The sequence below is a fragment of the Sabethes cyaneus genome, chromosome 1, assembly GCF_943734655.1.
Source record: "Sabethes cyaneus chromosome 1, idSabCyanKW18_F2, whole genome shotgun sequence".
In the NCBI taxonomy this organism is placed as follows: Eukaryota; Metazoa; Arthropoda; class Insecta; order Diptera; family Culicidae; genus Sabethes; species Sabethes cyaneus.
The window spans coordinates 140,637,546-140,709,634 of record NC_071353.1 but is presented as its reverse complement, the minus strand read 5'-3'; the positions used below and the strand labels follow the sequence as shown (position 1 = coordinate 140,709,634).

Sequence of the window (72,089 nt, the reverse complement as noted above, 5' to 3'; positions counted from 1 at the left end):
TTTAGCATGAAAACACGGACACGAATCGGAACATGGAATATACTGACCCTTGCCCAGCAGGGCAAGCTGGCTCAACTTGCAAGGGAAGCTAGCCGCCTGAAGCTTGAAATCGTGGGGCTAAGCGAGGTCCGCTGGCCGGGTGCTGGCGAACACAGGACATCATCCGGGCAAGTCTTGCTCTACTCTGGCATACGAGGTGAAAATGCTACTCGTGAAAGAGGAGTTGGATTCCTACTGAGCCCAGGGGCACATGCGGCCCTGATGAAGTGGGAACCAATAAATGAGCGAATAATCGTTGCCAGATTTAGAACACGGGTTAGGAACCTTACGGCAATCCAGTGCTATGCGCCAACAGATGCTGCCGACCTGCAGGAGAAAGAGAGCTTTTACAGCCAGCTGAACAGCGTGGTTGAGAAAATCCCGAAGGGGGACATCCAAATTCACATGGGCGACTTCAACGCGAAGATTGGCTCAAACAACGCGGACCTTGAACGCGTCATGGGACGCCATGGCCTAGGAGAGATGCGCGAAAACGGGGAGCTGTTTACAGAATTCTGTGGTAATAACGACATGGTCATTGGTGGATCGCTCTTCCCCCATAGACCAGTACATAAAGTCACGTGGGTTTCCCGCGACGGCCGAACAGAAAACCAAATCGACCACATCTGCATCAGCCGGAAATGGAGAAGGAGCCTTCTTGATGTACGCAACAAACGCAGCGCTGACATTGCATCCGACCATCATCTTGTTATCGCTGAGATACGTCTGCGCGTCGCGCGTGTCCAACGACGGGAGGGGAAAGTTGGATGCCGCTACGACGTCCGCCGATTGGAGAATCCTGAGGTGAAAAGGGCCTTTGTTGAACAACTTGAATCTCGAGCCTCGGAGTTGCCATCTGGTGGAACCGTCGAAGAGCAATGGACCGGCATCAAGAACGCCTTCATCACGACCAGTGATGAAACCCTCGGCAAAGCGCGCAGTGGGCGGAGGGAGTGGATTTCGGATGAAACTTGGAGGAAGATCGACGAGCGGAGAGAGGCGAAAGCCGGCATTGAGCGAGCGCGGACCAGATCGGCTAAGACAGCTGCCCGTCAACGATACGCCGAACTGGAGAGGGCTGTTAAACGTGCTTGTAGGCGGGACAAGAGAGCCTGGACTAACTCCCTAGTCGAACAAGGAGAAACCGCCGCCGCCAATGGTGATATCCGTTTGTTGTACGATATTTCTCGCCGCCTTAGTGGTGCCAGGATGAATACAAAGATGCCGCTAAAGGACAGAGCTGGTCAGCTATTGACTGACCGTACAGAACAGCTTAAGCGATGGACTGAACATTTTGAACAACTCTTCCGAGTTTCAAATGTCAGAGACCAACAAAACCAGCAGCGTACGACGCCTACAGTTCGTCGAATAAATCGCGTGAACTCGGAGGCGCCATCGCTGGATGAAATTGTAGCAGCCATCAAGAGTATGAAATCCAATAGAGCGCCAGGGATAGATCGTATTTCAGCCGAAATGCTCAAAGCTGACCCATCTTTGTCAGCCCAGATGATGCATCAGCTTTTCAGCAATATTTGGGAAACCGCAACTTTTCCGGTGGACTGGATGCAGGGCATATTGGTCAAGTCCCTAAGAAAGGAGACCTAACTGAATGCGGTAACTGGCGTGGCATCACGTTGCTCTGTATTACTCTCAAAGTACTCTGTAAGGTAATCCTCAACCGGATCCAGGAGAAGATCGACGCTACTCTCCGGCGGCAGCAAGCTGGATTCCGTGCTGGCCGATCATGTGTAGACCATATCACAACGCTCCGCATTATATTGGAGCAGATCAACGAATTCCAGGACTCTCTTCTGCTGGTGTTCGTTGACTTCGAAAAGGCGTTCGACCGACTCAATCACGAAAACATCTGGAGCGCACTTAGGCGTAGAGGAGTTCCAGATAAGCTAGTCCATCTCATCGAGGCTCAGTACGAGGCGTTCTCGTGCAAGGTTTTGCACGACGGCGTCTTGTCCGACCCCATAAGGGTTACTGCTGGCGTGAGACAGGGCTGCATTTTATCACCGCTTCTGTTTCTCATCGTTATGGATGAGATATTAGTTGGAACAATTGACAGTAGACCAAATCGAGGATTGCCTTGGAATCCTCTAACGATGGAGCAGCTAAATGACCTCGACCTAGCCGACGACATTGTCTTGCTCGCACAACGCCGAAACGATATGCAGAGCAAGTTAGACGACCTCTCCGAGAGCTCCCAGGCAGCAGGTCTCACAGTCAATGTAGCGAAAACTAAGTCTATGGTAGTGAACACTGACAATTCCACCAACTTTACAGTAGCGGGACAACAAGTTGAGCAGGTAGCCGTCTTTCAATATCTTGGTAGCCAAACAACGCCCGATGGTGGTACCAAGACTGATATAGCCACACGGATCAGGAAGGCCAGGGGTGCCTATGCAGGTCTGCGAAACATTTGGCGCTCAAACCAGATCACTCTACGTACGAAAACCCGAATCTTTAATTCAAACGTTAAATCCGTACTGCTGTATGCCTGCGAAACGTGGTGCGTCTCAGCGGAGACAACGCAAAAACTGCAGGTATTCATTAACCGTTGCCTGCGATATATTATTCGTGCCTGATGGCCTGATAATTGGATATCCAATGAGGAACTCCATCGTCGGTGTCATCAACGGCCGATAGCCACAGAAATTCGTGAGCGTAGGTGGAAGTGGATCGGACACACCTTGAGGAAAGGAGCGAACGAGGTTTGCAGAGCAGCACTCGACTGGAATCCACAAGGACAGCGTAGAAGAGGCAGACCCAGAGGCTCATGGCGACGGAGCTTAGCCAACGACATCCGGGCTGTAGACGAGAACCTGTCCTGGCGACAGGTAAAAGCCATGGCGGGTAACCGTCAGCAGTGGAGATCTCTGATTTCATCCCTTTGTTCTGCCGGACCGGCGGACATGGACACATAAGTAAGTAAGTAAGGGTGATGCAAACTTTTGTTTTTTTGATTGGGCCCAAAAAAATTTCTTTCAGAAAACTTGTAGAACATACTGAAATGAGCAACTTTGCTGAATATAGTAACTATCTATCTCTCACTGGTTGCAAAATATAAAGGTTCGTTCAAAAAGGCTATTAAAAAATCAATTCTGCTCAATAACTCCCCACACGATTGTTTTAGTGCTTTCAAATGTTCTAAAAAGTTATTCAGTATAGTAAAATACACATTTTCTCTCTGTGAAATGGTGCATGGGAACTTTGTATTCACGGCCCTTTTGGAAGATCTGTCGCAGTATCAATATTGGCACCCAAGAATTTTTGCATTGAAAAAAAAATTCGCTGCTTCTATAAAATGTAATTTTTCTCGTGGTGATTTATGAAAATTCGGGGATTGTTTGCTTCAAATCTCTGTAACTCTGAATCGGCAAAGAATACCTCGTGATGCAAAAAAAATGAGAAATATGATGAAGTTAGAATTTTTTGTATTTAAATTGAGAGAAAAGTGCAAATTTAATTTTTGAATTGATTTTAAAAATATTCGGCAACACTGCTGCCGAAAACGCGGAAGGAGTTGTCTAGGATTCTGAGGAAAAGATGCGCCAGAAAAAGGCCAGAGATCGGGAAGTGCTAGAGCAACTATTCTGGGCTAATGAGACGGGAAATGAATTCTATAAGAAGGTGACCCAATTTCGTAAAGCACACACACATCCTAGGCTAGCCCGATAAGTGTAGGGACGAGGAGGAAACCCAATCAGAAACGAGCGCGAGATGGTCAACAGGTGGGAGCAGTTCTTAGATGTGCACCTAAACGGCGATATAACGGAAGAAGATGCAACAGAAGTTTTCCTAGCAGATAACAGTGTGCCGGCTCTCAATCCCGAAAAGATTCGGCGAGAAATCGGTCAGCTGAAGAATAATAGAGCCGTCGGACAGGACCGAAACTCTACAAAAATGGCCATAAACCGCGAGCAACGACACTTAACTCGATAATTTCAAGCATTTGGGAGGAGGAAACACTACCGGAGGAGTTGACCTATCTTCAAAAAGGGCGTTCGGCTAGATTACTGCAATTACCGCGGTATTACACTGGTCAACGGCACCTACAGTGTGCTCTCCCAGATTTAGTTACGTCGTCTTATCCGCAATAGCAAGACAATTTGAAGGACAGTACCAATTAAGGGGGCCCGTGCTACAACGGATCAAATTTTTACTCCCCGACAAATGCTTTAGAAATGTCAAGAAATATGATGCCAATGATTCATAGTTTTGTGAATTCCAGGGCAGCATACGATGCAGTCGAGCGTGAACAACTAGGCCAGATAATGCACGAGTACAGTTTTTCAAACAAACGGACGCGGCTGATCAAATCTATTCTAGAGCGAGTGATGTATCACGCGCGGGGACACTCTCAAGTCTTTCCGAATGGCACAAAAGGGTTGCGGCAGATGGACTATCCTGTATTTTATTCAACATCGCTATTGAACGTGTGATCCGGCGAGCAAAAGTAGCCAAAAATAGAAACGGAGGGTAGGAGGCTTGGGTTACAAACCAATGCGTCGAAATCCAAATTAATATATGGTAGAAAGAGGCTCCAGAGCAAACAACGTTCACTAGATACTGATGGCTCGACCAGGTTGAAGACGATATGCATATGTCGAGACGCTCAACGTATTAGTGTTGTGTAGCCCAAGACCGAGTAAATACAGTGGAGAAATTCTTTATACAGCAAGAACTGCCTCGGCCTTGCTGCTAGGAGCAAGAAGTAATGGCTCGAGATGCGTAATGAAGCCTCCGCAAGAGCAAATTATAATTAGTTCCCAAACTTCCTGACTTCTGAGTCCTAGTCTAGTTGAAACAAACACAGATAACAAGCAGTTCTCTTAGTTAATACCGATACTGCAAAAAGAATGAAGTGCGGATGACAGAAAAATCACATGTACGATATCAAAATATTGGTCGCAGAGATGAAGTCCACACGAGAAAAGGTTCAATATCAAGTCCAATTTCAAATCCGGTTGATGAGCCCTTACAGTGGCACGTTTCCCATTTTCCCTGTAAAATCTAAAGTGAAAATAGATCATAACGTAGCCCGGAACGGAAGCCCAGAGCTGTTGACCTAAATAAACGATTACTTTGCTATTTCAAGCCAAAAAGTGCGTATGAAAGGTCTGTGCTCCAACCTCCAATTGTGTCCGGGTACGCCAGTCCGCGATATCACACATATTTACTGAAATATATTTTTTTATTTCACTTTAAAAATGTGATTGGAATCGAATGTAGTATGCAACGGTTAGTGGTTGTAATGCTAAAATGCACAGTGAACTGCAAATAGGCCAAGTAACATTCGCTGAATTGCAACAACCTTTGGGACCGGCTTTTGAATTATCTTTACTGCGTAGGTGGGTTGTGTTTGACTTGTTGTTCAGACTTTGTTTGCGGAGCAAAAATAATGCATTCTCCAGTTGGGATCGAGATCAAATGAAACGGCTTTTGAATTGATATTTCCTGTGGCAGTAAGAATGTCTCTCGTCAGAGCGTGTAGAGTGCCGTTCGGATATGATGAAAATTTCCTTTGAAGCTTCTTTGCCTGGCGTGCTTCCGTTCTGTGCCTTAGCCTAGTTGAAAGCAGTTTTATACTGGGTAAAGAGCTTCCTAGAATACCTAAAGGTTTTTTCCAAGATAAAAGAGGTATGATTAATTCCGAAGTATCTCTTCTTGAACGATTCAATGAAACAATGGCAGAGCCTTTGTTGAACGGTCAGCTTGACCATTTAATATAATCTACCTGACGGTCAAAACATCCTAGCTGGCTAACCTAATCATCGTTAACAAAGCATGATTCAATTCTCGAATCACAAATCGATTATTCATCTGACTGAACAGCAAAGCCTTTCCCTTCCAACCAACGGATGGAAAGCGTATGGATGACGAACTAATTTGGATGCTCGTCCTGTTTTGCTACTTTATCGCTGTTATGGAAGCATCGTTTTTGCCTTTTTTTTGTCTAAGCAAAGGATAAACAATGTTCAACTTTCGAAGTGTACACTCGACCGTAACCTTCTCTTCCTTCCACGGTTCTCTGACCCAAATATTTTGTAGCCAAAATTCACCCTTTTTTTCCTTCGCTGAGGAACATTTCTTCCAGTAAATAACCTTTGCTCACTTATCAACTCCACGCCATCGACCAACTGAAGACGACGGCGACGGCGACGACTAGCGGAGTGCTCCTAAACAGCGATCCTAAACACACTGCGTTCTGTGCTGGCACCGAAACGAAATGGAGGACCACTTTGCTTACCCTCCTTGCGCTGCCGATAGATATTGAATCGTTTCGCTGGAAGGCGTTGATTAGAGCTGGGGTGGCTCGACCGAACAAGTTCAATACGGCATCATCGAAAGGATTCGTCTGAGGAGCAAAAACAAACAACCGAAACCCCATCGCTGACTACGACTGGTACAAGGAAAAAACAACAGCCACAATAACAATAACAACTCCATCAGCGGCATTCGTCGAGAGAACCCAGAAGATGACGGCAGCGAGTGATATAATAAGAACCAGAGAAAAATAATAATAACAGACGAAAGCTTTTCACTGATGGTGGCTTAGCGCGGGTACGCGGGTGTCAAGTGTGGTAAATCAGCCGTAAGGGTTGGGTGGGTGTGGTTGGGAAAATAACAAAAACCGGGAAAGGTTACTGAATATGGTGGAATCGTCCCGGTTTTTTCTTCCCTGTTTTGCTTTTGACGACAGTTGGAATTGAATGAAATTGATGCTCCCCGTCGTCTTATTCTAGCTTCATGCTCTACATACACAGTAAGTGTAATGTAAAACAGTAACGATAAATCACCGCTTTCGCGGTTTAGTAGTACTTAAGATTGTAATATCAGAGCAATTCCTTGTTAGTTTGAACAAACGGTTGTTGTAAGCAACGCTCAAATGGTAGAAAAACAGGAAAACAGCTGAATGCGACCGGTGCAGCGGAAGTACTTTTGTGTCGGCAATAATTCAGCCAATAATCACCTAATTTCATTTTTCCACACAAAGCCCCGCTTCATCGTTTGAGCTCGTTTCAAAGTGCAGCATTCATATAGATTCCCATAAAAAAACACACACACAAACCGTAGTTACTTAAAAGGAATATTATATTCTTGTACGAGAAAGGAGACCTGCCACCACGAAGCACCGGGAGTAAATGTAGGAAAAACTACATTTATTCATAGACACAAAGACCCGAACACCTAGCCATAGCGTTGGCGGTAAGCACCAGCAGCAGAGCACACCGACCGACCGGCCGGCACGGTATGGCTGTGAAAATCCTGCGGGATTCCAAGTAAGTATGCTCTCAATGGTCTCTGCCATCGCTGCTGCCACCTAGCGACATCGCACCAGCAGCAGCAGCAGCAGCAGCATCAGCAGTGGCTTAATTATGCACACCATCGTTTCCCCGTCTCGGGCCCGGTAATTCGAGATTTCTCGTCTGCCTGTTTTGCTACCTGATAGGGGCATGGCCATTCGCTGGGGTTGTGTTGGTGTGTGTTTGTGGCACTTGCCGGGAAATTGCGTTTGAAAGTAGTTTAGAACTGTGGATGGCAGCAATTGGCAGACTCTGGCAATTTAATCAGTGGGAAAAAATGTCATACACTTTTGTTATTACAGTGACTGATTGATGTTACGATGCATGGCTGGAAACAGTCGTAAATTCTGACTATAAAATATGCTAATGTGAAAGTGAAACAAAACTTCAAACAGAATCAGAAACAGAAACAGGAAACATAAACATAAACGGAAACAGAAACAGAAACAGAAACAGAAACAGAAACAGAAACAGAAACAGAAACAGAAACAGAAACAGAAACAGAAACAGAAACAGAAACAGAAACAGAAACAGAAACAGAAACAGAAACAGAAACAGAAACAGAATCAGAATCAGAAACAGAAACAGAAACAGAAACAGAAACAGAAACAGAAACAGAAACAGAAACAGAAACAGAAACAGAAACAGAAACAGAAACAGAAACAGAAACAGAAACAGAAACAGAAAACAGAAAATTAAAAACAGTACTATTACCTACGCTAGCGTTCGATTTACATAAAGTATCTCCGGACGTTAGTTGGGAAGAGTAAAATCTGCCACTTTTTCCCTGAAATGGAAATGAATCCAAAACCCAAAATCTAAAGTCAAATATCTGAAATCCCAAATACAAAATCAAAAATAGAAAAACATACAAAAACAAAAAATATAAGTTCAGAAAGGCAGAAAAACGGAAATGAGAAAACATAAAACCAGAATAACAGAAACGCAGCTAGTCGTAAAAGTTGTGAACAAGTGGTCAAAAGTTGTCCAAAAGTCAAAAACTTTCAAAACATCCAAAAAGTCGTCCAATAGCTGTAACAGTGTCGTATAAAAATCTTCGAAAGACGTTAAAAATTAATCAAAAAGTCTTCGAAAGGTTTTCAAGAAGTTTTAAAAACGGCATCTAAAAATCCTCGAAAATCCAAAAAGCAATCCAAAAGTTGTCAAAGTCGTATATAAATCATCGTAAAGTCGTCACCACTGAAAAAGTTGTGATCGAAAAATAAAAGAGTCGTCATGTTTCTTCGAAGAGTTACTAAAAAATAGTTGAAAAATCGTATAAAAGTTGTCAAAAAGTTATAAAAAAGTGTTAAAAGTTGCCGAAAAATAGTCAAAGGTAATCATCAAAAAATTTTCCCAAAGTCGTTAAAATGTTGCTGCAAGTCGTCAAAAAAACTGCACAATGCATAAATAGGCTCGATAAAAGGTTTAAAAATCTCAAAGCAAAGTCTAAAAATGATCAAAAGGCCGTACACAAATCGACAAAGAGCTGTCAAAAATAATCAAAAAGGCTTCGAGAAGTCGAAAAATTGTAAAATAGTTGGTAAAATTTTGTCAAAAAATCGTATAAGAGTTGTCAAAAAGCTATTAAAGAATTCATTAGAATTCGTCAATAAATTCTTAAAAGTTGTCAAAAAGTCAAAAAAATCCTAAAAAGCCGCATCAAGATCGATAAAAGGCCATCAAAAAACGACATCAAAAAGTCACAAAAATCGTCAAAAGTTTGTCAAAATATCTTCTAAAATTCGCCGAAATGTCGAAAATTCGTGAATAGGTCTTTAAACAGTCGTGTAAAAATCGCAAAAAGTTATTCATCAAAAAATCGTCAAAAGTTATCAATGAGTCGTAAAAAGTCGATAAACATTAATCAAAAAATCTTCTTAAAGTCGCTAAAAAATCGCCTAAAACCGCTAAAAATTTTAAGATAACCGCCAAAAGGTTTAAAAAAACTCAAAGCAGTCTGAAAATTGTCAAAAGGACGTATAAAATCGACAAGAAGGCAGATTTATTTTAAAGACCTTGAATAAGTTGTTAAAAAAATCGTCAAAAATCGCCTAAAGAAAAGCATCAAAAATCGTTAAAAGGCTATCGACAAATCTTCTAAAAGTCAAAAAGGCATTAAAAAGTTTAAAAATCCGACTAAAAATTGCAAAAAGTTGTCAAATATTTATCAAAATATCGACAAAAACCCATAAAGTCATCAAAGAGACGTATAAAAGTTGTCGAAAGACGTTAAAAATTAATCAAAATGCCTTCGAAAGGTTTTCAAAAAGGTTTAAAAAAGACATCTAAAATCGTCGAAAATCCAAAAAGTAATCCAAAAGTGGTTAAAGAGTCGTATATAAATCATCATAAATTCGTCAAAAAAATGGAAAAGCTGCCATGTTTCGTCGAAGAGTTATTAAAAAGAAGTTGAAAAAAAATCGTATAAAAGTTGTCAAAAAGTCATAAAAAACCCGAATTAATCCACCTAGCGGCGTGACCTAGCCTTTCTACTGCCACAATAATCATTATTTAATTTCTCAGGAACATCTATTTATAATTAACTTGACTATATTTTTAAATATCCGTTCCGTATTCCTCAAAATCCTTATTTGCCAGTAAAATTCCCAACGTATTGCGTAGAATAATTAAATTTTCTTTCCTTGGGTGCGTAAATACTTGTAACACCTTATTTAGTTTTATAATCGGTCGGCGTTAACTTTCGGGCTTCAGAGCCACATATGAAACTTATTTTGAATTGACTATATAAAATATGTGTTCACAGCAGATTTTTTGATTATTTGATATTAATACCCTGCGTTCAAAAGCTAGCATCTTTGAAAAACAAGAGTTCAGAAAAATTATTATTATACTTCGCTTTTGAAGAAAAAGGATATCGCCAACAAAATGATTAATCTAAAAATTTTACTATTAGTTTGCTTCGCTTCAATTTTGCAATATATCTGAATTAGAAAAAATAACTGAATAGAGCATTAGATATGAAAAAGAGAAATTGAACTTTTTCTTAGCTGGCGCTCATTCAGATAATTATTTTTGCATGAAAATCAAAACTTAAGCTTCTTTTGAATGTACTTTCAAGAAAAGATAGTCTTGATTAGCTTGATCGCATCGTTTTTACAATGTTAGAGGGTTAGGAAAACAAGATGAGGTCGAAAAATAGTGCAAAAGCTGCGTCACAAACATGCTTGAGAATGGGAAATATGATCGATATGATTTCCAGTGCTTGTCATTTTTGATTTATTTATTAAAACATGATACATGACAAAGACATCTGTCCTTTAAAATGTCACTAACGAAAACAAATCTTACAAAATTACTACCGTGCAACGTTTACTTCCTATTTTTCATATAACATTTCTAAGCTCTAGTATCTATTGATTAAAAAGAGCATCTATTGATGCGCAAAATTTGTTTGAAATTTGTATAAATTTATTTGGAAAAATAAACTCACTAGTATTTTTAATCCTATATACCACTATACCTACATGCTTAATTTAACTTCTTTTCTTCGCTTTTTGCTTTTCTTGTACAATTGTGAGTAACAGCAAGTGAACAAAATGACAATTGAAATCTGAAATCAAAGAAAAGAAAAAACTTTTCGATTGAATCCCACTATTTAATATTTATTTGCAACAGATACGTAGTTCGCCTACGACGTGCAGGCTTCATCAGTGTCTTATTTCAAAGCGTATACGTATCTGTCGCGAATAAATATTAAATAGTGGAATTTAGTCGGTAAAAGTTTTTTCTTTCCTTTAATTTCAGAGTTCGTATTCCACTAAGAGGCTTCAATAACTTCAGACAATTGACATAATTCCTACTTTTCTTGAATTTCAATGCAAATTTAAAAATTGCAAATTGTCATCACATACACACATACATACATACATACATACATACATATATACATACATACATACATACATATATACATACATACATACATACATACATACATACATACATACATACATACATACATACATACATACATACATACATACATACATACATACATACATACATACATACATACATACATACATACATACATACATACATACATACATACATACATACATACATACATACATACATACATACATACATACATACACTCATATATCACACACATTGAATACTATCAACATTTGTTTTGATTTCACACGTTTTAACGGTTTAACATACGGTGCTTAAATGTTAAAGTTTAAATAACTTTTGAATGAACCGTCCGATTTTCAATAACTCGGTTTTGTTTGATAGATCTCAGCAGTAATTTTCAAATAATAATAAAATGTGTGATGTTTTTCATTGAATTAATGCTTATATGTTACAAAAATATGTTTTAAATACTATTTTTTCACATTTCTTTATGTAACTTTCAAACTACAAGTCCAATAATCATGAAATTTGGAAGTTAAGGGTTTGCAAGGCTCCTCTTTCATATGCAATCAACTTTGTCCAAATCGGTTAAGGGACCTATGAGATAATGAAGTCCCATATTTTTCGTATTTTTATACATAACTTTTGAACTAAAAGTCCGATCAGTATGAAATTCAATAGCGACCTATGGGACACCTAGACCTTTCATTTGACACTAAGAACATTAAAATCGGTCCAGCCATCTCCGAGAAAAGTGAGTGAGATTAAAAGCGTCACATACACACACACACATACACACACACACACACACACACATACATACACACACACAGAAAATGCTCAGTTTTCAAAACTGAGTCGAATGGTATATGACATTCGGCCCGCAGGACCTTCTTTCCATTTCCGGTTTTCCAAGTGATTTCTATACCTTTATACTATATATTTATATAGTAGAAAGGCAAAACTGTTAAAAGCTGCCGAAAAATAGTCAAAGGTAATCATCAAAAAATTTTCTCAAAGTCGTTAAAAAGTTGCTGAAAGTCGTCAAAAAACTGCATAATGCATAAATTGGTTCGATAAAAGGTTTAAAAAATCTCAAAGCAAAGTCTAAAAATTGTCAAAAAGCCGTACACAAATCAATAAAAAGCCATCAAAAATATTTTAAAAGGCTTCGAGAAGTCGAAAAGTTGTAAAATAGTTGGTAAAATTTCGTCAAAAAATCGTGTAAGATTTGTCAAAAAGTCATTAAAGAATTCATTAGAATTCGTCAATAAATTCTTAAAAGTTGTCAAAAAGTCAAAAAATCCTCAAAAAACGCCCCAAGATCGATAAAAGGCCATCAAAAAATGACATTAAAGTCACCAAAATCGTCAAAAGGTTGTCAAAAAATCTTCTAAAATTCACCGAAAAGTCGTCGAAAATTCGTGAAAAGGTCTTTAAAAAGTAAAAAAAGTCGTCTAAGAATCGCAAAAAGTTATTTATCAAAAAATCGTCAAAAGTCAACAAAGAGTCGTATAAAAGTCGTTGAAAATTTATCGAAAAATCTTCTTAAAGTCGTTAAAAAATCGCCAAAAACCGGTAAAAACTTTAAGATAACCGCCAAAAAGTTTAAGAAACCTCAACGCAGTCTGAAAATTGTCAAAAGGACGTATACAAATCAACAAAAAGGCATAACATTTTTTCTAAAAACGTCAATAAGTTGTTAAAAGTTGTCGAAAAGTAAAAAAATCGTCAAAAATCGCCTAAGGAAAAACAACAAAAATCTTCAAAAGGCTATCGAAAAATTTTCTAAAAGTCAAAAAGTCATTAAAAAGTTAAAACAGCCGACTAAAAGTAGCAAAAAGTTGTCAAATATTTATCAAAATATCGACAAAAACCCATAAAGTCACCGAAGAGTCGTACAAAAGTCGTCGAAAGACGATAAAAATTAATCAAAAAGCAAGCCTGCCCTGCACTCAGTGCACCTAATTTGCTTTTTTAGCTGTAACACCTTAACCAAACTGAATTCGAAAATTCTAGATATGGGGCATTTATAGAGTCGATAATTATCCATAAGATTGCTGAACTAAGTATCTTTAGTATCTACGGCGCATTCTCACTTCACACTGGGTGGTGCGCAGAGAGCGCCCTGTTAAATACTTGAGATAGAGCAATACTTAGTTCAGTCGTCTTATGGATAATTATCGACTCTATAAATGCTCCATACATAACATTTTCTAATTTAGATGGCTGAGATGTTACAGCTAAAAAATAGGTGCACTAAGTGCAGGACAGCCCTGTCAAAAAGTCTTCGAAAGGTTTTCAAAGGATTTTAAAAAAGACATCTAAAAATCGTCGAAAATCCAAAAAGCAATCCAAAAGTGGTCAAAGAGTCGTATATAAATCATCATAAAGTCGTCAAAAGTGAGAAAGCCGTCATCGAAAAATGGAAAAGTTTTCGTGTTTCGTCGAAGAGTTACTAAAAAAGTAGTTGAAAAATCTTATAAAAGTTGTCAAAAAGTCATAAAAAACTGTTAAAAGTTGCCGAAAAATTGTCAAACTATACGTAGACTAGACGTCGTCGAAAGATCATCAAAACGTTTTCAAAAATTCCTCTTAAAGTCGAAAATTTGTCATAAAAGTTGCCAAAAAGTTTTAAAAATCGTCAGAAGAATATAAATCGAAAAGTTAAAAGTCAAAAAAATGGAAAAGTCAAAAAGTCGAAAATGAAAAAGTCAACAAGCCAAAAAGTTAAACAGTCGAAATGTCAAATTGTCGAAATTTTTGAAGAGTCGGATAGTCAAAAAGCCAAATCTAAATTCCAAAACCAAAGACATAATCGGAAGTAGAAAGCAGATAGCAGGAAGTTGAAAGCAGAATACAGAAAGCACCTAAAAATAAAAAATAAGAAAACTTATCCAATTTAATTCTACTATGTGTATTTTATTCAATGACAGATACGTATTTCGCCTACGACTTGCAGGCTTCCTCAGTGTCTGTGTTCGAAAACAGACACTGAGGAAGCCTGCAAGTCGTAGGCGAAATACGTATCTGTCATTGAATAAAATACACATAGTAGAATTAAATTGGATAAGTTTTCTTATTTTTTATTTTTAGGTTTCGTATTCTACTAAGACGCTCCAAAAACTTCAGTCAATTACAGAAAGCAGAAAACTAAAAGCAGAAAGTTGAATGCAAAAGCAGAAGCAGAAAACTAAAAACAGAAAATTCATAATGTACAATGGAAAATTCAAAACGTAAATTTTATAATTCAAAATATTTCGACGAGAAAGGTCAAAAAGCCACATCTAAAATTCAAAACCAAGGACGTAATCGAAAGCAGTAAGCGCTAAGTTGAAAGCAGAAAGTTGAAAGCAGAAAACACAAAGCAAAGAGAATAAAGCATAGATATCACAAAGTAGAAAGCATAAAGCAAAAAACCAAAACTAAAAACAAAAAAGGAAAATCAAAATTAAGAATTAAAAAAATCAAAACTCAAGACATAAGCCGGAGCCGAAGCCAGAGCCAGAGCCAGAGCTAGAGCCAGAAGCAAAGCCGGATACGACGAAACGGCACTAAAAAGGCTTCAAAAGAGACTTCCAAAAAAGTGCAAAACGGCACCAAAAAGAATCCAAAACAGCCCTAAAAAGGCTTCGAAAACGCCAAAATAAAAAAAGACTCCAAAACACTTCAAAAGGTGTAAAAAGCACCAAAAGGCTGGCAAAAAGTTTTAAAAGGACTCCAAGATAACTCTGACAGAGGCTCCAGAAAACTCTAAAAAACTCCAAATGGTAAAAAAGATTCCTAAAAGATTTCAAAACGGCACCAAAAGTGTTCTGAAAAAGCTTTAAAAGGCCTCAGAAAGCGCATAAAAAGCTCCAAAACGGCTGTAAAGAGCTCCAATGAAACACCAAAACGAAGATTAAAGGACTCCAAAAAGTATCGAAAGGGACTAGGTACTCTAAAAAGATTCCAAAAAGGTCCTAAGGAAGCTTAAAAAGTTCCAAATCAAAAAAAATCTAAGACTTTGGGTAAAAAATGCTCTAAAGATACATTGAAAGGACTCAAAAAGGCACCAAAACTGCTTCCAAATAATCCCAAAAAGACTTCAAAATATATTTCTAGAAGGGCTTAGAACGTCTCCAAAAACTCTAAAACGGCCTCAAAACAGTTAGGAAGCGGATCCAAATAGACTCCAAAAAGATTTTAAACATGTCCTGAAAAGGGTTTGCAAAAAGCAGCAAAAAAGCTCAAAAAAATCTTCACAAATGCATAACTAAATACCAACAAAGAGTTCTAAAAAACAAAAAATTGTCCAAAAAGAGTAAAAAAAAGACTCACAGAAGTCAACAAAAATCACCAAAACGCCTCCTTTTTTACAAAATGGCTGCGATAAACTTAGAAAAGCGAAAATAGACTCTAAGAAGTTCCTGAAAAGCTCGAATAAGAAACGAAAATGCTATAAAAAACTCCGAAATGGCTCCGAAAAAGTGCCAAAAAGAGTGCAGAAAGGTTTCAAAAATGCTCCAAAATGGCTCCAACAAAGCTTCAAAACAGCAAAACCTAAAGGTTCCAAAGAACTTCCAAACCACTTCAAAAGGTGAAAAGAGATTTGAGAGGTTTCCAGAAAAGCCCCTATAATGGGTTAAAAAATACTCAAGAAAGACTCAAAAACTGCTCAAAAAATGCTTCATTTGTCATACTCCAAAAAAGAGAGTAGCGACTAGAGAGTAGAGAGTAGAAAAAAAGAGAACGGAGCAGAAATGAATAAAGAGTAAACCATTTAGAAAGGAAAGTGAAAAGTAGAGAGTTTAGAGTTGAGTTGAGAGTTAGGAGTTGCGAGTTAAGAGTGTATAGTAGAGACCAGGCCTGGCATACACTTTTCGCTTTGATTTTGCTCTTTTGGTTACTGCTCCTCACCCAAGCAGAATTTGAAAAAGTGGTGTATGGGGCAGTTGTAAAGCTAGTAATTATCTATAATATTGCTGAAGAAAGTGAAGTTTTATCTTTAGTATTTACGGCGCTGTAGGGCAGCAATGCCGTTGGTAGCAAAAAGAGCGCTCTTTTTGCTACCAAGCGGGTCGCAGCCTTATAGCGCCATAAATACAAAATGCACAGTAATGCTTACTTCAGCAATATTGTAGATAAAAGCAAATTCTACAAACGCCCCATACATCACTTTTTCAAATTTTGCTTGGGTGAGGAGCAGTAGACAGTGCAGTGGTAAGTAGCTTACGTTGCCTCTTAAAGACAATTTGCCTTTAGTGCCAAAGTGTAAGATCGACGAGTCTTATATCCTACTAAACTATCAGTGACCGCGCTACTTCTAGCTCGCCTTGCCATATACGTTCAGCCGATCACTCAAAACGGGTTTTGATTAATAGGATGGATTATAAGGTGAAAAGGGTTTTTTGCATTTGTCACGAGTTGTTCATCTCAAATTTGCATACGGTTTTTCAGGATACGTTGATACGTGTACGATACCTATTTACGCATTTCTAACATATGACGATTTATCGAACGTCGCAAATCGCTGAATTGCAAGACCATAACCATATTATTCCATATATTCCATATCGTTTACCAATACAATACAAGTGGAATTTTATTACTGCTGGGGCACCACGTATGGGAGATTCTTGGGAAAGGTTGGTATGGTCTGCTAAGTCTGTTGAGGAAGCGTATAATGCAGAAAAATTAAACGATGAATTGTCGCTGTGTTTCTCTATTCAGTTGAGTCTTGGAAAAGAACCTTTTTACGCCCAAATAGTCAATCAAAGTACCGTTAACCAAAGTAACTTTTCGCTACACGATCGAACATAACGATATTAGAAATTTCTTGACCATATGGCAAAGGGTTGTTACAGTTACACTTTCGTAATTATTTTTGGGCTTGAATAACTTTTGTTGCATTAAAATCTGTGTGAAACACTCGAAACTAATTTTTAGCCAACAAAAAATAAAGCCGCCTTACCTAAACCAATACGGTCACGGTAATCACTTAATCGTGACGTTGTAATAAAACTACCATACACTTTTAGTGAAAACTTCAACAAGCACCCAAGTAACACACAAAACAAGTTAGAAAATAATCTTCATGGAAAGTAGTCGTTTAAGAGTACTATAAGCGTACTTTGAAAACATGTGTCGTTATTATTAAGGTTTTGAGGTGTTTTGTGATAACATGAATTTATTTGACAGCTCATATCAAATGAATAATGTTTGTTTTTGTCAACATGTCAACACGAAGTTTTTATTACGTCTCCATTACTAAATTTAAACTACTGGAAGAACAAGTTGTATCTTATGCTATAATAACATTTTATAATGGTATGAAATAACCTGATACATACTTCTTTCGGTTGTTGTTTCATTAGGCTTCAATTTTTTGCGCTTTTCTGGTAATAGAGAAGTTCTGATGTATGTAATATTATACTATTCTATAACAAGCTGTGTTGCTTGGGCAATGATTGCTATCATCAATCTGGTTACAAAAAAAATTAATTGCAATTTTTAGCAAATTTTGTTCGTGTTCAACTTCATTTCAGGTCGTTCGATAGATGTTTGCTTGTAAAAATTAGAGATGAAATTGAATAATTACAAACTCTTTAAATTTAAAACATGAGTTAAGTTAATAAGTATAAACATTTTCAAATAAACATGAGAAAATTCTAATAGTAAAAAGTTACTGAATTCATGAGGTTTGCAGCTCTACATAAATGCTGCGAGAATTTTGGTGTGTCTCACAGTCAGTTCAAAACTTAATTCGATGTCAAAAACGGAATTTAACTACGTATCATGAGAAAATGAATAACTGATTTTCAGAGAAATAATTTGTCTGCGAAGTTTTATCCCTGCACAAATCGCAAAGAGAATAAGAAAATATGTTTCCAGTACCAATTCAATCATCCAATTACTTTCGGCTCATCGATCCAGTCAGAATATTCATTTTATTATATTCGAACACCAAAACTTTAGGTATCGAAATGAATTTGTTACCGTCTATCAGAATCAGCCAAAACTGACTAGGTATAAGCTTTACAAATTTCCTATCATTCAAATTCCGCGCCGCTGCTTGGCCGTGTCAAACTTTTTTCCTTCGGCTCGCTGTTGATTATTCTAATTTCCAGCGGTGAAAACTGTTCTCAGAACGTCCTCTGATTATTTTCATTAATCACTCAAAACAATCTTCTAAACTGTACACATCCGGTCAAACCTCCATCGAATACTTAGCCTACAAGACTTCGCTCAGAAGCGGAGAACCTTCCCATTCCTGAAGCGGTGGAACGATCATCATCGTCCTTCGACGAGGGGACTGCTAGCAAGTTTGTGCGGCCAACTCAAATACTGGCACGTTCCCACCGAAGCCGCAGACAGAATAATGCAATTTATAAAGGAAACTTTTCGATCCGGAACAACAACGCAAAAAGGAGCGCCTTACTGGACTGGACTACCTACCGGAGCTCAGCCTAATTGGCCCAGGACCGGTCCGACCGGTTTCGTTTCGACCTCTCCATCAATTTAGCTCGTCAATGCGTCCGACCGGGTTGTTTCCTAGTTGTTTCCCGCAGGCCACTTCAAGCTTCATTTCCGACAAACTACTTAAGACGGGTAAAATAAAATTAGATTGAAACTTTGTTCCGAACTAACAACCTCAACAACAACGGTAGACTGAGTCTTTGCTTTGTTTCCCCATTGTGTGTGCCTATGTATCTTTAGTTTGACAGCTCAATAGACCGTGAAGCATTTTGTTGCACAATGAATTAATGGGGACAGATTTAATTCATCGTTTTTTGATTGGTCCTCCGAACGGCTACTAATAAATGAATGAAAGCCTGTGTTCCAAATTGCGTTTGACTTCGAAGGAAGCACAAAATATTTTTTGTAGGTTTCCAGCACAAATGATTGAAGATAACAAGCCGTTTTAATAGTTTGCGTTAGTTTTGTAAACTGACAAAAAACCACCGAACACTGTTCTTACCATTCAGTTACGTTCCGAATGTAACATTTGCCGAAATTAATTGCTTCATTCATAACCTCTGCAACAATCCTGAGAACAAACACAAACAGATTTGAACACGAACCGATTGCTGGCTTGCCAATGCCAATGAAGCGCTAGTTCTGCTGCGTCGGTTTCCTTCCTTCCTTCCCTGCGTTCGAACCACCATCAGTTTCAGCTTCCACCGGAAAGTTACGGGACGGAATTGATTGATTCCCGGCGCGAGATAAATTGCGTGCTTTCCGCAAGTTTATCTCCTTCCCTTTCGCCGCACAGAAGCAGTCGAAGAAGTAGTCGTGCACCTGTACACCGGCGGCCGTTCCGGCGAAAATTTTCCACCCTCTGCTGCTGTCCCTGCCGCGCCGACTACGAGAAGCGAATCCGCTCATCAATCGAAACAAACATTCCATTCTTCCGCTGCCGTATCCGACTTCCTTTCCATGGCCGGAGTGCCAGCCAACACCTCGCGCCGACCGTGGTCGATACGAGTCGACCGACTGGAAGCTGAGCTGGCTGTTTTGGAAAGGTTGGTAAACTCATTTTGGAAGATGTACTTTTTTACATCTCCCCCCTCCCCCTCCCTGGATTTGTTTGGTGTGCGCCTCTGGCGACGCGTTTCCACCATTTTGTACACCTTAAGCCGAGAATGTTTGGCTTCAGTTGTTAGAAATTCGATTTTGTTTTCTTATTTCGTTGGACCAAGCGTAATTTTTCTTCATTCCCAGCGTTGTTTTTTTGCCTTATGAATGGGGAAGGAGCAAACAATTCGATTCACGCAAAGCTTTAACAAGGTGCCAAATTCTGGCGTGCAGAGAATTATTGACTGATCACTAACTCTTTCTCTAAATATATGGTAAATTGAGAATAAAATAGACTTTTATGTAACTTAAAGTGTAACTACTGAAAGATAATTGTAACGAAAGCTATTTTTCTGCTGAAAGATATGTGAATCGCACATATTTTATGTTTTTGCTTCATTTCTATTTCACTTCCAGCCCCAATTTTCCTTTGATTTTTATTTTGGTACTCTGGCTGAGTCGTTTGAACCGTTTTAGAGCTTTTTTGAATCCGTTTTGTACATGTGTTGTGGTACTTAATTGGTACTTTTTGAAATATTTTTAGAGTTTTTTGGGGCTTTTTCAGCGCCTTTTGAGACTTCTTTGGCACTTTTTTGCCTTTTGAGACAGTTTTAGATGCATTGTTTAGAGTTTATTTGCAGCCGTTTTGGAGCCTTTTGGCAGTGTATTTTTATCTCTTTTAAATGGAAATTTTTTGGATACTTTTTGTGGCTTTGTGTGATCTTTTAGAAGCTTTTTAGAGCCTTTCTGGAACCTTTCTCTTGTATTTTAGAAGTATTTTTGGAGCCTTTTAAGTATTTTTCTTTTTAAAATTCTTTTTGGGTTCTATATGAAGTATTTTTTCGTTTTTCGAGGTTTTTTAATCCACTTTAAAGCCTTTTCGGAGACTCTTTGAGCTTTGTTGCAACCTTTTTGGAACTTTTTTGAAGCCGTTTAAAGCCGCTTTGGAATCTTTTTGGACCCTTGAAACGCTCACATTGGAACACTCCCAAGCAACAGTGTGAGTTTTATTGTACTCTGATGGTGCTCTTCAAGACCAATTTTGGTCTTGAATGCCATTATAAAAGTGTAATAAAACCCATACTGTTACTTGGGCTCGCTTCTATTTTGCATACCGATCGGAGCCGGATCCGATCGCAAAATGCGCTTAGATCGGAATACATTGTATGCTATAACACACGTCGAACGGGACGTTTCTGATCGGAACGAACCCGATCGAAATGTAGAATCGAGGTGACTAATGTTCAACAAAAATGATTGGCCTTTTTCAGGGAAGCAAAACTGAATCAATTTGCACAGAGATGGCCGCGCTGCCTACAGTCAACTGAGAGCATTTGCTACAATCATCAAACTAACGGCAACTCTGCGCAGCAGCACTCACATTATGCATGCACAAAATAGTTATTCTGCGCACCCACTGCGCTGCGCCACATATTGGCGGGCTGTGGGAGAGGATGATACACTCCATTGAAACAGCCATGGTTGCTATCGAGAACGTACTGCGACATTCGAACGTCTATAAGCAAAGCATAACAAAATTTAAAAAGCATTAGCAAGAGCTAAACTAGAGTGGCCCCTATTTGTATTCAGTTTGTTCCACGAGTCACTGGTTCGTTGTATGATTCATTTCAGGCGCTTCCTCTGGTCGGATCCCTATGAAATTATTCTCAAAATAAGTGAAAAGGTCTATATATGATATTGAATTGAATCTGTTGGGGAAGAATAAATGCTTAATGCGAGAAATGTAGATTCAGGCAAACTGAAAATTCTTTCGCTTTCGCTGGATAAATGTGCGAATGAATGATAGAATCAGGCAAGCGTCATAACAAAACCTTGATATAAGACCACAGAGTATAGACGGCTTAGTGGTGTAATTGGTTAAACAACACGCTCAACTAGAGATTGGGAGCTGTGAGTTCGACTCTCACCTTCGTTAAGTCTATATTTTTGGCCTAATATCAAGAATTTTCAGTTTGCCTGAATTAAATTGAAAAAAAATTAATTAGATGAATAATATCGACTTGACAAGAGCATCATTCGATAATAATTAAATAATATCTGCATTATATAAAGATTTAAGTCAGGAGATTTCATTCCATTTGTTGATCGTGTTTTACCCGCTAGGTTTGTAAGGGAAGTCAACGCTGAGGAATAACTAGAAGCTTACCAAAATTGATAACTTACTTATTGCAGATGATCGATAGTTTCAACAATATGTTACTAATTTTTTGTCCTACAAGAAGTGTCCTAGTAGCTACCCGTTCAACTCGTTCAATCCTGTTACGAAAAAAAACAGTATTGGGACCGAAAGATGTGGGAAACTCAACGGCGATGCAGGCGAAACACGTGTAGGTGCATAAATAAATAATAATCAACATTTGTTGTGTGTCGTTCCAAGTCGCCACTTTCTCCGACGCCGCCATCCGCACATCGTCGCACAGTGGGACTATTCTGGAAAAAGACGGTCAAAAGTCTTAACACATTTGAAAAAATTAACTTTTTATAGGAACTAGATAGCATGTTCATGTTTTCGACAAAGTTGTAGAACTTTGAATTTCATTAAGCTTTGCCGAAGATACTAAGTATCTGCATTATATGGTTTGCGAGATATAATTGACTTTCTGTCATGACCCCCTTAAAATCAGTTTATTAAACTTTTTGTACACAAAACCTCATCTGACAGGTTTGACATGTTCCACAAACTTTTTGATATTATCAAAATACGTAACTTTCTAGAAGGTGTGAATATTGCATGTTGCTTTATTCACCTTAAAAATTAATTTGAAGCATAATTTTTACCGTTTTTACAAGTATTTTTTCCGTAAATAGGTACCTACTGGCAGGTAAAGTTAGCATTGCTTGAACCGCCATAGTATATAGTATAAGTGTGCCAAAAATCACGGCAGGGTTTGCTCGGACATAAACTGATAAACTGATTAAACTTATAAATAAGAAACTAATAAACTGATTTTAAGGGGGTCATGACAGAAAGTCAAGTATATCTCGCAAACCATATGATGCAGATACTTAGTATTTTCGGCAAAGTTTAATGAAATTCAAAAATCTACAACTTTGTCGAACACATGAACATGTTATCTAGTTCCTATAAAATATTATTTTTTTCAAATATGTTATCCCCTTAATATCTAATTGTATGAAAATGACAACTGTTGGAGCGGTTGCCACACAATTATCGATTCCCGAAAGCAAACGCGTTTTTGATGTTTACGTTAGCTTCAAGCTATAAATTTGTTTATAGATTTAGTATTTAATTTGCATGGATTTTGTATGTTACTTACATTTTAGTTCGATATATGTATAATTTGTGTGTTGCCGCGATTTTAACTAGGATAACAAATTTAAGTTTAAGTTTTATTAACAAAATTCTAGTCACGTCTTCACCTGTCTCGTGTTACTAGTGATCTATCTAATTGTACTGAGTGGTAATGTAGTGTTAGTGTATAGAAGTTGTCGCTGTCTACCGTGTTACTGTTTGGTGTTACTTCCGTCCCTTACATTGGTTTGCAAGGGTTGCCGGTTTTGCGGTTTTGCCACACAATTATCAAAAACGCGTTTGCTTTCGGGAATCGATAATTGTGTGGCAACCGCCCCAACAACAACAGATGCAGAATACTTTTCTAAGGAACTTCTCCGAAGACACCTAAGCTTAAAAACGTCAGGAAAAGCGAGAAAAGACTTTTGACCACCTTTTTTCACAATGGTTCCACTGTGCGCCGCACAATGGGCAAAAGCTCCTAATCCCAAGAATTAGTAATCGCTGGTTTGAAATCTTACAAGATACCTATTCTTATAAAAAAATGCAGGAAATCGATTGGTGATGGTTTCATCCTACGCAAATTCCGTAAATTCCGAAATTCACGTAAAAAAACCCGCGTAAATTCCGAAATTCGCGTAAAAATAGTCGCGTAAAAAGCGACTTCAGTGTTTAGTCCATTTTGCCCAATTCACTCCTGAATATCATAGTAAAACCTAATTAGAGCGATTAAAACTAATTCAAAGACAGGGGAATAAACTCGAATAGTACCAGTTTAATCGAAAGACATCGGGAGAGTTGATTGTCATCGATTTAGTACAGTGATGAATTCACAATCGGTTCGTTTTGCCTGATTCTCTCCTAGATCTACAAAAACACGTTCATTTGCTATTGCATAAAAAAACCTAATTTTTCAACGATCAACGTCGTTGGAGAAGTTTATCAGTAAAATACAGCGCATCTTTTCAAACTATCAAAGTGATCTTATATTCATCTGTCAGGGTTATACAAACTTTTGTTTTTTTAATACGTAAAAAAAAAATTTTTTCTTCAGAAAAATTATAGAACACGCTAAAATGAGCAACTTTGCTGAATGCAGTAACTATCTATCTTTCGCTAGTGGCGAGATATAATGATTTATTTATAAAGTACACTTGAAAATCAATTCTGCACAATGCTCCGCATGCAATTAATTTATTGCTTTCAACTGTTCTCCAAAGTTATTCAGTACGATAATATGCACATGTTTTTGAAGACTGCTTTAATCGCTTTAATTAGGTTATCTATGTATATTAGGATGAATTGGCCAAAAATGGACTATTCTTGCATTACGCACAGTATGGAATGGAGGGAGAATTTGATGCTTCTGATGTTTTGACAAAATTTGGAAGCTGTTTGAGTTTGTTTCACGGGCGGCAAATAAGTTTTTATACTGTTTAATTAGCTTTTATCATGAGTTTTGGGGGAAAATAGGGCAAAATGGACCACTTCCCGAAGTCTGCACAGGATGAAACATTCACTAATCGATTTCCTGCATTTTTTTACATAGAAATAGCTATCTTGCAAGATTTTAAACTAGCGGTTTCTAATTCTTGGGATTACGAGCTCGTTTTTGCCCATTGTGCGCCGCACAGTGGGACCATTCTTTAAAAAGACGGTCAAAAGTATTTTCTCGCTTTTCCTGACGTTTTTGAGCTTGGGTGTCTTCGGAGAAGTTTCTTAAAACAGTATTTTGCTTCTGTTGACATTTTCATATAATTAGGTATTAAGGGGATAACAAATTTGAAAAAAATAACTTTTTATAGGAACTAGATAGCATGTTCATCTGTTCGGCAAAGTCGTAGAACTTTGAATTTCATGAAACTTTGCCGAAGGAACTAAGTATTTGCGTCATGTGGTTTGCGAGATATAATTGACTTTCTGTCGTGACCCCCTTAAAATCAGTTTAGTAAACTTTTTGTACACAAAACCTCATCTAAAAGGTTCGACATGTTCTACAAACTTTTTAACACTATCAAAATACGTAACTTTCTAGAAGGTGTAAATATCGTACGTTGCTTTATTTACTTTAAAAATTGTTTTGAAACATAAATTTTACCGTTTTTACAAGTAATTTTTCCGTAAATAGGCCCCTACTGGCAGCTAAAGTGAACATCGCTTGAACCGCCATAGAATATAGTATAAGTGTGCCAAAAATCACGGCAAAATTAAGGAACTTCTCCGAAGACACCAAAGCCCAAAAGTGCCTAGAAAAGCGTGAAAAGACTTTTGACCGCCTTTTTTCAGAATGGTTCCACTGTGCGGCGGTGCGATGCAGGAACTTCGCACGGCGCGGTGGTGGCTTCAAGGCGTCCTCTGCTTGGCTTTGGCTAGCTGCACGGAAAGATGTTGTTGTTCTTGATTTTTTTTCTTTCTGCTTGGCTCGAATATAGCAGACTGTTTTTCGCATGGACGAGCATTTTTGGCAATACCTACATAACGGAGTGTTTGCCTGCTCGCCCGCTCGCCTTCTGGCCAGCCGGCCCCCGTCGACTCGTCCACCACCCTGGTGGGTGAGAGTTTGTCAAGTACCATAACAATATCGGTTGTTTTCCTCCGTAGAAATAAGAATTTTCGACATTCACCCCGACCGGCGGGGGTACGACAACGAAACGATGCCGATAAGCTGCAGAAAAGTGTTTATGTGTGCATTATTTGTCAAAACGAATGTAGGTTTCACGATCAGAATAAATAGATTAGAGAAAATGATCAATTGAAGAGAGAACTTTTTCTTTTTCGATGACGTAAACAGTATGCACAGCTATTTTCGAGAATGACGATAGAGCAGTTGAACGTCCTTTGTTCGGGAGCTTGCAACGCCATAAATTCTGTGTTACTGACCCTTTTTATTAACAGAAAATACAAAGTAGAATAATTTCACTCAAAATTAAAAATTAAAAAAACTAGCAGAACCACTAATAGATAATTAAAGTGATCAAGCAAATGTCAATTAAAAGCATATAAACGAGCCACAGGATGTCATCACAAATTTCAGATAAAATTTCAAATAAACTCAACTTTAGCTTTATGGCGGTTCACTGATTCCCGCTAAGAATCATCGGCTATCGGGAAAAAAAATTGATAAAAAATTCACAGCATACATCGTCTTAACAAAACGCGCACATACACACACAAAAACGCTATTGCTTTCCCAAACAATGGCACATCGAGAGATTGAAAACGATTCATTAGACGGTTATCCTTCGCCTATGCTTGAAGAGTTTCATCGATACCCCCTGCTATATGATAGCGCAGCACACGGGTTCTTCTAACAACAGGTAGGTGGTATCACCACCTACCTATATCGGGGAAAAATCCGGAAAAATTGTCACGTTCGCATATTTGCAACAATGAACGAGATGCGAGCACAGAAATGGAGTACAAGTTCGTGTCCAACCCTTCCCGGGCGCTGCATGCCGAGCGAAATCGACCCACCATCCTAGGTACTACGTACCGTGCATTCATTTGAATTTCATCGAGCAGTGAAAAGCGTTTCGATGGTTGAATCTTTCTTTCTCTCTCTTTTTCGATTCAGCGACAGTACAATGTGAGGGAAATGTATCGAACTGATTGATATGTGTGCGGAATGAAAGATAGGTATGTGAGTTAGCGGGAAAAGATAGAAAAAAAAGCTGCAGCATAATAGCTTCCGGCTAACTGAACTTAATCGCAGCTGGAATATTTTTTTCCTAGATTAGCAACGAAAGCGCTGGAAGCACCAGCTTGAATTTTATGGTCAAGCTCGCTAAAAGAAAAATGAAATTTTCAATATCCTATCGAAGGCAGCAGTTTGAAATAATTTAAATCAAGCAATTTAAAATTACAACTCGAAATATCGACTCGGCCATTCGCTGCCCGGGATGATGTCCCATATTTTCTAGTGAAATGCAAACAGCATCGCTCCCTTGATCCCCGGTCGAAAAGATCTGTTTCTGGCAGAGTGGCCGTTTATTTTCGCTATTTATACCGCACTTCAAACGGGTACGCGGAATCGGTAATCGGCTACGTGAGCCCCACTGACTGTGTTCGACCATCCTGATCCTGATCCAGGCAACGAACAACCAAGTTACACGGGGGGCGGCCGTTCCCGACGAAAAGAGCCAGAAGACCCAGGGCCTGGCCAGGCCAGGCCAGTCCAGTGATAGGAGTCTTCCCGAGCTCCGTGCAGGGACGACAACGGTTTCGGTCCACTCAGCTGGTTCTTCTATCCATCGGAGACCGATGGGAAACGTGAGCGAAATCCAATATTCGGCCATCTTCCGCGCTGCCTTGCCTTGCGGCGGCCGCCGCAGCACCGGTCGCTGGTGGATCCGATTCCGTAGGTACATTGAACCGGTCCGGTCGGGTTGGTTTTCAAGGAATGAACTAACGTGGTATGCCGTTCTCAAATAGGTCAGCGTTTTTTTTCGTTTTCCTAGCGGCAATGATGGTACTGATACTCACACACACACACACACAAACACACACGGAAGTAGTCCGTTTGGTATGGCAACCAAACGCGGAAATTGCAGAACCCCAGGTGGAGTGAGGCAGCAGAGCTGCCTTTGGGTTGGTGATTGTAGCAAATGTTGGTTGGTAATGATGATCGTATCTGCTATTGGATATTTCTTTTCAAATCCCCAATGTGATGCTTACAAATTATTATCTATATTAGATAACCAAACGCTGTACCACCTGTTGATACAAACTGGTAATACTCTAAACTTTGCAACCTAAATACCGTTCTGATTCAAACTTCGAACACTGAAGCTGTGCTGAAACTTTGTTCAAAGTGAAATTTTCGAAATTACTTATAAATTTATATGGTTTAACAGCATGACAATTTATTTATTTTCGCGGGGAAATGTTAAACATGTTATTTTTGTGGGGAAATGTTAAATATTATTTTACATCACCAAACTGCTTAAAACTAGTGGTCCTAATGTTTAAATAATAAAAAGTTAACATAAACCTAAATAAGAACAAATTAATTGGACTGGCACTGGCTGAAGAAGCGGTTGAAGCAGGCTGAAGTAGCATATGATAATCGTAATCCTTCAAGCACGAGATTGACGTAGTTGAAAAAGAGCAGGAATATGAGCCCGAGATGACTGCCCTGTGGCACAGAATGTACTGGATCATCACGGATGGCACCCATCAGCTGACGATCAGTTAGATAAGAACCGAACCAACGCAGGAGATTTCCACTCATCACAAGTCTTCCGAGTTTAGCGATTGCGATTACGTGACTGAACTTATCCAAGGTGTCTGTATATATGACGTCAGTTTGCGTTATTGCAGACATATCGTCGACGATATGCGTAGTAAGGCATGGCAAATCGGTAGTAATGTATCGACCAGCGAGGAATCCATGCTGATTTGCACTCAAATATTGTTTGCAATGTGAAAAAAGTGGTTCCAAGATGATGGGCTTTAACAATTTCGTGACGGCACTCAACGATGTGTTTCTTCGGTAATTGTCCACATCTCGCTTGTTGCCTTTTATGTTCACAGGAAACATATGAGCAGCTTTGCAGCAAGACGGAAAAGTACCACTGGATGTGGACTTCTGGAATACGAGCTGCCGTGGTCTAAGCAAATAGGAGATGTGCTTCTTCATGAAAGCGGACGGAATTCCATCTGACCCGGGATTGAAGGTGTATTGGGTAGTCACCTCTGTCCGTCCCCAGAGATGCCTGTCTACTCTCGTCATCACGTTCTTATCTCTCTTCCTATGCGAATGTCGACATGAAAAAAGTGTATCTAAATACGTTAGAAATTGACTAAATATTATTAATTAACGATTGCAACCATTAAAAAGTCCGCCAAGCGCTATTCGTCCGGTGTAGTTTTTGGCAACCTGTGGTAAGGCGTAGTCCTACGGCAACTTTTGTTGCCAAAATCGAACCATGCCAAATGCGAAATCCCACTGCACTGTACTAAAGAAGGAGGACTTCAGTTGCGTATCGACGGTAGAGATCATCTCGTTGTTTATACCCAGATCTCTCAGAGCTTGATCGTGTGATGTCCGGCGGTTCACCATCAAACCCAAACTGGCTACTCATCCCATTTACGCAGGAAGCTGTCAACCGACTCCGACATTTTCTCTCTCTGTGGCAGCTACACGCTAACGGCAACTATCCAAATTATGTGTCATTAACACACATTACACTTCAAGCCAAATCCTCTAATATGCTATAAATACCAGGATGCCACATCCTCCCCCTGCATAAAACGAACAATTCAATATATGATATTATTCCAGGTCCATCAGTCTTCAAATTATTCCTGTTTGGTATATTGAAATTCGTTAACTCTTAGAGTAGGGAGGGGCAAAAGTGCGATGTTTGAAGTTCTCATTTTCGTGAGATATAAAGAAGGAGAACAACATAATATATTTTATAGTGATGCAGTAACTCAATGTCTTCGCATTCAACTATAAATCATCTGCGGTCATAGCATTTTGCAAAATAAATTCTTCTTTCTTCTGATCAAGTGCTGATTCGCACTTTTACCCCACTAGCGGGGCGGCCTCGATGACTATTTTCGTAGCTTCCACCATTGCACAGTGGTCCAAAAGGGCGAAAAGAGAAACTTTTTCCTAGTGTCTTTTGCTTTCATTTTATCATTTATGGCCTTCAGCACTTTTGTTCGTATGAATATCCTCCTTAATCTAAAACTGTCAAAAGTTAGTCATCGCTTGCTATAATGAAAATAAAAAAATTACTTTTTTGTGTTAGGAAATATAGACATAGTTTCTTTGGCAAAGTTGTAAATATTGTAAATCCAAGCCTTTGCTGAAGAAATACTATTTCTATCTTTATCGAGTGCTGAACCATATGTGCAGTGCTGGGCATATTCTTCAAAACTTCTTTAAAAATGGGTTTTTCATACTTAGCTCTTGTTAGTTGCATTTTACAGCAATACAATATTCTAGGCAATTATCGAAGCTCTCAAAATACACGTTTTTGCTGACGACCGGAAATCTCTTGGACCTTTACTTGCTGAGTTATCGCATATTCAAGCTTCAAATTTCCATAGCATCACGAGCCCATGGGGTAAAATGAGACAAACGGATTTAAGAAATCATCGATTCATCTTAAAGCTTAAGTCGAGTACTATAAACTTGTACGGGTTCCGCTTGTCCCCAACCACCCAAATGAGAGTACGGCAAGCATACGTTTTGTGTTTCGCGTTCGTTAAAGGCTCGATGCACGTCCATTTTTTATGTGTTAGTAGATAGACACATGGTTTCTTCGGCAAAGTTATAGAAAATATAAAGGTAAACAACTTTGCTAAAGAAATAACATTTTTATTCCAATCGAGTGCAGAGCTATAGAGTATTTTGCTTGGAAATTCTTTAAAAATAAGTTTTTCATACTTAGCTTATGTTGGTTGCATTTTACAGGAGTATATGGTTCTAGGCGATTATTGAAGGACTGAAAATACACATTTTTGTAGAAGATTGCAAATCTCTAGGATCTTTCCTTACAAAGTAATCGCTTTTGGCTCGTGAAGTTAAGGAAAAATAAAGCTTAAATAATCTTTATGGTCGTAAGGCACGTAAGTTCACGGCGTCGATTCACTGCCTTTTGCTCCGAGAAGGTTTTACTAGTTTACTTTCACAGCTTACCGCTGGTTACATAGCAGAAAATATGGCATACAATAGAGGTGAGGGGTCTCAAACCATCATTTTTTTTGTGTGTGGATATTATCACTACGACCAGCATTTTGATCTATTGTGATCTTATCCGGGTGTTGTTCCGCACTTTGTTGTTATTGCAGTATCGCTAGAGAGTGGGGGGGGGGCTCTGTAGCCGCAAGGTTACCGTGTCTGCTTTGATAAGCGAATGGTCGTGGGTTCGAATCTTAGTAGAATCAGGCCATTCGATGTCAAAGTAACTTTAGCATGGGTTTATTCTCAGGCCCCTCCATTTACCCTTCCTTCATGCTGAGTTCTACATTATCCCGAAGACGCTTCTTATGGTTAGTATACTGGTATGAGGACCTATTGAGGTAATGGTTTTAAACCTCATGAGGCCTCACCAGTTCTAACTTATAACGAGGCGAAACAGGTTTGGTATAGTAGGACATGCATCGAAGCAAGGGTAAAACCCTCATACACATAAGCACGCATAAAGAAAATATAAGCTTATCGTTTACTCAATAACGATAAAGCACAGAAATGCAGTGCAGAATACAGCATACACCCGGGCAACATTACAATAGATCAATAATGTTGTGGTCAAAGTGATAAGCCCATACAAAAAAAAAAAAAAAAAAAAAAAAAAAATCGCTAGAGAGTGAGCGAACTGCTTATTATCCGTGCGTAAAGTGTCGGTGTGTTTTCACCCCGTTTTCCCTCTACGCTTTTTACTACTTTTCAACCAATCTAGCACTAGAGCCAGGAAGTGCGGACACTAGTTATAATTTGTCCTTGGACAAGAGGCTTCATTCGCACCTCGAGCAAGCATCATTCTTATAACCAGCTCCGGCTAAAGGCTTCATGGTCGGTAAAGAAGAGTTCAGCACAGAGTGAGGGTGTGCATGTGTGTATGTACGTGTTCCTTACTACTTATGCATTACCAATCTCGTTCCTAGAACCAGGAAGCGGAACAAGCTATAATTTGCCCTTGAACAAGAGGCTTCATTCGCACCTCAAGCAAGTACCACTCTTATAACTTGCCCTGGCAAGAGGCTTTCATTGCTAGTAAATGCAGAATGCAGCAGGAAGGATGTGGAAGGGCCTGAGAATAAACCCATGCTAAAGTCACTTAACAGCAAATGGCCTGATTCCACTAAGATTCGAACCCACGACCACTCGCTTGTCATGGCAGACTCGGTAACATTGCGGCTACAGGGCCCCATCTCAAACCATCATAAAATAAATTCATGCCCCCAAAAACCCCACATTTGGTTCCATTTGCTTGGTTAGTTCTACAGCTATGAGGAAATTTGTATTTCATTTGTATGGGAGCCCCCTTCTCTTAGAAGGGTAAGGGATCTCAGCACACCATAGAAAAAATTCTTGCCTTCTAAAACCCCCATATGCCAAATTTGGTTCCATTTGCTTGATTACTTCTTGAGTTTTGAGAAAATTTGTGTTTCATTTGTATAGGAATCCCCCTTTTACGCCCTCCATAAGATAGCTGAACATTTTATCTATCCAACGACGTATAAATTAATATTTTTGTGAATTGTTCAGTTTCGTTCAGTAGTTTAGTACATATTACCATTTGAAATCTTTCATTTAAACGTTACATTTCGTTTTCATAGTAAACAATAGTAAATAAAGACGTAGTCCTACATCAAAAAGTTGATAAATAAACTCTTTTCTGTCTCGTTTTGCGTCTCTTTCCATTCGTTTTTTCTCGCTTTTCTTCTTCCATTCCATTTAACGTTTTTGTTTCACTTGTTTGATTGTTACTTTGAACTGTTTTTTGTGCTTCTCCTGTAAACTTTCTCCTTTTTTACTGTCCCATTTTTAATTCATTCTTCTTGTCCCGTTTTCAGCTCTGTACTTCCGCTCGTCCCAGTTCGTTCTCTCTCTGTTTTTTCGTTCTGGTTTTCCGTTTGCGTTTCGTTACCCTGATTTTCTGTTCCGTTTTCCTTCATTTTCGGTTACGATTCTGCTGTTTTGCCATATATTTTTTTCTTTTTTGTCCTATTTTACATTTTTCTTGTTTTGTGTTTGTTCTATTCCAGTCTCTTTTTAAAACTTTTTCGGTTACGTTTCACGTCTTTTTGCTTTTTCTTCTTTTTCCTTCTATGCTCTCGATCCAGTCTTGCTTTATTCCTCTTCCCGTAATGGTTTTCGCCTTTTTCTCTTCTGCCCTGCGCTCAATTATTTTGAAGTTATTTACTCTAATCCTTTCATTTTTGTAGCATTTTGCTGTCATGCATCATCTCAAAACTATTATTGCGTCATTTTTCATTTCTTCTGTCTGTTTCATTTTTTTGTCAGATTTGGTATTATTTTTCTGCCGGTTTGAATTTGCTTTTATTATGTTTTTTTTTTCTAGTTTTAATTTTCTATCATTTTTTATGGCTATACTGCAGTAATGTTCCAATTTTGTCAGCCCCATGTTGAATTTTAGGCTGACAAAAGGGGGAAACTGACAAAACCGGGGAAAAAAAATTTCGAATTTTTTTTCAAAATTCAAGACTTAATTCAAGACTTACCTTGCAATATCGAAGACTTCTACTAAAACTTAAATTTTAACCCTCAATTGGTCAACCGAAAGCTCAGTGAACCGGGCATAGCACACTGCAGTGCACTGGTTCAAAACCTTTTTTGGTGCGCATTAGCTTTGTGCGGAAAAACTTGGTTTTAGGTTTATGGAACCTTTGGAAGAGTTTCTTAAAATTAGAAATTCTATCGTCTAGCGGAATTCAAATTTAGATTAATCCCCCTTAAAGTGCAATAAAAAATTATTTTTCTTCAGTTTCAATATAACACATTGATGTGTTCTGCAAAGTTTTACATCATGTTATTACAAGAAGTTTTGCTGAAGATAGTAACCTTCTATCTCTTCAGCAAAGACACAAAAATCCTATTTCTCATAAACGAAAAATCGTTAAAATCAGTTTTTCTATTTTAGCTGTTTTTGCTTAGTTGTTGTATGACTTTTTTATGTTTCGCAAAGTTGTACAAATAGTAAAAATACACAACATTGCTGAATATAGTATACCTCTAACTTTGCTTGTTTCGGAACTACAGAACTTTTACTATAAAATACCCTAATTTTGACCCCGAATAACTCGCAAGAAGGCATAATTTTCTTTAAAACCTCTCCCCAGAGAATCAGAATAGTTTCAAGCAGGCTGAAAGGTATTTTAAATCATGTTTAAAAGCACAAAAGTTAAGCAAAATTTATAGTCTGACAAAATCGGGATAAAAAGCTGATAAAATCGGAGGTAGACAAAATCGGGGATAGACAAAATCGGAACATTACTGCATTTGTATAATTTTGCATTCAGTGTATTTTTGGATCGGTTCTGCCCGGTTTTTGTATCGTTATTTGCATCATTCGTGCGTTATTATTGAATCATTGCTGTAGATTTGTTTCAGTTTTTGTGATATTTCAGTGACATTTTGTAATTTTTTGTCGTCCCATTATTTTAAATTGTTTTAAATTGTTGAAATTACTTGTGTTTTGAGATTTTTTTATAACATTTTTGTACTAATTTATTGCACTATTTACGTAATTCCTGTGCTTTTAGGTATTATTATTGAACCGTTTCAATAGCCAACTATTTTTTCGGCTATTTCGCATTAATTTTGCGTGATTTTCTCTTGTATTTAGCTGAGTTCAACTGTCGGAAACCTACTCCATTGCAAAGTTGGCCGTTTTAGGAACTCCAAAGCAAAGTTACTTGATCGCAAGCAACTGCATTCAGTAGGACATAATATCATATTGCACTTTTAACAGTATGCATTCAGATGGACATGCTAATAAAACACTGTGTTTACACAAAAGTTTTCTAAAATAAATCTGTAACTTTTTCATCCAATTCAAATAAGCACAAACAAAACTGTTCCATCCGCCTTCTGGCTCGGAATAACTGACCGGTAAAATTGACCTCGGCGAAAGCGCTTGGCATCTAAAATTTAGTCTCAAAAAGTACAAATCATAAAAGCTTACCCTGCCCGGACGGAGCTGACGTGTACTGATTAGCTGCTGCCGAAAACAGCCGGCCAGCAAGCCAGCCAGAGGCCTCCCGGAGAGGGTAGCGACTTTCCGTCGTAAGAGAATCCTGCAACCCCATCGGGTGGCAGCCTCAAGGGCGGGGGAGGGTTTGTGTTTTGGTCTACAAAAAGCACAGTAGTGATACCACAATTGCGCGAACACCACTACCGTCGACACCGAATTCCGGCGTGGGACAGCAGCTCAACCGAGCTGGTGAAAATTAACCTTAAAAGGATGCCATCGCCACGCCATCCTGTCTTCACCCGAACGACCGCTGCTGCTGCTGCTATTTCTGCTGCTAGCTTAAGTGGCGTGAAAGCAAGCGCTAATTTGTTGGCAAATTTACGGCACTGTTTCGACTTTGCTATCTCGGGCTTCCCTCGCTTGGATTTGGCACAAATGCCGGGCGGCAGCAGCGGCGGCGGTGTAAGAGCTCTTCGACACGACGCCAGCCAACAACGCAACGCAAAAGGGGTTCAGAGCGGTGTAATTAAACGCAGTGGTTTTTCGCAGCAGCTGCCATGCCATGTGCAACGCTACCTTTACGCTACCTGGGTAGCGCATACCGAATGCGAATGCATTTAGAGGCTGAAGTACATCTGGTGAGATCATTAAATCGAGAAGCAGCGAAATATGGTACTTCATAACCGAGTCCATTTAATCGATGGTCCAAATGTTTGTTCTGGCACCTCACCTCCGGTGAGCAGCAGAGAAGCAATTAAATCTAATTGTTTGGAGCTGATGAATCACTTTCATATGTGTGTATTAAATCTCAGCATATTTGCCGGCGCTCGTCGTCGAAGGACGACAAAGTGTCTATGTGCTTTGGTTGGTATGTTAAGTACGTGACAAAAATGTGTGAACGGGTGAAGGAAAAACTTGCAGGAAAAAAGTGCTCCGTCAGGCGGCAGCAGAACCAGCAACACAACAATGTAGGTACCTATCACTAAACTTGAGCCTTGGGTGTGCAGAGAAGACGAGAGTAAACAAAATAAATTCCATATCTGAAAGTTTTCTCATACTTTTTCCCTTCCATTCTGGTGCCGACACCCTCCTCCCCACCCATCTGGCACATTTGCTCAACAATGCAAGTGCCCTGTGGCCGTCGTCACAGTCGTCTTCGTCGCCGTTGACGGCGCAATCATCGCCGTTGTCGGCTTGTCGCTCGGTTTCATCTGGGTCATTGCTAAGAAAATGTTTGGTCTTCCTGCAGTGTGTCATATTCTGTGACGGATCAGGGATGTATTTAAAACAGGTACTATTTATTTGCGCTAAAAAATCAAGAATCGATGTCAAAATGTTAAAAGCATAGGAGAGGCTCAACGAATTGTAGAATCCATCTAATGGCAAACAACTGCAGCACAGCTTCGGACAGACCAAAGCGTACCGAATCCTGGGTCCAACCCACGGTGGCACACAACTGCCATCAATAATGCTGCGTCCTTCCCCGAAGAGGCACTTCATCGTCTGGATTGCGAAAACTTTTGGCATTTTGCGAACTGCCAGGGCCGGGCACAATCCATTTCACTAACTGTGTAGTAGATTGTCGGTTGTAGTCGTCGTACATAGTTCTCGTCGTCGTCGTCGTCGTCGTCCTTGCATGCCAAATAACGAGACTCGGTACGGGTGCGGCCTCAGTTTGTGCGGGGGACCACCAACTAAATTGCCACCGCCGCGCCGCGTCGGCATCCCAAACGAACACTTACTCACTCACTCACTCACTCAGTCGGTCGTTCTCCCACACGAACAAACATTTGCATTCATATTATGTACTCACATTCTTGCACATTTCATTGCTCTGCTGTGTCCCATTGTTACGAGAAGGTGGTAAAGCGGGCAAACTTTCCTTCTTTTTTCGTTCCATTGCAGCAGTCTGCGACTACACAGCTGCTGATGCCTACATCCTGACCTTCCTCATTGAAACATTCAGAGTCAGCAGTGCAAGACGACGAACACCTGCAGGATGTTGCGTGAATTTGTACTGAAATATATCAGCTTGTTTTCCCATTAAAATGTCAAAGATGCTATTATTGCATATGTTCACAAATTTTTAATCGCTTTGAGTCCCCCCAAAAACTTTTGTCATATTGTTTTAAAACACAGGAAACTCTTTCAGGAAATAAACTTTCTGGAACCGCCAATTTTGATGTCACCAATTGTAAATTTAAACCGGTTTGATTGTCTTATGGTCTTATCCGTAATAATCAATTCATAGTGCAATAAATTTTCATTTTACGAAAAAATTTACAAGGTCTCACAACATGTCAAACTGTTCCCCCGTTACAAAAAAGAACAAGAATCTGACAAAAAGGACCTAAAATCTAAAAATAAATTTAATGCTGATATTATGGAAATCTTCTAGTCAGTCTAGTCAGTGATCGTAAAGGCGTCTTATGGTCGGATTTGGAAAACAAATTTCCAATTTTCATAACTAAGCCATTCATCTTGCTTTCGATTAAAATATTTCCTCTGGCAGATTATTACTTGTAGCGTTCGTTTTGGGAACTTCTTTCATTGTTAGGTAAATTGACCGTTTCATTACCAAAACGTACGTGGACTACGACTTCAAATCGACGAAACGGCGTGCAAGGTGCAATGTGTTCATTTTAACCGAACCTTGCTGGACAGTAAGTAACGATCGTGGAAAAGAAATCAGAATTCGTCTGCTGACTCCAAAAGGATCCATTTTCGGCCGATCAAACTAATCAGAGTACCTTCATATTTATCTAGGTGTTTGCAGTATCTGCGCATATTTTAATACTTTTGAACCGATCTTTCATCACAACTAAAAATTGCCCTTCTTATTAACAGGTGTGTGTGTTTTTTACGTGAGCAAATGCGCAATGCGGGGGAAGGCTGTGTCTGTACCAGGGCTTCGACCGATCCTTTTTTTCAACCGCAGTCACACCACCGCGCATTCAAATTCACACCGTTCGTTTAGTGGTGGAATACGAACGCTATGCATGACACAACCGGCAGTTTGCTCAGTCATAACGCCAATTGAACGCAGCAGAACGAATGCGTTCTAATCCTTTTTAACATTTTCGTTTCAATCAAGTTGCCTTTACCGTTTGGAGCAGCGAATGACTGACAAAACAGTCAAATAACTGGCAGTCACCACGCTAACGAAAAGCAACCGCGCTATTGTATGATTCAATACTACAAAAAAACAACCACTACATGTGCATGAATGAAGTCGGTCGGACTCCGTCCAATACAAACGAACATTTATCTTGCGTCGGGACGACGACCGGACGACAAGCTATTACTGTGAGCAGCTGATTTGGAGACAAAAACAGAAACGAAAAAATACGTCATCTTATGCTTGCAGTTAGTTTGCAGTTTAGATTCTTCGATTTCAACGCGTAAAGCGGCAGAACGACTGTTGGCTTTTCTTGAGAGGCCGCATGAATTATAAGCAGCGGCGGCAGCGCAAGCGGCAGATTGACTGGATTCAAAAAACAGACAAATGATCGTTCGAAAAGCGCAGGTTGAATGCGGAAAGCGTACGCATTCACGCAGTCACATTCAACTTGCGATCCCTTTTCAAGCCCTGGTCTGTACACTGTTCCGTAGACCTGCCGAAACGTGCACCGATCCGGAGATGGCAACTGTCATAACGTCCATTCCTTCACATTTCCATGTTGCTAGATAGTCCACTTTCCCTGCGCCTGTCGAGACGTGTACCGATCTAGCGATGGCGACTTCCATGTTCCAGTGTTTCACGGTCGCCCTCGTAGGTTTTCTGATCATGAACTGCTTCAAGCTTGTCTCGCTGCTTTATTACGTAATCCACGGTCAAAACGTGGCATCTCGCTTCGCACCGCGGCAAAATCTTTGGCATTCGAAGACAACATGCTCCGCTGTTTCTTTTATCTCTTCCCATTCTGGAAAGGCAGGTGGCACTGTGTGTCCGAACGTATCCGTCCATCTGCGATTCTCGGCCTAATCCTACTGACATTTAGCCAATGATTGCTTATTTGCTTTCTCACCAGCTTCCAAATTTCTCTGATGTGTCTTCGTCTGTAGCATTCGTTAGCTTCCTCCAGGATGTTGCAGATGGGAAGCACTCCGGCGATTATACATACTGCCTCCGATGATATGGTTCTGTGCGCAACGGTTACTCTCATAGCCATGAGCTGGAAGGTACTATTTAGCCCTGCGAGTCCGCGTGGTTCGCAGCGGTGCAATCCAGACATGGGGCTTCATATCGTAGTGTCGACGATGATACGCTGGCCAGTAGTCGTCATTTGCTGCTACTAGGCCCATACCCAGCTAGCATTTTCATATGTATAAAAACCCGATTTAATCCACCTAGTGGTGAAAGGAACCTTTGTTATACGGTCTTACTTGCTATTTGAGATAGAAATCGACACGGTTTCGGAACATAATTCATCTATCGGTTATCCTTGCGTAGTGCGTTGGTTTACATAAAATTTTTGAAAATTGAATAAGTTTACAAAATTTGAACAAAATTTGAACACTTTTAAATTTTGATAGATCCTTTTTTCATGAAATTGCTGAGTAAGGATAAGTAAGTTGTTATTAATCTAAGTGCAAATAAAAATAAGTTGTAAGAGGAAATCTTATTCTTTAACATATACATTGTCTAGTAAAGGTCTAGTTTATAGGTTTTTGAACTATGCATAGTTTCCTGTTATGGCATTCTATTTGAATCACATCAATAGAGTTTTCTTGAATAATTTTCATCAATTTTTATTAACCTTCGGTTACTCACGCTGTTGTATTGTATACAACACGTGTAGGTTTTTCACCACCATACTGTTATAAAGTTACAAATCGTTGTTTAACTAACGTATATTCTTCAACAAACTTATTGTGAGCAAAACGTCATAATTATTCAATGTATTAATAATTTAAATTGTTGGGAAAATGTATGCAGCAAAACTATCAGCAAATGTAAAATGTTTAAAATGTATCCGTCTCAGGGTGTCGACTCAAATCCAAAAATAAAATTCCCTGACTTTCCCTGATTTTCCCTGATGCTTCAAATATTTTTCCCTGACCCTCAAAACTCGAATATCAAGCTTATTTGGGTGATTTCTGGCTTAAGTTTTTAATCCTTTAGCATGGTTTATGCGAGCTGCTGAAAACTAACGCTAGATTTCTTCATGTTTTACGAACACATATCAAAGATTCTTAACCTATTTCTTACCAACGTTTCGAAAACGCCCTCTTCTATCGAGTATCGAGGGACAGTTATGTTTGAGGTATCAACTTGAATCCAAAGAAACAAAGATTGAGAAATAATCAAATCGACCTGTTTTTGCACAAAGCTTAGATGTTACATACAAAAAAATTACAGCCGTGTAAACATAACAAATCTTGCTAATTTTCAGTCAGCTCAAACTAGTAACTTTACCGCTGGAAGGTGGACACATGTCTGCGAGTTTTCAGTTAAACTAAAACAAAACTTTCCTGGAAGTTCCAGCTTGTTATCTTTGCTGCAAAAAGCATGGGGTTAAGGAGATGATTCCCCAAAGATTTTTGGTACAAAAATGTACTGGCTTCGAGATACGGCAAAACTTTAGCTAGATATATTATTGGAAAATGTCCAAATGGCAAATATTTTAACCCTCAATGGTGGACAGTTAAGACTAAAGCTGTGTGTCATGATTTCGGATTGCAACTATCGAGGCTTGAAAGCAACATTGACTCGAAGGTAGTTCGGTGGCCGGCCGTTCGGTCCGATGACCGTATATGGGTGTTGAGAATTAAGGCAAATTCTTCAACTACAGCTTAATCAACGTATAGTCACCAACAAATCATAAATTCGATGGTACTAGGGACGAATTGAACCGCCCAGTTAGCTTCGAGGTACGATGCTGTTCTAACAAGTCAGTTGTGTTCGAATCTCGGCTAGCTGGTTTTTGTTAGACGGAATCTGTAGGATAGTTGCACTGACCCCGTAATTTTCCTGTACTCTAACAGTAGGCTGCGAAGTCTGTCGATAAAGAAGGATAATGTCTAGTGACGGTTAATGCTCAAGACTTTGCTTTGCTTTGCTAGGGACGAATTCTATGACAGGTTCGAAATGATTTATGGGGTGCGCACGACTTGAAAATTCAAGACTCTAGCTCCCAGATCGATCGTGTTTAACGGTCAAAACTTTTTGGAAATCACAATATACTACAGTCTTTTCTTAGCGACTTTGACCACTATCTCGACGTAAGATCCACGCAAGGTTATCGAAATCGGTGAAGGCTCGCACTGAGAGGATGTTGCATTTCAACATCTAGCGGTTTACGGCATATGACGTTGCAGTGGAGTACACCAGAAAGTTTGATCAACGAATCGCAGAACAGCAGGACGAAAGGGAAAAAGACGTAAGTAGGCTGTGGAGGATCCGCCATAGCGCCAACAACTACGAGGGAAGTGATAGGCACGACGTGGGGAAGACAATCACGCTTATTCCGCGAGTCACGTGACTCAATACGACAATTGTCACTCGAATTGAGTGATGTCACCTAGGTGACAACCGTATCACCTAGGTAACAACCCCGTGTCACCTTTGTCACTTAGGCACCGTGTCACCTAGGCGACAATTGTCACCTCATTCGCGATGACTCCAAATTAGTTACGTCACTCGCCTCGCAGAATAAGGGTGAGTGTAACAGCTTGTTTGATGTCGAATGCCAGAAAATGACAAATGAGAAGAACCAGGCCAAGAGTCGCATGCTCACTGCGGATCACGTCAGAACAGAGAAACATGTAAGCTTTCTGCGTATTATGTAACCAGCTGAACCAGTCCCGAAGGTTGCCAACTCGCATAAACGCAAATTCTACAGAACGTTAATGCTCCCGGTAACCCTTAACGGACATGAATCATGGACACTGAAGGAAGATGATCAATGCTTGGGACTTCTGAGTGTAAAATTCTGCAATTGGTGAAAACGCTGTAGATCGCGTGTAAATAACAGTATGTATCCCGCTTTGTGCTCTTGATGTCTGCACCGTGAAGTGCGTGTGACCTGCCATTGCCGATTTCGAGCACTACAGCGAGTGAAGTCTGACAATTGTACGGCGCAAAACAAATAAAAAATTTACGGCAAACTGAAAGATAATCGAATCGCCACTAGACATGTAACAAGTTTTAATTCAACCGATCAATCTGCGTATATTTTACACAAAAATTGATTTGATTCGAAAGTTGGCCGGGTAAACAAAATTTCCCTGATTGAATTTCGAAATTCCCTCATATTCCCTGATTTCCCTGATCCAAAAATGAATTCCCTGATATTCCCTGATTTTCCAGGTTTTTCCAGGAAATCGACACCCTGTACAATATCTCTATTGATGAATTCTGTAACAGGGATAAATTTTATATCTTCCCGTATTAGAATTGCTGCCCTTGGAGCAGCCTGCGTGCTGTCATAAAGAAGCTTACATGCTTGTGTAGAAATTCCTAGAATCCTATTCTTGTTGAACCACGGCTCTTGAACTAGAGCCACGTCCAAATTTTCGTGAATGAACCTCCTGCATAGGACGCTGCTTGCTCCCTTGGCGTGATGAAGGTTCACCTGGATGAATTTTATTTTATTCTGCATCTTGACTGATTCCCTTCTTCAGGGGCGTGGAATGGTTTCCAGTTGGATGTGTGCCTGTCGGCTTCTGAGCATTCATAGTCGAGACCTTGATGCCTTCAGAATGACAAGCATTATCAGCAGAACATTCATAGCTTGTTGAAGGGCGTGAGTCACCCCTCTGGGACGAGAGGTTATTGGTGTTGTCCGACCCTGAGTTCTGCCCAGCTAGCACCAACTCGTATATCAATGTACGAAAACTATCGTAAATATCTCCTAACAAGCTCGAAATCGTAACTAAAGCTGGATAAAGTGGGATCAAGTTTATTTTTTGTCGTATATAATGATAATGACTGACATACATACGATTTTCAGCTCAAAATCGTAGAGTAGTACGGAGCGACTCGCGCTTAATCGAATATTATCGTATATAAATACTTATATAGTCGTAACGCTCAAAATTATTCGGAATCACGTATATCGACTCCAAAATAGTACGGATATGCCAATTTTGCGCATGAAATACGATTTATTTAGCATGTATATCTGTACGTAATGCTGATTTTTACCTTTTTTATACATATGAACATGCTAGCTGGGTGGTTACCATTAGCACCGCTGGCGCCCCTGATATAGCCCTCTTGGTCTGTGCAAACCGTGTTACCAACTTGGCCAGAGTTGTCTTTCCGCCCTTCGCTGGATATGTTTGTTTTGATGCTTTCATATTTAGTTTTGCCCGGGCCTTTGTCGGACTTGGGTGATTACGCAGTGGATTAACTGGTTTCATGTTCAGGAATTCAAATCCATCGACTCTACAGCAGCGCTAGCAGCAGGAAGCAGGGTCCTCCCCAATAAACCAAGAAATTTGCGGTTGATTAAAATCACTGCCAATGAGAATTCTTTCGTTTGAAGACTCTTTGTCGCGTAACTCACGGATTGAGAGCATATGTTCGTCGATAAATTTGACATCCTTACTTCTGTCAGGTTAGCCAAAAGTTCATTCCTTTGATGAAAGCAGAAACACAGAATTGTTCGAGACACTTTCCATGCCTTAAATTGACTAGTGAACCAGGGAACTATTGTTGAACAATGGCAATCAATATGCCTAATTTTTTTCGTGACATGAACTATTTTAAAACTATTTTCTAACCCCGCTACCGATTAATATGAAGCAATCTTATTTTGACATTCGTCAAAATTGCTTCAACTAAGCATTTCTAAATGGAAATCATCCCTTTCTGTATGAAACAAATATTTAAAATACTATCGCATTGCATTTGCATGGTTAACGAAGTAACTAATGCAATTGATCTCAGTAATGAACGTATTTTAAACAAATTTGCTCCATAACCAAGTGAATCGTACCAAAACATGCTTATTTTTGTATCCTGAACTGGAAATGTTCAAAAACAAATTGAAAGTACTAAGCAATTCAACATTTAATTTTAGTTGCGCTTTTAATGACTTTTCCCGATTTTATTTGATTCTATTTGTTGCTTCTCCTATACCGGCCTCTATGTAGCGCAAACTAAAAAAGTCTGCGTAATTAATTGAAACTCACCATCCGTGCACCGACCGGTTCGAATCACCGCCCTAATGAGCTCTCTTTTCAGAGCCTGACTGGGCCGGCTGAACATCAATGGGTGCGTTAGTTGATTGAAAAGAGGTGAAAACATTGCACCCACTGCCGACCGGCCGATCGACCAGCCGACAAGGCCGCCTTCCAGGCAGGGAAAAACGCATTGAATGTGCGTTTGGTCTGGTTTTAATACTTTTTCTCGCTTCTGCTCGCAGTACTCATTTCGCATCAACGGATAATGAAAGGATCGACCGCCGCCACCACCACCACCCGAAGCTGGAGCCGGAGTACAAGTCACGCTACAACATAGGGTACTTAGTGCCTGTCGGAAACACGGCAAACAAATTTCAACCAATTCCACCTCTCCGTTCCTTTTTTCCATTTGTTCCATCTTTTGTATGGCAGTTTTTTTCCCTGGCCGAGGCACTACGGAACAACAACACCAACAGCAGCACATTCTGATGATCGGCCATCCATTGTCGGTTTGTCCTTCCTGCTCTTCTATTGGTTTTTCTCCGTACATATTCAATATCGATATTGCCGGAGCTTCCAGCTCTTTCCACAGTTCCGATCGTTTTCCGTGTGGGATCCTGTCTGTTATTGATGAAGATGAATTCTTTATGCTGCGCAATCAGCATGAAAAGAGAGTCTATACAGGCATAAAGGCTTCCGCACATCAAAGAGCACCGAAGACGCCTCCGCCCGGTGGTGGGTGGACGTAGAAAAAAGCTCCACACAAAAATTGATTGGTTTTTTTTTCGATGAATTGAAGATGTTTTTTCCTCTCAACTATTTGTTTTCATTAACTAAGGCCAGCGAAAACGAAAGGATGGTAGTTCTACGCAAACATGAAATGGGAAAAGAGGAGTTGTTTTTTCGAAACAGAATTTTCCGCAATTTTTGACCATCCAATCAGACCGCAGGATTCCTCAAAAAACGAACAACTTCAAAAGCAGTACTTAAATCGTTATCTCACGCAATCAGTCGGTTCTCAATTGCACCGAAAGGCAACGACTGCTTTCGGCACACTGCGCTGGCTAGCCCGTCATCGTCCTGCACACATCTCGATTACATTCCAGCTGTGCAGCGGAAAATCTGATTCTTTTGCGCCCAACTTTCCAACAACGGAACAGAACGGCTTCATTCGGAACCGTACCATTCACTGAAAGGCAACCCGCCGTGAGAAACGGATGAAACGGACTGGCTTCTTGGTCGTCGAGTCATCCGGTCATGACGCATCCTGCCGGACCGGGTGTTGTCCTTGGGCCGGTTTTGCAACAACACATAAAGCACCTGACTTCGCCCGCCTCGGCCGGTACGATTGTCTTGCCTGTAGCCCACCGAAAAAAAAAGAGCTTGCAACATCTCAATTTCCACTGCAGAAAGGCAACGGACGGCGATGATGGGGTGATTCCTTTATCCGTTCCTACCACTATCTCTTTTGGCCGATTTTCGAATCGTCGATGCACGGTCGTCGGTGGATTGCATGGCCTCCACTGGCGGACGTTGCATGCCGTCATACGAGTACGATTTCCTGGGCATTGTTCAAAACATGATTTAGCTTTCGGGTCGTTTCAAAGGGCAAGTATGTAGTGCCGGCCATTTCATCAGCTTCTATCACAGAATGGAAAACTTTTCAGGACAATTGTAACTGAAAAACGCCAACGACGGCAACGACGACGGCAGGAAGATCGCCTCGGAGAATGGGCTAAATTGGAGTTTGGGTGGGTAGGGCACCTTCCGGAGTATTTGTCTGCCCCAAAGAGCACCAGTAAACAGATTAAGTTCTCAATTACTCCACACCGAAACACATTCCGTGATGGATAAAAACTGAAATTGTTGCCGAAAAGAGTGAAACTGCACGTCACGACAGTCTATCCTTTACACATTCAGATGAGGAAGCTTTCAAGCCTAACAAGCTCAAATACAATAACGAGCTAATTCATTCGAAACAACTGCCGGCTGGTACGGCTTCGAGTGCGAAGTTGAATTCACATCATCATTAATTTTTATCATCCGGCTCACAGTGCCAACAGTGCAGATTGAAGCGGAAACAACATTAACGGCAACGAGCCGCCAGTGCGTGTTAAATTCTCATAACACACACCCCATTTATACGGTTGTTATACCCGACAGCACGCCGAGACGCCTAGCACCGGGTTGTGGACCACAGTGGAATGGGGTGGCATTCCGACGAAAAATAGAAAAAAAAAATCACGGTAAATCCTATTCATGTGAAACATTCCGAATCAGGGGAGGCCTTTAAATCCGGTTACCACTGACAACTGGTGGCTGCTGCCGGCTCGCAACACCCAAAAACGGGAAGTTTATTTTCCACTTTGGTACCAAACCGATACACAGACAAATTTTCTATCCCATTCGATTGCTGCCGCCTCTGCCGGAAAGCTGCTTGCTTGCTGCTGGGCAGAATAAAAGGATATCATGTCGAGGCGGGTACCTACAACATATCTCAGGAGGTCTATCGTTCATAAATCATGCCCGTGAACAGCCTTGCCGTCGTGTTCGGATGCTTTCGGAATCAAACGATACGAAAGGATGCTGGCTGCTGCTGCTGCGAAGAAAACCTATCCTCAATCAATGGAATTCGCTTTGAATACCTATCGGCCTACCGCACACCTAACACACTACGTGAATAAAAGTATTTTTCTGTTGTTGCGGCGCAGTCGAATAGCAACAGGAAAGTGACTAAACTGTTCCGCGGATGTGGTAAAGTCTACCCTAGGAGGGACCTTTCCCTTGGGGTGTTGTATTTCACAGTTGTTGGTTGTGCTTTTGAATGGACATCAAATACACAATCGTGTTTTGGGCTGGAGGATATTTTTCGATTAGAAATCTTTTTGCAGCATTTTAAAAGAAAACTCGTCTTGTGTAGGGCTATTTTGTAAAGCAATCTAATCCTTGTTTCTAAATGTCAAATTTGGAAAACTGAGATTGTATAAAATCCATTATTAGGAATCTGCACATTTGGAAGGAACTATATCAAGTTTGTTTCAAAAACTGATGGATGGATAAATATTCCTGCATAAACATGCGGTTACTTGATAAATAATCAATCTTACCGTACAAAATTAACTTATTTTAATACCCTAAAAGATTAGAGTTGATTACCACACCCTCATCTAGTATTCGAATCATTCGGTGTCCGTTCTTCGCGCCGTATAATATAGTATAATATAATAATATGAAATCTATACCTATAAAGAAGGATTTCTGTCTGTCTGTCTGTCTGTCTGTCCGTATGTTCCTTATAGAATCGAAAACTACTGAACCAATCGGCATGAAAATATGCATGTAGCGGTTTTTTGGGGCCAGGAAAGGTTTTAGTGATGGTTAGAAACCCCTCCCCCCACTAAGAGGGGGGGCTCCCATACAAATGAAACACAAATTTCTGCATAACTCGACAACTAATCAAGCAAATAGAACAAAATTTGGCATGTGGGTGTTTTCGGTGACAAAAATTTATTCTATGGTAAATTGAGACCCCTCCCCTCTTTATAAGGGGAATTATAACTCCTCTCCTCTTTAAAAGGGGGGGCTTCCATACAAATTTCCTCATAACTCGAGAACTAATCAAGCAAATGGAACCAAATTTGGCATGTGAAGGTTTTCGAGGGCAAGAATATTTTCTATAGTAAATTAGGACCCCTCCCCACTTTAAGAGGGGGGGCTCCTGTACCAAAGAAACACAATTTTCCTCATAACTCGAGAAGTAATTAAGCAAATGGAACCACATTTGGCATGTGGGTGTTTTTGGAGACAAAAATTTTTTCTATGATGAATTGGGACCCCTCCCCGTTTTAGGAGGGGGGATCCTATACACATGAAATACAAATTTCCTCATAACTGAAGAACTAATCAAGCAAATGGAACAAAATTTGGCATGTAAAAGTTTTCGAGGGAGGGCAAGAATATTTTCTATGGTAAATAAGGGCCCCTCCCCACTTTAAGAGGGGGGGCTCCTATGCAAACGAAATACAAATTTCCTCATAACTTGAGAACTAATCAAGCAAATGGAACCAAATTTGGCACGTGGGTGTTTTTGGAGACAAATTTTTTTTCTATGATGGATTGGGGCCCCTCCCCACTTTAGGAAGGGGGGCTCCTATACAAATGAAATACAAATTTCCTCATAACTCGAGAACTAATCAAGCAAATGGAACCAAATTTGGCACGTGGGTGTTTTCGGAGACAAAATTTTTTTCTATGATGAATTGGGACCCCTCCCCACTTTAGGAAGGGGGGATCCTATACACATGAAATACAAATTTCCTCATAACTGAAGAACAAATCAAGCAAATGGAACCAAATTTGGCATGTGAAAGTTTTCGAGGGCAAGAATATTTTCTATGGTGAATAAGGACCCCTCCCCACTTTAAGAGGGGGGGCTCCTATGCAAACGAAATACAAATTTCCTCATAACTTGAGAACTAATCAAGCAAATGGAACCAAATTTGGCACGTGGGTGTTTTTGGAGACAAATTTTTTTTCTATGATGAATTGGGGCCCCTCCCCACTTTAGGAAGGGGGGCTCCTATACAAACGAAATACAAATTTCCTCATAACTCGAGAACTAATCAAGCAAATGGAACCAAATTTGGCACGTGGGTGTTTTCGGAGACAAAAATTTTTCTATGATGAATTGGGACCCATACCCACTTTAGGAGGGGGGGCTCCTATACAAATGAAATTCAAATTTCCTCATAACTCGAAATCTAATCAAGCAAATAGAACCATATTTGGCATGTGAAGGTTTTCGAGGGCAAGAAAATTTTCTACGGTGAATTAGGACCCCTCCCCACTCTAAGAGGGGGGGCTCCTGTACAAATGAAATACAAATTTCCTCCTAACTCGAGAACTAATCAAGCAAATAGAACAACATTTGGCATGTGGGTGTTTTTTTTGGTGACAAGAATTTATTCTATGGTGAATTGAGACCCCTTCCCTCTTTATAAGAGGAATAATAACTCCTCTCCCCTTTAAGAGGGGGGGGGCTTCCATACAAATTTCCTCATAACTCGAGAACTAATCAAGCAAATGAAACCAAATTTGGCATGTGAAGGTTTTCGAGAGCAAGAAAATTTTCTATGGTGAATTGGGACCCCTCCCCACTTTAAGAGGAGGGGCTCCTGTACAAATGAAATACAAATTTCCTCATAACTCGAGAACTAATCAAGCGAATTGAACCAAATTTGGCATGTGTGTGTTTTTGGAGACAACTTTTTTTTTCAATGATGAATTGGGACCCCTCCCCACTTTAGGAGGGGGGGTCCTATACAAACGAAATACAAATTTGCTCATAACTCGAGAACTAATCCAGCAAATGGAACCAAATTTGGCGTGTAGGTGTTTTTGGAGGCAAGAATTTTTTCTGTGATGAATTAGGACCTCTTCCCACATTAGGAGGGGGGGCTCCAATACAAATGAAATACAAATTTCCCCATAACTCGAGAACTAATCAAGCAAATAGAACCAAATTCGGCATGTGGAGGTTTTTGGAGGCAAAAATATTTTCTACGGTGAATTAGGATCCTTCCACACTTCAAGAGGGGGGGCTTCTATACAAATGAAATACAAATTTCCTCATAATTCGAGAACTAATCAAGCAAATGGAACCATATTTTGCATGTGGGTGTTTTTGGAGGCAACCATTTTTCCCATGATGAATTAGGACTTCTTACCTTTTTAGGAGGGGGGGGGGGGCTCCCATTCAAACGAAATACAAATTTGCTCATAACTTTAGAACTAATCAAGCAAATGGAACCAAATTTGGCATGTGAGAGTTTTAGATGGCAGAATTTTTTTTCTGTGGTGTATTACGACCCCTTTCCCTTTTAAGAGGGTGGGCTCCCATACAAATGAAATACAAATTTCCTTATAATTTGAGTACTAATCAAGCAAATGGAACCAAATTTAGCATGTAGGAGATTTTTGAGTCTTGAATTTATTTTATGATAGTTAGAGACCTCTCACCCCCGTGGTAGGGGGATATGGACTCTCATACAAATAAAACAGAAATTTTTGCGAAACTCAAAAACTAATCCAACTCGAGAAATTCGAGACTCTTCCATAAAACATTAATCATTCTAGATCATTCAGGACGAGCCGGTCGCGAGTGTTGCCGGTGACCCGCCGTCGGAAGCGCCGCCCACTGGGGGGCTTGCAAAACTCGAGAAGTGACACAGATCATCCGAGATTCATGATTTATGTACAACACAGGTTAGTTTGTGGCAATACGAAGTTTGTCGGGTCAGCTAGTATAATATAATAATATGAAACTTATACCTATATAGAAGGATTTCTGTCTGTCTGTCCGTATGTTCCTTATAGAATCGAAAACTACTGAACCAATCGGCATGAAAATATGCATGTAGCGGGTTTTTGGGGCCAGGAAAGGTTTTAGTGATGGTTAGAAACCCCTCCCCCCACTAAGAAGGGGGGCTCCCATACAAATGAAACACAAATTTCTGCATAACTCGAGAACTAATCAAGCAAATAGAACAAAATTTGGCATGTGGGTGTTTTCGGTGACAAGAAAATATTCTATGGTAAATTGAGACCCCTCCCCTCTTTATAAGGGGAATTACAACTCCTCTCCTCTTTAAAAGGGGGGGCTTCCATACAAATTTCCTCATAACTCGAGAACTAATCAAGCAAATGGAACCAAATTTGGCATGTGAAGGTTTTTGAGGGCAAGAATATTTTCTATGGTGAATTAGGACCTCCCAACTTTAAGAGGGGGGGCTTCTATACAAATGAAAAACAAATTTCCTCATAACTCGAGAGCTGATCAAGCAAATGGAACCAAATTTGACATGTAAGTGGGTTTGGACGCAAGATTTTTTTCTATGGTGAATTGAGACCCCTCTCTTCTTTAGAAAGCGAGTTATGGCCCATCTCCCCTTTAAGAGGATGGGCTTCCATACAAATGAAATGCAAATTTCCTCTTATCTCGAGAACTAATCAATCAAATGGAACCAAATTTGGCATGTGGGAGTTTTAGATGGCAGAAATTTTTTCTATGGTGAATTACGACCCCTTCCCCTTTTAAGAGGGGAGCTCCCATACAAATGAAATTCAAATTTCCTTATAACTTGAGAACTAATCAAGAAAATGGAACCAAATTTGGCATGTGGGAGATTTTGGAGTCTTGCATTTATTTTACGATAGTTAGAGACCTCTCACCCCTGTGGTAGGGGGATATGAACTCTCATACAAATAAAACAGAAATTTTTGCGAAACTCAAAAACTAATCAAACTCGAGAAATTCGAGACTCTTCCATAAAACATTAGTCAATACAAGACCACAAAAACTAACTATAGTAACACTAGATCATTCAGGACGAGGCGGTCGCGAGTGTTGCCGGTGACCCGCCGTCGGAAGCGCCGCCCACTGGGGGGCTTGCAAATCTCGAGATTGTGACAAAGATCATCCGAGATTCATGATTTATGTACAACACAGGTTAATTTGTGGCAATACGAAGTTTGTCGGGTCAGCTAGTCTTATATATAAAAATGGATTTCTGTCTGTCTGTCTTTCGGGATGTTCCTTATAGAATCAAAAACTACTGAACCAATCGGCGTGAAAATTTGCATGAAGAGGTTATTGGGACCAGGAAAGGTTTTAGTGATGGTTAGAGACCCCTCCCCTCACTAAGAGGGGAGGCTCCCATACAAATGAAACACAAATTTCTGCATAACTCGAGAACTAATCAAGCAAATAGAACAACATTTGGCATGTGGGTGTTTTTGGTGACAAGAAATTATTCTATGGTAAATTGAAACCCCTCCCCGCTTTAGAAGGGGAATTATGACTCCTCTCCCCTTTAAGAGGGGGGGGGGGGCTTCCATACAAATGAAATTCAAATTTCCTCATAACTCGAGAACTAATCAAGCAAATGGTACCAAATTTGGCATGTGAAGATTTTCGAGGGCAAGAAAATTTTCTATGGTGAATTAGGACCCCTCCCCACTTTAAGAGGGGGGGCTTCTACACAAATGAAATACAAATTTCCTCATAACTCGAGAACTAATCAAGCAAATGGAACCAAATTTGGCATGTAGGTGTTTTTGGAGGCAAGAATATTTTCTATGGTGAAATAGGACCCCTCACCACTTTAGGAGAGGGGCTCCTATACAAATGAAATACAAATTTCCTCATAACTCGAGAACTAAACAAGCAAATGGAACCAAATTTGACATGTAAGTGGTTTAGGAGGCAAGTTTTTTTCTATGGTGAATTGAAACCCCTCTCCTTTTTAGAAAGCGAGTTATGGCCCATCTCCCCTTTAAGATGGTGGGCTTCCATACAAATGAAATGCAAATTTCCTCTTATCTCGAGAACTAATCAAGCAAATGGAACCAAATGTGGGCGTTTTAGATGACAGAATTTCTTTCTATGGTGAATTACGACCCCTTCCTCTTTTAAGAGGGGGGCTCCCATACAAATGAAATACAAATTTCCTTATAATTTTAGTACTAATCAAGTAAATGGAACCAACTTCTAACCTTTAGGGAACTAATGTAACACGGTTCGTAATTTGCAGATCTGTTTATGGAGTTCACATCTACTTGTATATCTCACATGGAACAAAAGGCACAAATTGATGTGATCTACACGGACTTTAAGACTGCGTTCGATCGTACTGACCATAAAATACTGCTGCAGAAAATTTCGCAACTTTGCGCATTTCAGAATTTTACGAAATGGCTCAGTTCCTACCTCTGTGGCAAAGTTCTATGCATGCAGCTTGACTCCTGCTTTTCGTCCCAGTTTACTAATTTGTCGGATGTACCACAAGGTAGCAACATGGGACCGCTTCTGTTTTTGCTGCGTGTGAACGATATTGCTTTGCTTCTTTGAATTGGATGTAAGCTGATGTATACTGATGATTTGAAATTATATTCAGTAGTTTGTTCCATAGACGATTGTATCCGGCTTAGGACGGGCTATTTTCAACTACCAATACCAAATAAATGAGCATGTACTCATAAGAGTATGCCAAAGTTTTACAGTATAGACAGGAAATCCTATCGCGAGGTCAACATATCGGAGATAATTATAGCTCTATTCACATCATAACGAATATGCAGGCGCTCTAGCCTGCGCGATGAGCCTACAGCGTTATTCGTAGCTTGACAGTTAGAAGGGGTTATTCTACGGAAGCCTCCGAAGAGCAAAACGAATGAATGTCCGTTGCACTGCACTGACTCGATTCGGCAGTGATTGATAGTATGGACTCCAAACTGGAGCGCAATATTCTAGATTGGAGCAGACTAATGCAGAATAAAGAGCTTTCAAGCAGTAAACAACTTCAACCAAAGGTTTCTGCATGCCTTGTCCACGATGAATGTGATGTGCTATTTGAAAGTAACCCCAGATCCTTGACGCAGCTTTCGCGACGTAATGGCATATTTGACAGTCAAAGACGAATAAGCTCAACTTTCTGGAAAATATGATGACTTCACATTTGTTGGGGTTTAGTAGCATGCGGTTGTCGACACACCCTTTCGCTAAGGTCGATAATGCATCCTGAAGAACAGCGGCATCGGGTAGATTTTGAACTTTTGTGTACCATTGGAGGTCGCCTGCAAACAAGACTCACGGACCTTTAAGCGGATAGTTGACGTCATTGAAGTAGATAAGGAATATAAAAGGACCGAGGTGGCTTCCTTGTGGAACTCCACGATGCGCAGTGAATGATCTTGAGTGACTACCCTTAATGTTTACATTTAAGTGGCGATCGAATAGGTATGCACGGAACCAATGTAGCAACGAAATGTCATCCGACGCAGATGCCAACGTTGCTAAAATAATATGTGCATTTAGAATAATAAGATCACGGATGCGATCAGGAGGAAAAAAGATAATACACAAGAATAGTTTACGGTCTGAAATTTTTACATTTATCAATAAAACTTCGCCACCCGTGGCTTTGTGGCATTATATTTACTGAAACCGAAAAAAAACTTGGAAATAAAACCACGAAATCAACCAAATGGGATCAAAGAAAGAATATTCATAAGAGACTAACAGTTAATAAAGAGTTGTAAAAATAGAGTCAAATCACGAACCCAAATGTTTAAAGTAAAAATAAATAAAGTCGGAAATAAGTTTCCCAAAAAAATAAAATCGACAAAAAGTTAAAAAAGATCACAAAAGAGATAAAAAATAATTCGTAGTAGCCAGAAAAACAGCCGAAAGTTAAATAAAAAAAAGCTTAGACATGACCCTTCTTTATCGACAAACTTTGCAGTCGGTTATTAGAGTATAGGACAAGTACGGGGCTAGTACAACAAACCTACTGATGCCAGCCGGACCGCCCGGTCGCAATTCAAACATACGAGGACCGATTTATTAGACCAGCATCATTGTTCGAAGCTACAACTAGAATCAAAAAGAAAGGTCGCTCAGAAATTATGGGAAGGAGTCAATAAATACTTAATCTCAAATAAGTGCGCGAATTATAAGTGAAAAAAATCGGAAGTGAGTTGCTAGAAGTCTCTGAAATAACAAATATAATTCAAAATTGTTTAGGAAAGAAATAGGAATTAAATAGAAAGTGAGTCACCATCCATGAGTAAACCGTTTTCGTCCATAGTTTTTAGAAGCCCTTTTCCGTTGATGTTATCATATGCAGCTTTGAGGTCAACGAGCAAAGGGTGCATTAGAACTCTCTATTCAAGGCCTTTTTGGAGGATCTGTCGCAGTGCAAATATTTGATTCATGGTTGACCGTCATTTAATGAAGCCGGCTTGATAAATTCCCATAAATCTGTTCACAATTAGTGATAGTTGACGCACTATGATTTTGAACAGGACTTTGTATGCGGCATTGAGAACGGTGATCCCACGATAGTTCTCACAGTCCAACTTGTCGTCCTTCTTGTAGATCGAGTAGATAATCCCATAAAATAAAAACCCCGTAAAGAAAACCACCTTTTGAACTTTTTACTTGGAAGTATCACGTATCCTTGTGGAAATTGACAGCGTGGTCACCGAGCCGAGTTGGGCTGTCAAGGAACTGCTCCAACTTGGGGTTGGTCGTTTCAGTAGCTTCAACGTAATGTCAGTGGTGAAATTGTGATGCCTATGAGAAAGATGCTATAAAGATACTTTGTCGTGTGATTATGAACTGTGAATAATAAGTTCATTTAATTAGTTACAAATTTTATCGATGACAGAAAATGTAGACAGTAAAGTTGTAGATTACTGCGCTTTTATAACATCTCTGAATTTAGACAAGAAAAATAATCAAAATTCGTAACGCGTAAAAATCAACAACACATTATTTTCCCACCGGTATGAGTCTATTTATGGTGAATTATTTATTTCCGAACGCAAAATATGGCTGCCAGAGATTAATGTGCGTTCGTGGCTGTGTTTGTATTGTTCTTTCCAGCCGCGAGGTGTTCCACAGAATATGCGGAAATTGATATGTAATTTCGCCAGTCTGGTTTGCTTTCCGAATAACCTATGCGACCATTCCAATCCCCCACCACCACCAGCATCGCAACCCTAAATGTAAATAAAAACAACCGTCCATAATTACTTCTGTTTTCGCTGTATTGTGGAAATAAATTATTTCTCTGTCCGAATGTTTAAACATAATATTTCAAATGTGTGCTCTTTATCAACCCCGCTGCTGTAATCCGCTATTAAATCGTTTTAATGTTCAAACAGACGGTCCTTTGTAATTCGGTCAACCTCAATCCCCCTTTTTATTCCGATCTCGTTGCAGAATGTCGGCAGGTGGTGGCCCTGCAGCTGACAGATATCACCGTGCCGGATATAGTCGACTATCGAGCCACCGTGACGTTGTCCTGCTCGTACGATCTGGGTCCCCATCAGCTGAATTCCGTCAAGTGGTACAAAGGAAATCAGGAATTTTTCAGGTAGGATCGCATTTCCAATTACTCGTCCCCCCCCTTCCTTTTCACCAACCACACGGTTGCTATAATTAGCGCAACTAAAATTGCCTTCATCCGATTCGCACAGATACGCTCCGATGCTTAGCCCTAAAATGAAAACCTTTCCGGTGGAAGGTATCGTCCTGGCGAATGAGAACCTTTGCAACCAGCACCTGTGCCAGATTCGGTTGACCAATTTGGAGCGGCGCTCCGGTGGCGAGTATCGGTGTGAAATTTCCGGCGACGCACCGAAATTCGCTCTCGCCAACGGGAGCCGGAACATGACGGTCGAAGTGCTGCCCCAGCATGACCCCATCATCAGCGGACTGGCCGCCACGTACTATCCGGGTGAGGCCATCGAGGCCAACTGCACCTCGGACATGTCCAGCTTAGCCACGCGATTGTACTTTTTCGTCAACGAAAAAGCGGTAAATTGAGCTGGCCGAATTCGGGCTCGCAAATATAATGTCACATTGTGCACGGTTCAAAAACGGCGCTTTAATGCAGCCAGCACTCTATCTAAGCTGGACGAATATTGCATTTTGTTGTCGTTACTATTTCCGCAGGTTCCCATCGAGTACCTTCAACCGCTGCAGGAGACTACGCTGGAGAGCGATAGTTTCGTGATGAGATACCGCATCCTGGAAATGCACCTTCCGGTGGATCGGTTATTCCCCAAGGGGGTGGACCGCACCATCCTGCACATCAAATGCATTGCAGCGATTGATGCAGTTCGGACGGCCGGACGTGAAACAACCGCACTGGTTGCTGTGCAAAGCCATCGCTGGTCCTGGATTATCGGTGGAATGCACAGCGGGACCGGCAGCCCAACACGGGTTCAGCATCCAGCACGGATTACATTCGGTGAGTTTGTGAGATATTGTACCTTCTACCATCAAACCGGCAGCGCCGCAACGGTTGGCACTGACAAGCCTTTAACATCCAATCTACCACTGCCCGTGCAGCGTGCATCGATTTGCTTCGGTTACATGCGGGATGTAACACTTGACGATTCCATTAAGATGCATCGCTCACTTGCTGCATCGAACCGAAACGGCGCTGTGACTTCCGCAAAGCAATGCGATGCAAGGCAAACACACACAGGCAAATCAGAAACGGGTATTAATCAACATCAAGCTCATTTCAACTGGTACGCAGCCCATCTCCTGGGCAACCAAACTTCTTGATCAGCTTAGCAGCTGTGATTGGTCAACAAATGATGGTTGCTTTACAGCTCCGCTGGAGGTGCAAACATTACCCAGCGTTAAGTAATTGCTTCGGTAACACGTTGCGTTCCCATTGCGTTGGTACTTTTAGCTACCATGCTTTGTGAGAAAACTTTTCATTGTTGAAGCAGATGATTCGAACAACTGTTGATACTACATAATTCTTTTGTATGAAAAATAACTGAATTTAGCATGCCTAAATTTATGATTTCGATATGTGAAGGTTGGTGTAAATACGGTTTGAAATGTAGTCTTTTTTTCTCCGGAGCTTGTATAAGGATAAGAAACAATCATATTCGATTGATAGCGCTGCATTGGAATGATAGAGATAATTAATCATCAGGCGTCTCCAAACGAAAACATGCCAATGGGGGCGCATGGTAATCATTCTAAGGAATTCCAGTCATCATTCAATAGAAAGCAAAAGTTACTTCAGTTCAACGTTTCCTTCCATCGATTTAAATGATAGAGTGGAGCATCCTTTTACATTCGAAGTAGCAAAGTAATTTCACTGTTTGTTCATTGCATTCTTTCTCCTGTTTTGATAGATAATAACCTACGTGATCGCTAGTAAATATGTATTTCCGAATAACATTCCGGACTAATACTTTTCTTTCAGTCAAAAGATAGAGTTTACATTCTAAACGATCTCTGTTAGATGTGTTGTAGATCATTCATGTGGTTGAAAAGTTATGCATACACGCAAATGGCGTGTGGCGTGCAAGAGAAAGAAAAAGAAATAGAACAGAAAGGAAACTAAACTAAAACTCTAAAACTTCTGATTTTGCTTTGAAGATTGAGTCTAAAATCAAATGTCGAAAACCGACGTTTGATACCATTTTTAGGATAGAAAAAGTGAAGGTTTAGTTAAGATTTTGGATAAAAATTTTACAAAAAAAGTTTTTTTTAGAAAGCGAGCGCCTCCCAGATGGCGTCAAGCCACTATTACACATCTTCTAATGATTGGCGATGATCTCGCATTTTGACAATTTTTGCATGACTTGTAACACTAGCCAACTTTAAGTAACTGGTTTAAAACTGGTATGCAGTTGACGAAATCAGCTTACCCGTGCAGGAGCGAAGAGCAAAATAATATCAAAATGTGTTATTGGAAATCGAATAATTCATATCAAAATTTGGTCTTGTTTTGGCTGACATAGTTGGGAAAATAACAAAAAATAATATCAAAATTTTACTCCTTTAAGGCCAAAAGAATAACTACTTCTGTTATTTAAATAACAAAGCAATAACATGACTGTATTCAGAGTTTGGAATAACATATTTTAGTATTATTAAGGTATTGAATAACAAATGCAGTAGAATATGAGATATTAAAAATTTTTATAAAATATTTATAATCTAATATCTCTTTAATCGATAAAAACAAATTTTATGAAATATATCGAATGCCATTTTAAGGCCAAAATAAGATATAATAACAAAATAAGTCATTAAGCTCGTCTTACAACCACTGTTTTATATATCTACTCAATAACAATATGTGTTATCAATGTATCTCCATATCTATTCAATAACAAAATATACCATTATAACACAGTTTGATATTGTTTTTATATTATTTTGCTCTTCGCTCCTGCTCGGGAACTTAAGGAGCTTGTTTACAACTACGGTTAAACGGAAAAATAAATAACTATACTGGTTTATCATTTACAACAGTGATTCGTATTCGTTAATTTGCACGAAATAAAATATCATCTACCCAAGTAGCACACTTCAGGTCCATTTAGTTGAAGCAACCGGATTACAACTGAAATTAGTTATAATTCGGTTACCACAACTACTTTGTACCAACCGTGTTAGTAGGGTAGCTAACGTCCTCTGTATCTTACTAGTTCCTTTCGATACTCTACTCTACACCTTTTTGCATACTTGACAGAAATACTGACGCAAAGCAGGAAATAAAACATTCGAAAACTGTTGTCGGATAAGGCAATCGCTGATTTTACTCACTTTGAGAATTGCTGCGTCACGTCACATGCACAAATATCCCTTCAGCCCTGTTTCCGTGCAAGACAACAGTTCCGAACAAATTCTTGCAGTATATAGATGCAATCTGGCAAAAAAATGAAAGAAAGACCGCTCACTTTTCTATGGCGTTTCTCCTCAATTTCACATCAAATTGGACTAGATTTAATGTTTAAAGATCAAATTGGCTGAAGAAAAGGGGTGGTTTTGCACTCTAGCCTACTTCCCATGCACAAATTTCAAATCGGTATTGGTTCAAGCAATGTAAAGAATCTTCGACCTGTTGGGACCTGTTGTTACTTTTTTTTGTAAAAGGAATCCACACTAAACATATGGTGTTTTTTACTGTCATCCGTGCTTGTGAAGCAAGGTAATCACGAAAAAAATGTACGGGGAAATTTGACCTTGAAACTTTTCGTTAATTATCACTGTTTAATGATTGAAAATGGAAATTGTAATAAAAACCACAAAATTGCTATATCTATTATGAATCGATTGGTATTCAAACCATCAAAATTCATTCATAATTAACTTTCATTTTTTCGTGACGAACGCATTTTTTGATTTTTTGAAATGATATCTATTCGTGATCGTCTAAAATAACCACCAACTGGACGGTGATATTCAGTGGAAATAAATTAACACGATTATTACTATCAGTAGACCACCGCCATTGACTGAACCAATTGGATCACGTTTATTATCATATCTATACATGCGAGGAATAATAGCCTATTGTTAATATATCTGACCAGTACGACAATGGCACTTTGTCTACATCTACTTCGACAGAGTGTATTGATCATTGTCTGCTAGGTGTGAAGGTCAACGCGATCATAACGCGGCCTTATGCCGCATCAATACCCCATTCCAAACCTTGCCGTAGACGTAGTCCTACTTAAAAAAAACAAAATGATGAGACAAGTATGGCACAAAAAATGTACTATTTGTATTTATATTTGTATTTTGGTCAATTCATCTGACAATTTTGATATTATCTACATGAATATGAAACTTAAATCTAGAACAAAACTGTTTCAGCATCCTAGACCTTGTCAGTTTTCTACTAAAAGCGCGTGAAGAAACGTCTCCAAAGTCAAATAATTCTGCGATCAGCGTGAAGGTGCCGATGCATGACGTCAGTGGTTCATAAAACCCGTACATAGTCCGATGGAATTCGATGAGCGAAGCTGTCTACGTGAAGCACGAAAATCAATACGGAACAGCAGAGCCGGGGAATCTATTTCAGTGTTAAGCAGCTTGGCCACAAAAGTTGCTTGTTGAATCCTTCGACGACTCCCAAGCAACAATGTGAGTTTTATTGTACTCTTATGCTGGTCTTCAAGACCAATTTTAGTCTTAAATGCCATCACAAAAAAGCAATAAAACCCAAATTGTTACTTGGGCTCTCTAATGTCTGCAAATCCAAAAGCTGGCATCGGTCTACGTAGCGGGGAAGATTGTTAGGTAGGCCCCAGGGTAGATGTCTCATGGCGATACGAACAAATCTTTGTTGAACATGTTCCATTCTGGCTTTCCAACACATGTTATGAGGATTCCAAATGACACAGGCATTCTCCAGTATTGGCCGTACCAACGCGTAGTACAATGCCTTCAAGCAATGGGGATGAAATCTCGGGAAATTTTTGTGATGAACCCAAGTTGTTGCGAAGCTCTAGAGATGACAGCAGTATAATGTTGGTTGAACATGAGCAGTATAATGTTGGTTGAACAGAACTCCAAGATCGCTGATCTGATCGACGCGTCCGGGAATAGCTCCGTTTATCCGGTAATCAAATGAGATGGGCATATTACATCGATGGAATGTTATAACCACACACTTGGCAAAGCCTATTGTGAGCTTATTTCTATTACACCAATCAGCGAAGGTGTCCAACTGCGCTTGCAATCGGTAGCAATCAGCCATAGTTTTCACAAAGAGGTAGATCTTTAGATCGTCAACATATACCAGTGTGCATCCGGGACCAAGCAGAATGGCAATGTCGTTAAAGTACAAGGCGAATAGCAAAGGCCCCACGTTACTGCCTTGCGGAACACCAGAAGTATTACTGAAAGCACATGAAACTGTGGAATCCAGCTTGACACGTAAAGTACGGTCTGTTAGATATGAGCTCAACCATGAAGTCAATCTATCAGATACACCGTGTTTAGAGAGCTTGTGCAAGAGTATTCGATGATCTACTGTGTCAAAAGCAGCCTTCATATCTGTGTACACAGCGTCAATTTGAGTTCCAGCATCTATCTGTGAGATGCAGGTACTAGTGGAATCCATTAAGTTCGTCGCCACAGAAATACCTGGCATAAAACCATGCTGGTTAACTGATGTATAGTTTTTGGTGCTATTCAGAATTATGTCACTTACGATGATTTCAACGAGATTTGATGCAGCAGTAAGACTGCTAGTGTCTGTAGTTCCTTACTTCTCACTTTTCTCCTTTTTTAAATACGGGAAACGTATGGGACTGTTTACACAGCGTTGGAACCTTCCGTTGCTCAAACGATTTGGTGAAAATTCGACTTAGAGGCACGGCGAGAGCAATAGCACAGCGACAGAGAATAATAGCCGGAACACCATCGGGTTCAGGGGAGTAGGAGCTCTTCAATTTCTTTGCACCAGAAACGACCATGTCGGGAGTGATGTCGAAAATGTCCAGATCAACAGCACCATCGGGGACACCTGACGCAGCTTTTTCAGCATCAGACTGCGTGGTACATCCACTGACGAACGCAAGATTCAGTAAACAGTTGATGATTCCGTTCCGCCCAGCAACACAGTAGAAGAAATAGAAGATCCTTTCCTCTCAGAGTTTACGAATATCCAAAAGCTTTTTGTATTAGTTCGCAATCTGAATTGCGTTCGCAGTACGTGTGATTTGTAGAGAGAACTATTTAGTCTACGGTATTCATCGCTGGTAAATTTGAAAGCGCGTTTATTCTGCAGTGCTCCTTGTTTACGAAGTAGTCTCTGCTTTGCGTTTCGATACCGTTTTAATCTGTGCAACTCACTATTACTCCAGACAGGTTTTGAAGGAGTTCTTATACTAGAAAGATTCTTGTTCAACTAGGTGCAAATAGCATCGCAAGACCGCAATGCCATATCATCCACATTGATCTCGTCTAATAAAGTAGCCCAATCCAGTGACAAAGGTGGTCACATCAAAGTTAATACGACGATAGTCGATACTGACAGCTGGAACTTCAACGGGGCATACCATCATAGGCAAGAATAAATCCAATGGAGGATGGGGACGCACAGCGATCTCTTGTTCAGAAAGGCAGTAAACGAGGTCCAGTGTTCGTCCGAGATTATTACACAATGAATTAACTTGTTCAAGTTCAGGAATTCAAATCCAACGACTACAGCAGCGTTCCATCCTTTCCATTAAACCAAGAAATTTGCAGTTGGTTATAATCACCACATATGAGAATTCTTTCTTCTGAAGACCCCTTGTCACGTAATTCACGGATGTTCATCGATAAACTTGACAACTTTACTTCGGTCAGGTGGGATGTAAACTGCAGCAAACAAAAACTTCATTCCTTTGATGACAGCAAAAACACAGACTTGTCGAGACAATTTCCATATCTTAAGTTGACCAGCGAACTAGGGAACTGTTGCGCATCGGCAGTCAATACGCCACCAAAACTACTTTTGTCACTGACTGAGGCGGATCCAAACAGTTGAAGAGAATCGATGCAGCCGTCCAAACCGGTTTCAGTTAGCATGATTACATCGTAGTTGCAATCATTAGATGCAAGAAATAGGTCGTCCACTTTAGACCTCGCACATTCTGATAGTATGCACAAATACCATCCACGTCATTGGCGTGTGCAGAAAGCTCCGAAACGAAATTCGCTGCTGGTGGAGACTCCAAGCTGGAATCGGGAAATACATCAACGGAAGGAATGTCCGGATTACAATTACACTTGCCTGCATAACTGGGTTGTAAGACCCTGTCACCATACCTGGTTGGGACAAACTGGAAGCAATCGATGGATCAGGAGCAGTCAAGTTTAAAACAGCATCATACTTGCCCGAGATTGATTGCCGGGAGATTCCGTCACCAACCACGACCGAAAGGCCAGAACGACTTTGTTGGCAGGAACTATCGGAAGATTGTCGAATATGTAGAAATGAACAATCAGTGGGCACGACTTGGTCGGGTGGCTCAGGCACTCCCTTAGGACCGTAGGCGATGCGTCCTGAAGGCGTAGATAATCCCACGTTGTCGTCAGTAATTGGGAGTGTGAAGGTCGTTGGAGCGGCGGGAGGTTTCCGGTCTTCTGCTGGATTAGTAACTGCGTCGAATTGTCCTGATAAAATAGATGGTCCTTCGTACTCGTCGTACTGAGCCACCGGTCCAGAGTTGGCATCAATCGACGGTGAAGTTTGAACTGACTGCTATGCTTTCAGTCAATTTTAGACTTTGATTTTTTGAGACGCTTTTAATACAGTGGGCATTTTCTACTCCAGCATGCATGATTTACATCTAGCTGCGCAGAGAACGATAGTTTTTGCTGTTCGTTTAGAGAAACGCAATTAGTACATTTTTCGGTGTTTACTTCACATTGGCCGACAGGATGTCCTTCAGCACACTTAGGACAATTTATTTATTTGCAATTTATTGCTTTGTGCCCATACTGGGAGCACTGGAAGCATCCCATTACAACGACATATTCAAAAACCTTAAGCCGCTCCGAACCAATATTAACACGCTTAGATTGCATTAAATGATTGAAAGACAAAGCATCAGTCTCAATTATCAAGTTCTTCGTACTATTCTTAGTGTTTTTAAGTACTCTAACCAGTCTAAGATTGGGGTCACCGGCAGCGGGTTTTGCATCTAGATTTTTTCAAGCATTTCATCAGTCAAGACGTCGGAGACCCCAAAGAAGCTTTTTTTTCTGGGATGTAACGGTTTTAACAGTTCAGCTTCGTAATTTTCAGTCAAAACTTTTTTAGAGTCGTCCAGCAACCTTTGCGCAAGCATTTTCGATCCACAAACTATGGATCTACTATAATAACACAAATATGATGTTTTTTTATTTACCACTTATCGCCACTTTTGCCAACCTTTCAGTCTTAAAAAAAAACATCATTCTTGAACCACCAAACCGACTGGAATGATTGTAATACCAAATGATGATCTGATGCTTTGTGTTGTGGAATGTATATTTAATTAAAACTAATATATCTTCATGGTCGCAAATATATCGAAACATTTGTTTATTCGTGCTTGCCATGCTATGCCAAAGAAATGCCCGTATTTCATATTTTGTCTGACAGCCCGAGAGATTTTACATACATACCAAACCATTACATTATACATTTATACATTACCAAAAATGCAGAAATCTATAGTTTTTAGTTTTTGAGTTACAATTTGCAAAAAAAAAGTTACGAGGACGCTAAGCTGATGAAAAGAGTTTTGTTTTTGTGCATTGTAACGGATATTTCTGTTTCGACTTTGCCAAAAACATTTGAATTATTAAAACACAGCTTTCTCGTGAGAGTCATTATAAAATAATTTCAAATAGTTAAGGATTTAAATGGATTTTTTCGAATCATATAATATGATTACGTGAAAAATCAGCTAATTTCATTTGCTGAAGAGAAAATCCAACGGATTTCGCCAAGCCAAATCCGTTGCTCTCATCTGCGGTGGGCAAGGTACATTCCATTCGACCGCGCCAAACCCATTCAATTTCATTAAAGTAGGTACTAGTAGTCTCGGTTTTTTTCGGTCATATCCATATACAAACAGATACCCGGGAGAACAACGCAAATGCTACGCAATCAACCGACCGACGTAACAACTCGGTTAAAAAGCAAAACACGGGGTTACTCCTGCAACAAAATAGCCGTATGGCAATATCCAACGGATGGCAAACGAGCGAAGCTCGAGAAATGGCTACAATCTGCCGACTTTTGACCAAAAATAATGAACCATCCGCAAAGTCCAAAGATAAAATTTCTCTTTTTACGACTAACCAACTCGCTGCTGGCTGGCTGGCTGGCTGGCTGGGCTATCTGTTTGTCTTGCTGGGTGTGGGGGGGTTCAGAAAGCGATCAGGGCAATAATGTGGGATGGAATGCGGTGGGGTGCAAAAACATGAAGCCAAAAGAAAACCCCGACCCCACGTTCGGAACGCTTGCTCGCTGCTGCTGAACATCATAAGCGGGAGCGCATCATTGCGAGGTTTATTTAAAATTTATAACATCGATGCGGATTTTTTACTTGCCATGCGAAACCATCGTCGGGGTTTTCCCCTTCGCAGGCGGTGTTGCTGCTGCTGCTGTCAAAACCAACAACGGAAGGAAACGCGGTTCGGTTTGGCTGCGGTAGTGTGCAGCAAGCCGGGTACCCCTGAGTCGCGGTTGATCGGATGGTGCATTGCTTGGGGCAGCCAACTTCTAACCGAATTCCAGGGGATCCGTACCTGGCATACTCATCGTCGAAGTTCAAATGACTTTTCGACGGGCGGCAGCATTAAAATGATCTGCTTATGAGTTGGCGGGGAAAATTGCTCGGGATCAACGTTGGATTCCGTTATTAGATGGTTTCTTTAATACGGTTCGAATGGTTGGTAAATTCACTGTTTCTGACTGGGGTGAGAGAATTTAGCTTTAAATATTTGAGATGCAATTTAAGGGTTCAAAACTGATGTTGCATTATGTAGAACAAAATTCAAAATTCTAATTTAATGTCAAGTTCAACATTCGGTTAATTTCTAATACAATATCTAGTCAATTTGTAAGTCCATGCTATAGCACATACTTTCTGTATTGAATTATGTGTAAACAAATCCCGTAACTGTAATCCGGAAGTGAAATCATTTTGAACGAATTTTTGTATCGTCTGTAAACCATTTTTTTTATCTTTTCTAACAACTGATTGTCATTCGTGTTAGTATTTATCATTGTTATGACAATTTGTCTTATTTTGTAAGTGAGGAAGTACCTAATAAGCAATATTTTTTTATTCACCAAGTTATATCACTCCATGTGTGGTACCACCACCACGAGTGTATGGTACCACTCGCCTCGACGACGTTAGTTATTTTTTGAATGATTGTCCTTTGTTTCCACCGCACAGTGGGACCATTCTGGAAAAAGGCGGTCAAAAGTCTTTTATCGCTTTTTCTGACGTTTTCGAGCTTAGGTGTCTTCGGAGAAGTTTCATAAAAAAGTATTCTGCATCTGTTGACATTTTCATACAATTAGATATTAAGGGGATAACAAATTTGAAAAAAATATTTTTTATAGGAACTAGATAGCATGGTTATGTGTTCGGCAAAGTTGTAGAGCTTTGAATTTCATTAAGCTTTGCCGAAGATACTAAGTATCTGCATCATATGGTTTGCGAGATACAATTGACTTTCTGTCCTGACCCCCTTAAAATCAGTTTTTTAAACTTTTTGTATACAAAACCTCATCTAACATGTTCGACATGTTCTACAAACTTTTGAATACTATCGAAATACGTAACTTTCTAGAAGGTGTAAATAACATATGTTGCTTTATTTGCTTTCAAAATTGATTTGAAGCATAAATTTTACCGTTTTACAAGTAATTTTTTCCGAAAATAGGCACCTCCTGGCAGCTAACATTAGCATTGCTTGAACCGCCATAGAATATAGTATAAGTGTGCCAAAAATCTCGGTCGGGTCTGGTCGGGCATTTTGGTTATTCCAATTATGAATTACAAACATATATGCTGGTTTTAGTAAGTTATCAGGGTTTTATTATTCGTATATGTTCGTAATAATTTCCTAGGACCTCGTCCACGTCTGTTTCGCTATCTGTTGCAGAATTATTTTCGTTCTGGTACTTTTGTAAAAGTTTGTATGCTGCAGTTGGTCTTCTTAAAGTTAAAATCAATGGATCAGACGTCATTAACAATCTTCTAAATCGCTTCATAGAATTTTAATTCACGGTGCAGAAATATTAGATGCAGCTGTTCTAGCAGTCGGTCGTCTTTCTGAAGAACCGCAAGAGTACTGTAATAAAGACATAAAATGTTTTAGAGAATAGCGTACACGTAAATGTTCAAGGTATGTAACAGTAATGAATCACGATTGTATGCAGTTATTTAAGGAATCTGATTTCTGAACAGAATATCGACAAACGAAGATGTTTTCAGAAGATTGTTAATGACATCGGATCCATTGATTTTAACTTTAAGAAGACCAACAGTAAAAAATCAATGCGGTTGTTACCAGCAGCCAGGCCTTAAATTATCACCGAATTTCAGACAAAACAGAAAATCTTTTTTCTCAGCATACATTGGTTTTTATGCCTCTGAGTTTCATATGTACAACTGCACAGTGATTTTCATCATAGTGTACAAGTTCAATATATCGTGAAAATAGAACAGGAGAAAATGATTTTCAAATCCAGAAGGTAATATTCACTTCAGGTAAAAAACAATTTTAAATGCAGTTATTGAAAAGAAAAATCTTATGTCCAACAGCTGAACGCAATAGATGCTAAACCACAACATAAATTGTTTTTATTGATTTTCACTGCTCAAACGTGAATATCAGTTTGTTACAATATCACAGGGTGCTGAAATTCTATATTCTCGTGCCTGAAGTTCATGCTTGCTGCATTTAGTTATTATGTACGTTTGATCAAAGCAAGCAGATTTTCAATGCAAGGTATACTGATAATCCAGAAGTTTGAACGTTATGCTGATGAATATTAACAGCACTGCCAGCAGCATACAAACTTTTACACAGGAAGCAGAACGAAAATAATTCTGCAACAGATAACGAAATAGACATGGACGAGGTCCTGCGAAATTATTATGAACATATACGAATAATAAAACCCTGATAACTTACTAAAACCAGCATATATGTATGTAGTTCATCATTGAAATAACCAAAATGCCCGAACAGATCCGGCCGAGATTTTTGGCACACTTATACTCTATTCTATGGCGGTTCAAGCAATGCTAACTTTATTTATTTATTTATTTATTTGCGGTATACGGTATATATTTACGGCTAACTTTAGCTGCCAGTATGTGCCTATTTTCGGAAAAAATTGCTTGTAAAACGGTAAAATTTATGCTTCAAATCAATTTTAAAAGCAAATAAAGCAACATATGATATTTACACCTTCTAGAAAGTTGCGTATTTTGATAGTATCCAAAAGCTTATAGAACACGTCGAACATGTTAGATGAGGTTTTGTATACAAAAAGTTTAAAAAACTGATTTTAAGGGGGTCAGGACAGAAAGTCAATTATATCTCGCGAACCATATGATGCAGGTACTTAGTATCTTCAGCAAAGTTTAATGAAATTCAAAGTTCTACAACTTTGCCGAACACATGATCATGCTATCTAGTTCCTATAAAAAATTATTTTTTTCAAATTTGTTATCCCCTTTATATCTAATTAAATGAAAATGTCATTAGATGCAGAATACTTTTTTATAAAACTTCTCCTAAGACACCTAAGCTCGAAAACGTCAGGAAAAGCGAGAAAAGACTTTTGACCGTCTTTTTCCAGAATGGTCCCACTGTGCACCGTTGAGAATTATACGTTCCTCATTTTTCGAACCAGACACTTCCTCGCTTTCAAAAAAAGAGTTTACGTCATGTTCGCAAATAAAGTCACATACAAGTAAAAACAAAAACAAAACGGTAGTGGTAAATTACACTAGACTTGCCGTATCGTATCGTTCGGCAACAGACTGCCCTTTTCTATCGCACCGACCGAGTAGATAGCAATCTATCTAGAACTAAAGGGCAATCATTCAAAAAATAATTATGGTCGCGCCGCCGCGCCGAGGCGAATGTGTGGTTCGTGGAGTGATAGAACTGGGAGAAAAAAGAAATTACACTGGATACACTGAAGTCGCTTTTTACGCGGTTTTTTACGCGACTATTTTTACGCGAATTTCGGAATTTACGCGGTTTTTTTTTACGCAAATTTAGGAATTTACGCGGTTTTTACGCGATTTTCGGAATTTACGCGGATGTGCTCAAAACATCTATTTTTTCGCGTAGTGTTGAAATCCACAAAGTTTTTTTTACGCGAAATTTTAGTTTTTTACGCGAATTTTGGAATTTACGTGGTTTTTTTTACGCGCATTTCGGAATTTACGCGGTTTTTTTTACACGAATTTCGCAATTTACGCGGTATTTTACGTGATTTTCGAAATTTACGTGGTTTTTTACGCGATTTTCGGAATTTACGCTATTTTTTACGCGAATTTCGAAATTTACGCGGTTTTTTTTACGCGATTTTTGGAATTTACGCGGATGTGCTCAAAACGTCTATTTTTTCGCGTAGTGTTGAAATCCACAAAGTTTTTTTTATGCGAAATTTTGGTTTTTTACGTGAATTTTGGAATTTACGCGGTTTCTTTTACGCTATTTTCGGAATTTAAGCGGCTTTTTTCCGCGAATATCGGAATTTACGCGATTTTTTTCCGCGGTTTTGATTTACGTGGGACGTATCCTTCGCGTAAAAAGCGACTTGAGTGTACTAGACTACGTAATATAAGGGTGCGGTAGTAGTTTCGTTATTGAAACATTCGGGTACATACCAACCGAAAGAACGTAAGTGTTAGCCCCATCTGCCATTGAACGACCCAATATATTTTTGGTTTAAATATCGAACTGAAGTTTCTAGAGCGTCTTAGTGGAATACGAAACCTGAAATGAATGAAAAGAATTTTTGTTTCCGGATTAAATTCCACTATTAATTTTATTTATAACAGATACGTATTTCGCCTACGAATTGCAGGTTTCATCAAGTCCAAAAACAGTCACTGTTGAAGTTTTGTAGCGAAATTAATTTGGTGTCGATTTTGTTTTATTTTTATATTATATTATATTTTTATATTATTTTATATTATATTATATTATTATATTAATTTAAATTTAAAATTAATTAAATATTTCTAATAATTTTGCATCAAGTGAAAGTTTTGAGCATTAATTTTCAATAGATTTTCATTAATCCTGTACCTCTTCCGAGTTATTTTTATGCGACTTTTTACTACTTTCGTATATCTTTTGTTTGCAATTTTGGAATTAGTTTGAGTGTCATTTTCTGTCAAATTCATAAGGCTAGGGCTAGGGATAGGCCTAGGGGTAGGCCTATGGCTAGGCCTAGGGCTAGGGCTAGGGCTAGGGCTAGGGCTAGGGCTAGGGCTAGGGCTAGGGCCAGGGCCAGGGCTAGGGCTAGGGCTAGGGCTAGGGCTAGGGCTAGGGCTAGGGCTAGGGCTAGGGCTAGGGCTAGGGCTAGGGCTAGGGCTAGGGCTAGGGCTAGGGCTAGGGCTAGGGCTAGGGCTAGGGCTAGGGCTAGGGCTAGGGCTAGGGCTAGGGCTAGGGCTAGGGCTATGGCTAGGGCTAGGGCTAGGGCTAGGGCTAGGGCTAGGGCTAGGGCTAGGGCTAGGGCTAGGGCTAGGGCTAGGGCTAGGGCTATGGCTAGGGCTAGGGCTAGGGCTAGGGCTAGGGCTAGGGCTAGGGCTATGGCTAGGGCTAGGGCTAGGGCTAGGGCTAGGGCTAGGGCTAGGGCTAGGGCTAGGGCTAGGGCTAGGGCTAGGGCTAGGGCTAGGGCTAGGGCTAGGGCTAGGGCTAGGGCTAGGGCTAGGGCTAGGGCTAGGGCTATGGCTAGGGCTAGGGCTAGGGCTAGGGCTAGGGCTAGGGCTATGGCTAGGGCTAGGGCTAGGGCTAGGGCTAGGGCTAGGGCTAGGGCTAGGGCTATGGCTAGGGCTAGGGCTAGGGCTAGGGCTAGGGCTAGGGCTAGGGCTAGGGCTAGGGCTAGGGCTAGGGCTAGGGCTAGGGCTAGGGCTAGGGCTATGGCTAGGGCTAGGGCTAGGGCTAGGGCTAGGGCTAGGGCTAGGGCTAGGGCTAGGGCTAGGGCTAGGGCTAGGGCTAGGGCTAGGGCTAGGGCTAGGGCTAGGGCTAGGGCTAGGGCTAGGGTTAGGGCTAGGGCTAGGGCTAGGGCTAGGGCTAGAGCTAGGACTAGGGCTAGAGCTAGAACTAGGGCTAAGACTAGGGTTAGGGCAAGGGCAAGGGCTAGGGCTAGGGCTAGGGCTGGGGCTAAGGCTAAGAGCTAGGGCTAAGACTAGAGCTAAGCTACTATCAGAAGAGTCCGTCTTAGATCGAGGACAACAATGGACAAGACAATATTGTAAAACTGCTTTGGCAAATACCAAATTCAGAACGTTCCATTTTTGCCAAAATGTTACCTTTAACATTGTTATTTTATATTTTAATGTCATATTTGTGTTCTACCCATTCATTTTAGTGCCAGTTTTTTATTATTTTATAGTAGTTTTGTGTTTTATTTGTGTCAGTTTTGAGTCAGAATCGTATATTCTTTATTTCATTTTTTGTCACATAAATACGACTCATTTTTGTATCAAACGTTTATACTATTTTTGTTTCATTTCTGCATACTTGTTACGAAAAGTTTGGTATTGAGTTTGTATAATATTTATGTCATTCTCAAGTCAATATTGCATTCTATTTATATATTTCTATCATATTTGTATCGCTTTCGTGTAATTTTAGTATTATTTTTGCATCTTTTGTTTATCTCTTTTGTATTTTTGCACATTGTTGTGCTATTTTAGAGTTTTCGTATCAGAAATTATTATTTTTGTGTCATTTTTATGCAAATTTTGTGATTATTTTTCATCATTTTGTGTTTTTTTAGTTTTAATTTGGTGTAATTTTTGTGCCTGTTTAAGGGTTTTTATTCTTTTTTGTTAAATATCTGTATTTTGCTTTTTTATTTCATTACGGCATTGGTTTTGTATTATTTCCTGTATTATTCTGTGTTATTTTTGCATAGAATTTTTTATCGTAGACTATATGAGTCATGCACGGCGCTACATGTCGACGGAATCGGGCTATCTGTTTTTTGTTTGTTTGATAGTCTTCTGTTAGTCTGTTAGTTGTTTTCTGTCAACTATAAGTGTACAGAGCAATTGTGTGGCTAGTGTTTCGATTCTATAGACTCCAGCAGTCTCTCCCAGTCGACAATCATACTTATGGCG

The 72,089-nt window shown here is 39.8% G+C and overlaps 1 protein-coding gene across 1 annotated transcript; it reads left to right on the top strand.

Moving 5' to 3' along the window:
• The first annotated feature begins 28,195 nt into the window (after positions 1 to 28,195).
• On the top strand, positions 28,196 to 60,994 carry LOC128746305 (uncharacterized). Its single transcript, XM_053843354.1, has 7 exons — positions 28,196 to 28,259; positions 55,660 to 55,813; positions 55,917 to 56,256; positions 56,395 to 56,664; positions 60,623 to 60,730; positions 60,776 to 60,829; positions 60,902 to 60,994. Exons 1-7 carry the CDS (start codon positions 28,196 to 28,198, stop codon positions 60,992 to 60,994), a joined length of 1,083 nt encoding a protein of 360 aa, XP_053699329.1.
• Positions 60,995 to 72,089: the final 11,095 nt, after the last annotated feature.

Excerpts from the sequence above, each read along its gene's own strand:
- LOC128746305 (XM_053843354.1), top strand. The coding sequence starts at position 28,196 with ATGACTGCCCTGTGGCACAGAATGTACTGGATCATCACGGATGGCACC. Across the intron at positions 56,257-56,394 it reads TTTTCGTCAACGAAAAAGCG|GTTCCCATCGAGTACCTTCA; the intron begins GTAAATTGAGCT and ends CTATTTCCGCAG. Across the intron at positions 56,665-60,622 it reads GGACCGGCAGCCCAACACGG|TATTGGCCGTACCAACGCGT; the intron begins GTTCAGCATCCA and ends GGCATTCTCCAG.